The 67,510-nt window shown below is 31.4% G+C and overlaps 5 protein-coding genes, 3 non-coding genes and 1 pseudogene across 8 annotated transcripts; 4 read left to right on the plus strand and 5 right to left on the minus strand.

The window, feature by feature from the left end:
- Positions 1 to 3,863: 3,863 nt before the first annotated feature.
- On the minus strand, positions 3,864 to 5,953 carry LOC117933081 (BAHD acyltransferase DCR-like). Its single transcript, XM_034854447.1, has 2 exons — positions 5,017 to 5,953; positions 3,864 to 4,866 (listed from the first exon to the last, which is right to left on the minus strand). The coding sequence occupies exons 1-2, from the start codon at positions 5,917 to 5,919 to the stop codon at positions 3,988 to 3,990; spliced, it is 1,782 nt and encodes a 593-aa protein (XP_034710338.1). The 5' UTR covers positions 5,920 to 5,953; the 3' UTR covers positions 3,864 to 3,987.
- Positions 5,954 to 9,586: 3,633 nt separating this feature from the next.
- Positions 9,587 to 14,380, plus strand: LOC117934033 (rRNA 2'-O-methyltransferase fibrillarin 1-like). Its single transcript, XM_034855627.1, has 7 exons — positions 9,587 to 9,693; positions 10,013 to 10,344; positions 10,918 to 11,013; positions 11,126 to 11,203; positions 11,293 to 11,469; positions 13,705 to 13,773; positions 13,932 to 14,380. The coding sequence occupies exons 1-7, from the start codon at positions 9,672 to 9,674 to the stop codon at positions 14,106 to 14,108; spliced, it is 951 nt and encodes a 316-aa protein (XP_034711518.1). The 5' UTR covers positions 9,587 to 9,671; the 3' UTR covers positions 14,109 to 14,380.
- On the plus strand, positions 11,965 to 12,035 carry LOC117934335. Its single transcript, XR_004654472.1, has one exon. It is a non-coding gene; the product is annotated as a small nucleolar RNA snoR60 (small nucleolar RNA).
- LOC117934336 lies at positions 12,489 to 12,559 on the plus strand. The gene has a single exon (XR_004654473.1). It is a non-coding gene; the product is annotated as a small nucleolar RNA snoR60 (small nucleolar RNA).
- Positions 14,381 to 15,257: 877 nt separating the features above from the next.
- On the minus strand, positions 15,258 to 15,341 carry TRNAL-CAA. The gene has a single exon. It is a non-coding gene; the product is annotated as a tRNA-Leu (tRNA).
- A 1,077-nt stretch (positions 15,342 to 16,418) lies between these two features.
- Positions 16,419 to 19,535, minus strand: LOC117932969 (protein DETOXIFICATION 35-like). The gene is made up of 7 exons (XM_034854303.1): positions 19,260 to 19,535; positions 17,783 to 18,408; positions 17,619 to 17,675; positions 17,269 to 17,507; positions 17,046 to 17,164; positions 16,865 to 16,951; positions 16,419 to 16,700 (listed from the first exon to the last, which is right to left on the minus strand). The coding sequence occupies exons 1-7, from the start codon at positions 19,533 to 19,535 to the stop codon at positions 16,635 to 16,637; spliced, it is 1,470 nt and encodes a 489-aa protein (XP_034710194.1). The 3' UTR covers positions 16,419 to 16,634.
- A 4,917-nt stretch (positions 19,536 to 24,452) lies between these two features.
- On the minus strand, positions 24,453 to 27,443 carry LOC117933740 (protein DETOXIFICATION 35-like). The gene is made up of 7 exons (XM_034855258.1): positions 27,128 to 27,443; positions 25,688 to 26,313; positions 25,529 to 25,585; positions 25,182 to 25,420; positions 24,959 to 25,077; positions 24,778 to 24,864; positions 24,453 to 24,669 (listed from the first exon to the last, which is right to left on the minus strand). Exons 1-7 carry the CDS (start codon positions 27,401 to 27,403, stop codon positions 24,604 to 24,606), a joined length of 1,470 nt encoding a protein of 489 aa, XP_034711149.1. The 5' UTR covers positions 27,404 to 27,443; the 3' UTR covers positions 24,453 to 24,603.
- An 8,494-nt stretch (positions 27,444 to 35,937) lies between these two features.
- LOC117933739 lies at positions 35,938 to 39,145 on the minus strand (annotated as a pseudogene).
- A 20,851-nt stretch (positions 39,146 to 59,996) lies between these two features.
- On the plus strand, positions 59,997 to 62,509 carry LOC117933779 (scarecrow-like protein 8). Its single transcript, XM_034855313.1, has one exon. The coding sequence runs from the start codon at positions 60,175 to 60,177 to the stop codon at positions 62,005 to 62,007; it is 1,833 nt and encodes a 610-aa protein (XP_034711204.1). The 5' UTR covers positions 59,997 to 60,174; the 3' UTR covers positions 62,008 to 62,509.
- The last annotated feature ends 5,001 nt before the right edge of the window (positions 62,510 to 67,510 follow it).

Here is a 67,510-nt window from a genome sequence, read left to right on the forward strand (position 1 = left end):
CCTATTTATTCAAAGCCTAATCCTTTAAAAATCCAACGCCCTAATTCAAATTTTTAATTAGAAAAATTCCACTATTTATTTTATTTTATTTTATTTATTTATTTTATTCGTTTAAACATTATTTTTGTTAATAAGTATCATTATTCCATATTTGTTTATTTATTTATTTCAATCATTAAAAATTCAACTCTTCAAAACCGGATTTCCAAATTTAACCTTTAGACTAAAAAAAATTCCACCATTCACTTTTATTTATTTAAATATCATCTTTGTTATCATTATTATAAATTCCACGTTTACTTATTTCTTTCTTCTAAAAATTCCAATAATTAGAGTTCAATTATTAAAAGGTCCGACTTTCAAACTTAATTTTCAAAATCCCACTATTCACTTTCATCCATTTAAATATCATTTTCGTCAAAATCCGATTTTCCAATTTAATTTTTAATCTCACAAATCTCACTATTCACTATTCATCCATCCAAATACCGTTTTGATTAATTAGTAACGTTATTTCATACTTACCCATTTATTTCTCTTAAAAATTTCAATCATTAAAGTCTGATTTCTTCAAAATTCCAATTTCTAAATTTAGCTATTTGAAATTCCAATTGTCCTATCTCCGAACTTAATTTTCAGTTTCCCATGCCCCAATTCCCATACTTATCCATCTACTTATTATTATCATTATCATTATCATCTTATTCATTTTTTCTTATAAATTTTGCATTCGAATGATTTCTAAGATTTCCAATTTTTGCGCATCAACTTTCATAATTTCTACGCCTTAAATAACTTACGATTCTGATCCCTTTCGAAATTTAACTCCCATAATCCCAATTCTCGTAACTTAATTTTTCTTAAAAATCCCGAACCTTCAAATAATTCTTCAAAATCCCGATTTTCTCTCAAATTTAATTTCTAAAAGTTCTCATTTCTTACATATAATTCCTAAGAATCTAATTTTCAATATAATCTCTAAGATTCCGATTCTCAAATGAATTTCAAAAATCTAGCTTTCCTTTGAACAATTTTAATCCCTGCTTAGTGATGCATATGGTATGTTTTGTGCTCTATATGGTGTACTAACCCTCTCTATTGATAGCGCATGACGGTTTGTTGCCCAGGTATGTACCTATTTTCCCTCTAATCGTTGTCTATGCATGTCTCGACTCTTACGTGTGCATGATCACTCTGAGTATTCATTGATTTTCCTCATCAATTGTCATGATTGCTTCATTTTATTAGTAGAGACCCGACTTTAGGGACTTAAAGGGGTGCTACGGTCTGTACCGTACCTTCCCGATAAGTAACCTGACCCCCGAACCCGATCCGGTTTTTCGCAGACCGCCTTTTCCAAAGTAAGGAGTCACACTTAGGGTTTTTCTTTCTTATTTTGTTTACCCTTTAAAAATAAAACAAAAATAAGTGGCGATTCCAAGTCAATTTTTTTTCTTAATCAATAAAGATCATTTTTTGAAATCAAAATCGAGCTCGGCATTGAGTGGGAAACGCATGAGCAGAAATACGGGGTCCACACATAGTTTGGATTAGCCTCAAATTTCTAACAATAACTTTATTATATATATATATATATATATATATATACTTTGTGCACTATGTTTAAAAAAGGGTGAGCTTGGCCCAATGGCTGGATAAGGCATCTTTATGCGTCATATTCATACCTTTACTTAATCTCATATGTCATAATTGTGTCAAATTCTCACATTTTCTGCTTCTACCTTTTTTTGGTCTTTTTATTAAAAAATAGTGCATTAGTTCTCAAGTATTTATAGCACAATCATTAGTATGTTTACAAATATATATTTAATACAAATCAATTATTAATGCAAAAGAGTTGAGATTAAACCTAGTGGACCTTGATTAAGTCAAATAAGAGTACATAATTGCCATATTTGAATCCTTGAGAGGTCGAATAAAAAGATTATACATTATTTAATTTAATAATAATAACAATAACTTTAAAAAATTTTAAGAATAAAAAACCAATATTGATAATTATTAAAAAAGTAAATTTTGGTCATGTCATAATCGATTTTAATATATTTATATTATAAGTTCAATGCATATGTGTCTTACTAAAGTTTTATGACAAACATAATTGAATTAGAGGCACCGATCATACCACATTCATTTCTATATTAATACATTATTATCAATGAATTAACTAACCTCATATTTAGGTGTGTTCTTATTGTTAATGATTCTTACAATAAAGCCGACAAGTGTCATATATAAAAATAAAAGGCGTCTTCTATGGTTGGGTTGTATGGGGTATGGGAGAAAAAGGCAAACCAATGAGAAAATTTGAATATCTTATAGTAAAAGTTTCCCAATGAAAATTGGCGACCTAACCTTCCTCCCTTCCTCCGTCGAGTCCAGCGACCTCTTCTCTTCCTCCGCCACAAAGTCCTGCCTGATTTGGCAGATGGGCATCGATAATCGGTTGTGCGCTGGAAAGCCGCACCATGGATCAGCTAAGCTTGGCAGACTGACTGTAAACTCAAAAATCCTTTACATATATAGCTGAGGCATGTTTGATCAACTGGCCCAAGGGTGTCTTATTTCTTTAAAGTATTTCTCAGGTTCCTTTTACCAATACAGGTCAAAATCAAGAAGGATTAGCCCACCTTAACATTATAATGTTGCATGGAAAAAGTTTCCCGAGAAACCCAAGAAACTTTGAAAGTTCTAGAATAACGGGTTGAAGAATCTTATAATTCACCATATTTTCTTTTTCTTTTTTGGTATTTTTAATTATATAAAGAAAGGAATAATAAATATCATAAAAACAAATATTATTTTTTTATTTATGGTTTATGAAAATATTGATTCTACCATCATCTACACTAAAGTGCTTAACCTACGACGATCTCCTCATTGGCATGCTCAGGTTCCTGCAAATGTTTTTTGACCGAAGAAATGTGAAGGAAAATTAAATAAAATCACATAAAAAATATCATGAAATCCATAATATATTATTTTATAAATATAAAAATATTAATATAAACATAAAAATATGGTGTCTTATATATTTCCAAGTCTATTTCAATTAAGGTGTTATTTTAAACAAAAGTTCAAAGGATTAACATTGAAAGACAAAATATGGAAAACAACCATTGCTTTTATTGTGCCTACTTTTAATAGAAAAAATGCAAATGTTTATGACTTATTAGGCTCCAAGCCAATAATTCATTGGTCAAGATCTCATTTCGATACATCATTTAAGTGTAATCTCTTACTAAATAATTTGTGAGGGTCATTTAATTCAACTTTTGTTGAAGCAAGATAGAAGCCGATATTGAATATGCTATGAGAGATAAGGGATAAGAACAACGAATGCAAGGAGGACTTGTATGAATAAGTGAGAGATGTTGTGCTTAAGATTTTGGAGAATGATAAGATTAAGGCAAATAGTTGAATACCTATTTGGATTCGTGATTTAAAGTTTGAAATCAATTGCATATGTGGTGATAGGTATGTTATTGATGTTGTCAATCAAACATGTAAATGCATAATATGAGACTTAACCGGTATTCCTTGTTCATATGCAATCTCAATTATATTTGTAGATGAGAAATAATAAGTTTTAAGTTATCTTTAAAAATTACTAAACTCATTAATGAATCAAACACATTAACTTTTACTTAATGTTTATTTGTTTACTTAAAAAAATTGTAAAAATATGATATATATATATATATATAAAATAAATTTTGATTTAAGACTTTTTAGTCTTTTTGAGTTTTATGGCCTTTTAGTTTTAATTAAATCAATTTTTGAGTTTAAATATTTTTTTAAAAATAATAAATTTATTTGTTTAATAAAAAATATTAAAGAAGTTAAAAGAAATTCAGAAAAGCAAATCATATTTGAAAATTTTCAATACTTATACAGTGCGGAGAGAAAGCGAGAGAACAGTATATCCTGTTCAATTTTATAAAAAGTAAAACACCAGTCCAACACCTAAACCTCCATTAGAAACTCCTTATCCTTCTCCAACCTTTCCATTGTACCAGCCTCCAACGTTATCTCAACGTCAATGCTTCCTCCCCCGGTCTTCCCCTGATACAGATACACCATTCCGTCAAATTTGTTGTTCGATCCACTTCTCACCCTCTCCGGCTTCCCAAACCCAAAGTCCACGTCGTACACCTTGAACCTCGGCGAGCTTCCCACCGTAACGCAGTTCACTCCGGCGTCTTTGAACTGGAATATTATTGGGTTGCTCTCCCACTCATGGTTGCGTTTGTTGATGGCTTTCGCGTCGTGCGTTACGATCGCTTTTTGAATCATTGCCGCCGCGAACTCCGGCGGGTTTGCGTAGAGGAGTCCGGCTGCCGTGACGGTGAAGATGGCTTGAATCAGGTTTCCGAAGTAGGACTCCGGCATGGGAGGGTCGACCCTCTTGCGGCAGTTGGCGAAGACGGTGTAGACAGTGACGTCCTCGGGTTTGAGTTGGCGAGCGCGTGTCACCGCGAGCCACACGTGCGTGGAGAGCGATTGGAAGGTGGAGAAGGGTTTGGAGCCGTCGGATGGGGTTTTGTTGAGCGTTGACTTGACCCGGTTGATTTGAGATTCCGAGAATCGGAAGATGCGCTCGCGGAGAAGCGGCGGCGGCTCCGATGTGCCGTTTGGATTGGCGGCTGTGGGGTCGAGGGGGAGGTCGAACTTCACGCGCGTTTTGCGGGCTTTGGTGCGGTCGAGGAACGGTTGGACGGAGACAGAGTCGGCTCCACTGCAGATTTTGGCCCACGAGCTCATGAAGTGCCACGTGGAGGTACCGTCGAGGACAGCGTGGTTGAACGCGCATCCCATTGCGAGTCCATCTCTTAGCTTGGTGAACTGCGGATCATGACAGAAAAACAGTTGAAGCAGTTGAATAACCTAGGACAACAAACTTTGTTCTAGTCCATCTTTTCAACTATTGGGGAATCATTCCTTTTGTACCAAAGGCATATGACCACTTTGAATGGAAAATAAATAAATTGTTACCTGTAGGACGAGGAGGGGTTTATGAAGACCCTCAACGTTCAAGACTAGGGTGTGTGGCAGCAAATCTTTCATCATGATTGTGCTCTCCACATCCGTTAGATCAGAGACACTGATATGATCAGCACTTGCTTCCAACACTTCTACACCCTCCATTTCATCATCATACACGACCTTAAAGACCCCATCTTCATCCTTCTCTAGCTTCCCAGCCAACTGATAAAACTCTTCCAAAACTACCGCTAACCCATCCTTCAATTTACCCACCATGTCCTCAAAGTCACACCCCTTGTAGCATAACAACTTTTGGTTATAGTAAAAGGCCAAAAATGGGAGATCAAATGTGACCAATTGGCACTCTCTTCTCCCTAGCTTCTTAGTGGGCATGATGTGGGACTTTCCATGGATAGCCACCTTCACAACCTCAGCTTCCTCCTTCTTCACAACTTGATCTACGCATGGCACTGCGTAGGCGGACTCAGGCGCACGGTAGCGCGGATCTCTCACAGAGACCTTAACTTCCACCTTTCCCTGAGGGTGACCGGAGGGGCGGTGGAGCTCGAGAGTGCGGACGGCCTGGGCTCCGAAGCCGACTTCCTCGACCACGTGGGGGAGGAAGAGGCGAGCGGAGCCGACTACCGGCTTGGTGTCGTCTTCGTCATCGGCTTTGAAATGGACGACGTCGAGGTAGAGTGTGGAGTCTTCGATCCGGGAGGGCACTGGAATGAGTAGAGTCTCGTTCCAGCAAGGAGAGGTGTCGCCTTCGTTGTCGACTTTGGTGGAGAGCTTGGCCGCAGGATCCACCCAAACTACGACGTATGGCTTCAGAGAGCCGTGACGCCTGTTCACATTCTTCAGGTCTTTGGCGGAGGAGATAATCAGCTCTAGCTCGTAGCGACTAGCCATGGAAGGGACAACAAGGGAAAAATAGAGGAGAAAATGGTCGGACTGTCGAATGGTTGCTTGTCGTGGGTCAAGTATTTATAGCCTTTTTGTTCTTCGAAAAGCTTGCCCCTTTTACCGTTATACCCTCCTACGCATGAAAAAACAAAACAAATTGGAAACAAATTCTTATGTAAGTCAAAAGACAACATTTTTATTATTTTAACATTAAACTCCTTTTGAAAGTCTAGTGAGACGGTATTTTGGTAAAAAGATATGGCGAGGAGCCCAACTGGGGAAAGGCACGCAATCGAGCGGAGTTCTATCGAATGGCCTTTGACCCAAACAAAACTTTAGGCCTGCGTTGAAACTATCGTGCAAACTAGCCTTCTGCCTTTTTCTGAAAAAAAAAAACACACACACAAAATTATTAAAACTTCCTTCTCTTCCGCCAGCACGCCTATGACCATTGACCCATAGCCGGCGACACCCCTTTCTCCCTTCCCTTCTTTCCTTCTTCCCTATTTCTCTCTTTCTCTCTCCATCCTATCCACCATATCCATTTTTCCTTTCCTCCAACTCCTGCTGATACTCACTGCCGGCCAGCGACGTCATGCCGTCGGTGCCGCTCATGGCTCGACCTTGCTGTCGATGTCCAAGAAATGAAGCTTAGCGCATATTTGGGACATGGTTTTTTAGAACAATTTTCTATTATTCAAAATAAATAAAAAAATAGAGAAAATATGTTTCTAGATGTTTCTTAGTTGTGGAAAGTGACAAGTAGTTGAAAATATTTTATATCTCCATAGACAAGTAGATCATCCATTTGGGCTGTTGGAGGTTTTGATGGGCGGCTTTTGTCGAGCCATGGTGCAGTGACTGTGATATGGTGGCTGGTTGGTGGTGTCAAAATGAGTCATGCTGCTGCAGGGGTTCACAGGGGGCTTCGGGTTGATGCGTAAGTGTCGTGGAGAAGGGTGGGCGGTGGGAGGAGGAGGTTGTATTGATAGCAAGGGTGTGTCGGTGACCTTTAAGCATGTTTGCCAAGATAAAAATTATTGTCTTATTTCTCATTGTCCTGGGCCCTGATTAGTGGGTTTGAAACTTTGAATGGAAAGCCATTGGCGGTAAATAATCACCACAATGCGACATTTATCCGAATACTGAAAAAAGAAAATATTAAAATATTTCAATTTTATACATGGAACAATTAACAAGCACGTCACATTAATTTCATAATAATTGTAAAATTAGTATTCTAGTTATTTGAAATTGTTTTACAAAACAAGAAATAAAGAATATTGATTTAGAGCGTTTTTGCGGTAATTTTAAAAAAAGTTTCTAATCTTTTTAATATTTAAATAATAATTTTTTTAAAGTATTAAAAAGTTTTAAAATACTTTATAGAATCACTATTTAACGGACTATAAACTTGTTTGACAATGATTTTAGGAAGTGTTTTTAAATTTTTTAATAATTAATTTTTTTATTATTCAAATTTTAAAAAAGTTAAAAATATTTTCTAAAATAACTATCAAATACATTTAAAGTGCGTTTGACAATAATTTTAAGAAGCGTTTCTAATATTTTTAACACTTAAAATTTGTTTATCTCATAAGTATAAGAAATGTTAGCAACACTTCTTAGTATGAGAAATGTTAGAAACGTACTCTTAGAGCCCATTTAGTAGTAATTATAGGAAACGTTTTTAATATTTCTAATACTTAAAAATTTGTATCATTCAAATATTAAAAATGCTAAATATACTTTTTAGAATCACTCAAAAATTCACTCTTAGAGTTGGTTTGGTAATAATTTTAGGAAACGCTTTTAACATTTTTAATACTTGAAATTTTTTATTATTCAAGTGTTAAAAATATTATATATATATATATATATATTTTAGAATCACTACCAAATGTACTCTTAAAGTGTTTTTTGTAGTGATTCTTATAAGCATTTTTAGTATTTTCTAATACTTGAAAAATAAAAATCAACGTTTTAAAAATTGGATTGGACCAACTGGTTCGATCGGTCTGACCGTCGATCGGTCACCAGTTTGGTTTAGTTCACCCCTTTGAACCGGCCAGCCTTTGAACTATTATCGAATCGTCGGAACCGGCGAATAGATCGATCCAACCAGTTTTTAACGAACCGAACGGTTCAAATGAACTTTTTTCTTTTTGTTTATTAGCTTCCAAAACGATGTCTTCCCTTTCTTATTTATTCCTCCAAAACGTTCTCCCCCCACCCACAGTTGGACTCGGTTAGGTTACAGAAAAATTTTCAAATCTTCTCATTTTCTTCCCAATCACAATAACATATCAGAACATCTTCAAAATAAAAAATAAAAATTAGAGATTCCCCTTTCAAAAGTAAATACCCATAATTCTGAAAATTGAAACTTTTAGCCCAAAAGATCAAAGAAAATGAAGAAGAAAAAACCCAATGCATGACCTGTTCGAAATAAGAGGAGAAACCACCAAAGGATGAGGACATAATTTAGGATTTACTTGTCTGATTTTCCTAAAAATCAAGTATTACGGGAAGGAGAAACTTTGGTGTTGACGGTGGTGACTCATCAAGTGGATTGAATCTTACAACGACGACGTCGGCAAGACAACCCCCTCACAGTCAGATTACTCTCCCTCAAGTGTTGGGTCTTGCATAATTGCAATTTGCAATTGTAGGTGGTGTTGTCGTGGGTCTTCACAACAATGAGGGTGGGAGATTGGGAATAGTAAAAAATGCATTTTACTAAAAATATTATAATTTTAAATTAATTTTTTTTTATAAATAATTTTTTATTTTAAAATTAATGTTAAAAATTTAAATTTAAATTTAAAATTATGAATTTAATTTAAATTTATAATATGAAACTAATTTTCTAACTTTCAAATAAAATTTTAATTTTTAAATAATATATAAATTATTATTTTAATTTTTATAATTATTTTAAATTTTAATAATTTATAATTTATATATTTATAATGTCACCGGTTCGACCGCCGATCTAACCAATGAACTGTGAATCGGTAACTTTTTTGATTCAATGATCGGTCAAGTTCTAAAAACATTGATAAAAATTTTCAAGTATTAAAAAATAGTAGAAACATTTTCTAAAATCATTACTAAACAGATTCTTAAAGTGTGTTTAAAAGTAATTTTAAAAAACGTTTTTAGTATTTTTAATAATTGAATAATAAAAATTTTCAAGTATTAAAAATATTAAAAATACTTTCTAAAATCATTACCAAATGAACTCTTGTTATCCTCTCAAAGCATCACATAAACACATGTATGAACAACATATATTATCATAAATATAAATTTTCAATGCATAATATAAATATTTTAACAAATAAAAAAAGATTTAAAAACAAATATAAGTATTAAATGGTGATTTTTGTTTATATAAATTAAATTATTCCTTCATAATTATTTGTAAAAAAAATTAAATCATATGAACAAATCTTGGGATTTATCTCTCCAACATTAATTTTATATAAAATTAATTATTTTTTAGTTATCCCTATATTCTCTAAATCTCAAAATTAAGTACCCAATTAAAAGAAGACACGTATTGAAAAAAATATGGGCCGTGTTAAAAATTGGCACCAATGCTGTAACTCTAGCGGCGCACTTAAAAGGAAAAAGAACATGCATATAAAACCATAAACCCTAAATCGTTCTATAAAAGCTTCTAAGACCCCCAAGCTCACCACGCCTCCATTTTGATAAAACCCTAAACCCTAACTCCCCCACCCTTAGCAGAGATGAGACCTCCAGCAGGAAGAGGTGAAATTTCTTCTTTTTCTTTCCCTTTGCTTGTATTCTCGAGTTTCATTTTGTTCGTTGTGGATGCTGTAGTTTTGGTATGCTCATTTGAGTTAGGGTTTGTCATTTAGAGTCCCAACTCTTGAAAGGGTTGCATTAGGGGTTTTTGTTTGTCTGTTGGGTTCGATACAGTTGGGTTTTTGATTTTTGGCTCTTGGTTTTCATTTGCCTTATTTTGGCTTTCAAATGTGAGAAAATCTGAGGTTTGAGATGCTGATTAATTTTGTTTTCTATGTTTGAAGTTAATGTTTTGAACTTACTTTAATGTATTGATATGCAGGCCGTGGAGGTGGCGGTTTCGGAGGTGGCGGTTTCAGAGGCAGAGGCGATGGAGGAAGGGGCAGAGGCAGAGGAGGGTTTGGTGGAAGAGGTGGCAGTGACATGAACAGCCGGGGTGGTGGTCGTGGCGATCGTGGTGGTCGTGGTGGTCGTGGCGGCGGGAGAGGCCGTGGTGGACGCGGAGGTGGCGGAATGAAAGGTGGAAGCAGGGTTGTAGTTGAGCCCCATAGGCATGAGGGGGTGTTCATTGCTAAGGGCAAAGAAGATGCACTTGTTACTAAGAATATGGTCCCCGGAGAAGCCGTCTACAATGAGAAAAGAATCTCTGTTCAGGTATTTATTTTTAGTATTTTGAATTTTTTTTTTCAGTTTGTGTGTACTGATGAAGACATGTTTCGTTTTTAGCCAAAAAGCTTACAAATTTCTACGTATATTTCTTTTGGGTCTAAAACCCTTTAAATAGTATGCTTACCCTCTTGTTGTTTCAGTAGAAGCCAAGGGAAACATGGGATTCGGTTGTTTAAATCTTGTTGCTTCCCAATAATCAAGTTAACTGAAGAAATTAGAATAAAATTTTAGATTTATTGGAAAATTTCATTCTCAGTTCTCTCTGTATCCAAATGGGGACTCCAAGATTTTCTTCCCTGTTTTTTTCTGCTATTAATAATGATGTACTAACATTCAGACGTAGGGATTTGCCAATTAGTCTATCCTTCACTTCCGAAGTAAGTAGTTGAATGTTAACTTCTTTGGTCCATCCCAATAATGGAGGATGTGATTTTGGCATGTTCTTCAACTCTTGTAAATGGGTAACTCATTATGTGTTTTAGGATTTTCTAATCATAAGGTTTAAGCACTCTGTGAAATGTGATGGTTATTGATCTACTTGTTATTTTAATTTTTCAGAATGAAGATGGAAGCAAAATTGAATACAGGGTTTGGAACCCCTTCCGTTCAAAGTTGGCTGCTGCCATTCTTGGTGGTGTTGATGAGATCTGGATTGTGAGCTTTCTTCTGGAAGCCTCCTGGTTTTTAGATGCAATTTTTTACTTCTGATTTTACTTTAGGTTTCAGTACATGTTTTCTGATTTGTCTTTATTTATGTGTAATAAAGAAACCTGGTGCTCGAGTTCTCTACCTTGGTGCTGCCTCAGGGACCACTGTTTCCCATGTCTCGGATGTTGTTGGCCCTGTAAGTACTCATGATGAATTAAGGAATATAGTTCCTGTTGCAATATTTAGAATGGAACTGTTGCTGATAAATAGCCAACCTTTCTGCAGACTGGAGTGGTTTATGCAGTGGAATTTTCTCACAGAAGTGGTAGGGACTTGGTTAACATGGCAAAGAAGCGGACAAATGTTATTCCCATCATTGAAGATGCTAGACATCCAGCAAAGTACAGAATGCTGGTTGGCATGGTTGATGTGATATTTTCCGATGTTGCACAGCCTGATCAGGTTAACATCTTTTATTTTTCTTTTGTTAATTGGTCCCTGGATAAGGGGTTTTTCTTTGTGTGTATGCTTTGTATCATATTCATCAAAATTTTCTTGTTGGCTTTGGTCTTTTCATTTAAGCTACTGATGCTGCTACTCCTGCTCATTTAGTGATCATGTTCTTTTCTATCTTTGTGTTTCTTTTCCATTTCATTCTGAAGTTTCTAATCTACTGTGATTAGTTTAGTTGCACATTTTTATGATCGGATTGTATGTGAAAATGTGAGGTAGCTTTTATATATAGTTTGCGTTAGCACCATTTCATATTTCAGGCTGTGTTTTTATATATAGTTTTTGTTGTTCTGCTCAGATCTTGACAGCAATTCCTCAGATGAAGTCTATAAAGTTTTGACACATCTAATCATAATGTTTTTTTTATATGTTTTCCTTCTGCAACATTAAATGTTTTTTATATGTTTTTCACATTCATATTTTCTTGATTTGACTTCTATGATCATGCAAATGACGAGTTACTCGGATTCCCCTTCAAGACATTATGGGTGATGCAAACTCGAGTTTCTGATGCATGCCAAGTTCTTTTTCCTTTTTACTTAACTTTGAAGTTTAATTTGACATTTTTTTGGCTCTTTTTTCTCCCTTAATTTCTTGTCTCCTTTTTTTGCTAGTTTCGTGGATTGAATCACTTTTATTTCCTTCCATGTCAAACATGTTGGTAGGGTTTTATGTTTTATTATTTAATATATTTTGCAACCCTTTCTGAACATGTTTTTTACTTCCCTTTCACTTTGTATAGTAAGGTTGGGGCTCAATCTATTCAGTAACATTCTAGTTGCTTTTTTTTCCCCTATTCTTTTCTCTTTTTTTTGTTTAGCAGTGTGTTTGTTGTTTTCCAGATTCTTGATAATACTTCCTCCATGCTTGGAGTTAACTATTGAAGCTACAAGAGATCCAATATTTTGCTTTATTTTATTTCCTTTCTTGCATCTGTATTCTTAAAACTTGATTTCTGTTCTATGCATCAGCAGCTGATGAATTACTCGGATTCCCCTTCAAGACATTATGAATGATGCAATTTCGAGTTTCTGATGCAAATGTCAAGTCATTTTAAGTATTTTACTGGTTGCTTATTGTTTGTTGTGATTCACTCACTTTGTCCCTTGTTTCATGTTTTAGAGGAAATTTTTATTGACTCTGAATGTGAGACTGGAGAATGCAAGTTTTGTGTTTCTTGGTAGGAGGTTGATTTTTTCTTAAAAGAAGCCAAGAAAAGGAAGGTTTCAATTTGTTTTATCCCCATTTGAAAAGGGTGGAATTGAAAAATTATGAAGAACGCAAGCGACCCATCAGTTGCTTATAGTTGTTTTGATTACAGTGAAATCTTAATCCCTTGTCCAAGTTTAGATTATACTGTAAAACTTAAGTAGTTTACATTATACCTGAAAAGCTAAGTAATGAGCGAAAGAGTTGACTTATTTTGCTGATATTGAATGATTTTCACACAATTCAATCAACTTCAAGAAATAGTTTTCTGTTTGAATGTTGTGTACTGAGCTTCCATTTTAATTCTATCTTGTTGAAGAAGTGGATGATTTATTACTTCATATTGCAGTGGCCTTTAATGCATGTTTAGTAAGATCAAGTTCAACACCTACACTGTGTACTGTCGGATAAATATGTTATATTTTGTTTTCTGGATGCTTGATGGTCTTTCTAATATCTCATCTAATCAGAGGAGCTAGAAATGTAAATGAAGTTTACCACTTGGGTAATAATAAAAACTTGGACTAGTCTGTACTTCATAGAATCCAGTGTTTCCATTTTTACATAACATGCACTTGCCAGTTTATAGGATTCATCTTGATAATTCTAAGAAGGATGATTTTCAGGTATCAACTGCCCTTTTGCCCCCCTGAAAGTTGTGTCTGCATGGGTATAGGTAGATCTGTCTGTTAGTGTGTGTTTTAATCGAATTGATTGTTCTTGAGACTGCATGAGGTGAAAATATCTTCATTTTTCATTATATTCTGATTTCCTGAAACTTATCCCTTGTTTATCATAACATTGATTGCTAAACAAGCAAAAAAACCCCTTGGGCATGTCTGGCTGCTTGATGGAGCAAATTCAGCAGTGATGGTTGGATCAGCATCTCCTCTGTCCAGGGACATAGTGATCATATGCATCCTTCGTGGGGTTTAAAAGTATTCTGAGATTCTTCATTGTTTATTCTCTTGGCAGGCCAGGATTTTGGCACTAAATGCATCGTACTTCCTGAAAGCTGGAGGTCATTTTGTTATATCAATCAAGGTTTGTTTTCGAATGGCTTTCTCCAATTGAAAGAACTAGAAATTTAAATGAACTCTGGCTCAATCTGTATGTTCCACCGAAGAAATTTCTGTATATCCAAGAATAGTGAACAATGAATGGAACTTCTCTACATTGATAAAATTCATTTAAACTTTCAGGCAAACTGTATAGATTCGACAGTCCCAGCAGAAGCAGTATTTGCCCAGGAAGTGAAGAAGCTGCAAGCGGATATGTTCAAACCTTCTGAGCAGGTCACCCTTGAACCCTTTGAGCGAGACCATGCTTGTGTGGTTGGTGGGTACAGAATGCCAAAGAAACAAAAGCCCACCGCTTAGAAAATGTGGGGGAATCAATCAACCCATTGCTGAGGAAAAATTGATGTTGGAGGGAGGGTTGCCTTTTTCCATTTGATTAGGTAGTGAGACTGTGCTATTTGCTTTGTCAAACTTAATTTTATTTTAGCTGAGTTTTGGACCTTCATGGAACAATCAGAATACCTGAACCTTGTGTATTTGGTATGATGTTGAACATTTACGGAAATGTTCACATGGATATGTAATTTTTCTTCGGGAAACTTGAGTGCTCTTATGAGTCAGATTTGGTTTTACTATAAAAAAAAATTGAAAGAAAATTAGATATGATTAAGTAGAAATTTGTAAATTTTAAAATTATTAAAAGGAGGTGAAATGAGTTTGATAGCATATAAATTTATTTGTTGATTTTAAAGTTTTTTTTTTTTTTTTCCTTTCTTTCTTTGCTTGGAAATTTCTTTTAAATTTTAATTAATCCAAGCATAACCTTAACTATTATTTTAATTCATCTCAAGTTTGATAAGCCTAATAATTTAAAAGTGGTTTAATAATTTAATTTAAATTATTAAATAAATTAAATATATATGATAAAATAATTTAATGGAATGATTTAAAGTTAAAAATAATTAAAATTTCTATCTTTATTTTATTTTTTTATTTTTATTTGTTCTAATTATTTTTATGATCTCTTTTATTATTTTACGATGTCTATCGGTATTCGATCTTTTTTACCTTGTAATTTATAAGGATAAATATTTTAATTTGATAATTTATAATAAATTTTAAATTAATTTTATTAAACAATCTTAATATTTAAAATAAGAATTAAATAATAAGTTTTAAGTTAACAAATAATTTAAATATAATTTAATTAAATATTAATTTAATTTATTAAGTAATAAGTATTAAATTTTAATGACCTTTTCGTATCATTTTTAATTTCTAAAAAATATGAGAAAAATAAAATAGAAAGAAAAGAAAAAAAAATTATGTATACGATTTTAAATTTATTTTTAGTTATTTAAACTCTTATATATAGAATTTTAATAATTTGAAAATGTAAAGGTTTAATTATAAGTTACTACTAGCTTTCATCCCTAATCATCACCTTTTAAAATTAACTATGGTTAAAAGTTAACTATAAGTCATAAGGTTTGAAATTTTAGGGAAAAATGTCAGAAGTGGGATTTGAACCCACGCCCTCTCTCGAGGACCAGAACTTGAGTCTGGCGCCTTAGACCACTCGGCCATCCTGACATTGGCATTCAAAGACTTAAAACACTATACTTAATAGTATTTTTTAGTACTCTTGCTTCATTCAATTCGAGAATAGGGGATAGGAGATCACCGTCTACAAAGCAGTTCCACATGGCATTCACATAATGTTTGGTTCTAACATTTTTTTATAGAGAAATTGTAACTATCCCCTCTTAATCATTTAGATATCATTTGTCTAAAGAAGTCCTTATAACTTTAAAATACGTTTAAATAATGAGGGATTATTACAAAATAATAACTAAGTTAATCTCGACCTATATGCATGTCGATATTGGATAGGCGATAAATCTCTCTCCTGGATTTTACAACTTGCAAATTAGAGAAGGCCGCCTTCCAATTGTATATGATAAAAGTTTTAGTCCCAAAAATTTGATCCACGTACTGATTGGTGAGTCCATATATGAACATAAGCTAAAGACAAAGAGAAAAGGTTTGGGCTCAAAATAATGTCCCTAATGTTAATATACGTTTTATGCAAATTGTTTTTATATGCATTATCAAATGATATTACATAATAATTTAATATGATACTAGCGTTTTGCTTTTCCAAATAATTTAAAGATACATGAGTGAGATCCATATTTCTTGAGAAAAAAGTTTTTAAGACTTACGAGATTTATAATATTTTTAATACTTAAAAGATAAAAGTTGTAAGTATTAGAAATATTAAAAATGTTTTCTAAAATTACTACATAACAGACTCTTAAAATGCATTTGAGAGTGATTTTAGAAAATATTTTTAGTATTTTTTAATACTTGAATGATAAAAATTTTCAAGTATTAGAAATATTAAAAGTGTTTCCTAAAATCACTATTAAATCAACTCAAAAATGTATCTGACAATAATTTTAAGAAATTCGTTTTTGGGCATCAATTTCTAGCTAATATGAGTACCCTTCACTCAATTCTCTCACCACATTTTGGGGAGATTGGTAGCTGGGAAGGCTTTCTTATCTCATTCATTGTTTTGTTGGAAAGGGATTGTTTTGGTTGAAGAAGTTCAGTTCTTCTAGGAGGCTCTTCATCCTTCGTAGTTTCTTAAAGATGACACATGTCTTTTCTTATTGCACATGTTTATTAATAGAAAAGATTCCTTACTGTTACAAATTGATGCCCATGCTATTAGATCATAAGGATGTTTGAAACCTTGAAATAGAAAATAAGCCTCAAGTTGTAGACCTCGACAATGATCTTACGAGACCTCAAAATCACATAAGTAGACACGGGTTTTTTTTCTTTCATCCATACAGGGAAACCAAAAGAGAAGTGACATCATACATCATCGGCTTCAATCCGTTGTCCTCCCCACTTCTGCATCCTCTCTGTTGTTTGCTCTACCTGCAATCAATTCAGTTTCAATAGCCATCAGCAAGTCTCTTACTTCATCTAGATTTGAGCCCTTTTTTTCAATCTTTCATCTTTCTGTTTACAGAACTGGATTGTGAATCATGGGATGCAAATTGAAAAAGACATAATGCAGACTCAAAGGTCAAGCTGCTCACCTCCCGGTTCCAGTTGGTTCTGTATACTATGAACAATAGTACCAATGTCTGCAAAGCAGTTCCGCATATCATGCCCCCCCAAAGTCCCTGCACTCACAAAACCCATTACAATGATTTAATTCTGAAACCTGATTTGTTAACAATTCTTGGTAGGAGAAGTTCCATGGAGAGAAAAATTCACCTGCACCCCCAGTTTTGCTTTGTAACCTAGAAGGTAGCCTAGAGGGATTCCAATAATGTAGTAGCAACCCAAGTTGATGTAAGCCACCATGGCTTGCCATCCGCCTCCGACAGCAACGCCTATAACAATGAAGGAATTATGAAGGTGAGGAGGCGAACAAGACACACCATGAGAGCTATGCTATGACACAAGTAGTATATATGGAGAAGCGAAAAGCCGATACCTGAAAAGACTGGCTGCAGACTGTTAAGAAGCATGGTGACGCCAAGAAGATAAGCTAGGTGAGAAACAGCCTCTTGCATTTCCTTGTTGGTAGTGAAAATGATGGCAATGTAGTCTCTAGCTAACAACACCACCACCATGCAGAAAATCCCAATAAGGAGGGACTGAGAGACTGCGACAAAGACAGAGTACTTGGCTGCTCGTGGGTGTCCATATCCGAGCTCATTGGAGACCCGGATGCTGAAAATTAAGCAATAAAAGACATCCAAAATATCCTCAAGATGTACAGATGAACAAACAACATCCCTTCAAGCACAAAAATTATTGAGGAGAGCAGCATATTTGTTTTACCTCACAGCAGCATTCATCCCCATGAACATCACGACCTCCAACCCACCAAAAGTCATGCTAAAACATATCATATGAACAAATAAATCAAAAGCTGAAAATGAATTACAAGGACCAAAAGCAAATGCTCATTAGTCATTATTTCAGAAAAGGAATGGTGATCTCACCAAATAGAAAGGGACCCAACTGCGATAACTGCATTTTGAAGGTGGCCGGTGAAAAGGATTATGATCATAAAATACCAGATCTCTAGGCAAAGCATCACAGCCGAGGCAAGTGAAAGCCGAACAAAAGCCCAAATCTCCCTGAAAGCTGACCATGTTAATCCTGTCCATCCTTCTTTGCACCAACTGATAGCATAGACTACTTGAGCCACGGCGGTCACCCAACTCGAGATGTCAAAAGCTATGGCTGCACCAGTCGTGCCCCAACCGAACACAAAAATGAAGACCGCAAGCATTCCAATGTCCAGGATTAGAGCCACAAAACAGATAGTTGCTTGCACATTCACCTTACTTTGGGCTTGAAGGAACTTCTGGGTGGGGAAGATGATGGCAAGCGAGAACAATTGAGGAATGGTTTGGAGAGTGAATTGTCCAGCAAGATCAGCTATGTCGTCTTCTTGCCCAAGGGCCTTTAGGATTGGGGTGGCAAAGATGTATATTGGCAAGAGGATGATACAGCTTACTAATAGAATTATCCATGATCTCTGCAAGTAAACCCCAAGCAAGTGGACTTGTCCAGCACCATAAGCTTGTCCACATAAGGTCTCCAGCGCACTCCCCATACCAAGCTACAAATTTGAAAGTAGATTCAGAATCAAAATCTGTTTGTTTCATCAGAAAATGAAATCAAGGAAAATGACAGTGTTAATTCAAAACAATGCAAGATTTTTCATTCCCAACTTGTTATTCCAAGTTCCCGTTTCTTCTTTAACTGCTCCAGAAGCTTTCCCGAATTTCTCATCAACAAAGCACAAATTTTTCTTATAATGCAAACATGATATTAATGAGTTTCTAGAATCTTTCCCCCTTTAAGTTTAAAATAAAAAATTGAACTCAGGTATTCTTAATGGCTCTGTTTGCTTGTTGGGAAAATGAAGGAAAAGAAAAATAAGAACATTTTGAAATTTAATTATTTAAGAGCCTAATCCCCTCTCCTCTCCAGTGAAAAACAGAACTCCAATATCAACCTATAAACCCATTAATATCAACCGTCCTGAATTCCAAAATTTTCAGGTTCAGCACTTAATTGTGATCGAAAAATTGGGTTTGATCTTTTCACGATCAAGAAACAGAAACAATATAATAATAATAATGATGATGACAAAAACATAAGAATCGAGTCATCAACCAAAATAATTTACTCGCATGTTTCACTTTCTCCACATTCTTAGATGGTATACAAAGTAAAAAAATTTTAAAATCAAATGCATTTGAAGAAGTAACCCAAGAGCCTGGCTGGCTCAAATGTCAAAGCTAGAAAATCAAAGTCTTTTTCTTTTTTTCTTTTCCATCGTTTCTCGGCAACCAAACAAAGGCACAGATACGAAAAGCTACCACAAACTTCATAAATAACGGTGACAACCCAGAAAGGAAACACCCGTGACAGTATGGAAGTGTAAAGAGAGAAAAGGAATCCGACCATGAAGCCAAAAGAGAAGGTTCCAATGACAGAGACGGAAATGGAGACAGCAGAGAGCTCAAGGTTTCCGATATGACCAACAAACACAGTGGTCACCATGTTGGTTCCGAACTGACACAGTATTTGGAAAGCCAAAGGCCCAGCAACTCTCCACACCTTCACTGTCTCTCTCCACAACATTGACCTCACTTCCCTCCAGGTCGTCAAAGGCGGGTAGTCCCCGCCTTCGCCGCCGTATCCCCTTTCGGCGCCGCTCTTGAGCAGCGGCGTCTCCATTGGCGCCGAAGAAGACTGCCGCATGCTCTTACAGTCTCGCTATAAATAGAGGGCCACATGGATGTCACGTGAGCCCCCCATTCATGACCACCAAAATTAAAAAAATATTTTAATATAATATAGTACGCCTTTTTTTCAAGTGGTGACTAAATATGGGCATCATATAAATTTTATAAATTAATAAAAAAAAGAATTAATTAATATTGATTTATGATTAAATGGGAAATCATATTTTTAAAATCTATTAAAATTATAATTTAAAATATGATTTAAAATAATTTTTTAAAATTAAAAATAAAATATGTGGGAAAAATATATTATTTTTTAGCATTGAAAAATGTTGAAATTTTTAAACGGGTTGGGGCCAAGCGACGGTCAAGTATGAAAATTTTCTACACCTGCCCCGCCGCTGCCCCCACCCATTTAATTTAATTTATTTTTTTTACGAAGACTAGAATAAATATAAACAACAGGATGTAGGTGGAATGGGCAACCCACCTAATCGTCATCCTTAACCATGATTGATCGGACTAATCATAAAATCATTTTAATGTATATTTTATATATTATATAAATATTTTTAAGTAAATAAACATATAAATAAGAAGAGCCGTTTGGAATTGTTTTTTAAAAATGTTTCTAACCCAAAAAAATATTTAAAAACTTTTTTTAAGCTGAAAAATAGGTGTTTAATAATATTTAGAAAAACACTTTTGATAATTTAGAATTTGTTTGAATGGAAATGTTTTTATTGAAAGTGTTTTTTGTACTGTACTTCTCTAAAAAAATGTTTTTATGAAAATATGAAAAAGTGGTTCTAATAGTATTTTTGATAATATATTGTATAAATAAAAAAATATTTTTAATAATAATAAATTACTAAAAAGGAACTTTACAAAAATAAAATATTTTAATAAATCAAATACTTTTATTACAAAATATATATAAACATTTATATTATTAAAAAAACTAAAAAAATATATATTTTTATGAAAAGGAAGTGAAAGAGGAAGAGGAGAGTGAGAAGGAAATAGAAAGTGAAAGAGAAATTGATGATAACGGGAAAGGGTATTTTAGGAATATATGAAAAAAATTCGAAGTGTTTTTTTAAAGAAACACCTCCTAAGTGCTTATCTAAAAAAATAATTTCAAGTGTTTTCCTAAATTTTAAAAGTACTTTTAAGAATATTGTCAAACACCTATTTTATACCTTAAAAACGTTTGTAAGTGTTTTTAAGGTTAGAAAACACTTTAAAAAAAAAAACAATGGGCTTCTAGTGTTTCTTTAAAAAAACACTTCAAATTTTTTCATATATTCCTAAAATACCCTTTTATGCTACCTTTTATTTCTCTTTCACTCTTTACTTTCTTGTTTACTCCTCTCTTCCTCTTTCACTTTCCTTTCGTAAAAATAATTTTTTTAAATTTTTAATAATGTAAATGTTTATATATTTTTTGATAATAATTTTTTATTTATTATAATATTTTCTTTTTGTAATAAATGTTGTTTTTAATAATAATAAATCATTAAAAACATTTTTATACTTATGCGATATTTATTAGAAACACTATTAGAATCATTTTTCTAGATTATCATAAAAGCATTTTTTTATAAAGATATTTTAAAAGAAACCACTTTAATAAAAATACTTTCACTAGAAGTAGTGCTAAACGAGGTCAAACTTTATTAAAATTTTGATGACACTACTTTTAGTGGAAGTGTTTTTATTGAAAGTGTTTTCTTTTACAACACTCCTATGAAAAACATTTTTATGAGAATATTTAGTATAAAAATACTTTTAATAATAATAAATTACTAAAAGGGACATTTATTACAAAAAAAATATATATATAATAAACCAAAAAATTTTATTACAAAAAAAATATAAACATTTATTATATTGTTAAAAATAAATAAATAAATAATATTTTTATAAAAGGGGAGTGAAAAATGAAGAGGAAAGCGAGAAGGAGCCGAGAGTGAAAAAGAAATCGAAGATTGCGAGGAAGAGCATTTTAGGAATACATAAAAAAATTTGAATTATTTTTTCTTAAAGAAACACCTCCCAGATGCTTTTAAAATAAAACACTTCAAGTGATTTTTAAAATTTTTAAAAGTGTTTTTTAAAATATTGTCAAACATCTCTTTTTTACCTTAAAAACATTTTAAAGTGTTTTTAGGGTTAAAAACAGTTTTAAAAAGTAATGTCAAGCAAGTTAATATGATACTAATATTTTGCTTTATCCATATTTTTTGAGGGAAAAGTTTTTCGCACTTACAAGGCATAGCGTAGTTAAAATAATATTTTCACCTTAAAGTGTTTACAGGATAATCATGCATGGTTGTTGAAAACCTTATAAATGACTTTTCGCGTCAATTCTTTGGAAAATATAGAGTTATAAAATCCGCATCGAATCGAGAAGTCAACATAAAAGACAGCCCCACCGACCGCAGAGAAAGAAGACAAGGACAACCCTCATGCTTCTATGCCTAAATATCAGGACCCTTTCCTCAATTCTCTCACCACATTTTGGGGTAGATTGGTAGCTAGGAAGGCCAACAAGAATTCAATATATACGTTGGTAGCTGGGAAGGCTTATTTTTCTCATTCATTGAATGGCTGAGGAGGGATTACAATTTTATTTATTTTTTAATCATTCTCATAAAAAAATATATTTCATTACTGTTAGAAATTGATGCCCATGCTATCAGATCATAAGGATGTTTGAAACCTTGGAATAAAAAATAAGACTCAAATAGTAGAGTGTAGACACGGGCCTTTTCTTTCATCCATACAAGGAAACCAAAAAAGAAGTAACATCATTCATCATCGTCTTCAATCCGTTGTCCTCCCCACTTCTGCATCCTCTCTGTTGTTTGCTCTACCTGCAATCAATTCAGTTTCAATATCCATCTGCAAGACTCTTACTTAATCTAGTTCTGAGCCCTTTTTTTTTCAATCTTTCTGTTTACAGAACTGGGTTGTGAACCATGGGATGTAAATTGCAGAAGCCATAATGCAGACTCAAAGGTCAAGCTGATCACCTCCCTGTTCCAGTTGGTTCGGTATACTATGAACAATAGTAGCAATGTCTGCAAAGCAGTTCCACATATCATGCCCCCCAAAGTCCCTGCACTCACAAAACCCGCTACAATGATTTAATTCCGAAACCGATTTGTCAACAATTCTTGGGAGGAGAAGTTCCATGGAGAGAAAAATTCACCTGCACCCCAAAGCATCACAGCCGAGGCAAGTGAAAGCCGAACAAAAGCCCAAATCTCCCTGAAAGCCGACCACGTTAATCCTGTCCATCCTTCTTTGCACCAACCGATTGCATAGACCACTTGAGGAATTGTTTCGATAGTGAATTGTCCAGCAAGATCAGCTATCTCGTCTTCTTGCCCAAGGGCCTTTAGGATTGGGGTGGCAAAGATGTATATTGGCAAGAGGATGATACAGCTTACTAATAGAATTATCCATGATCTCTGCAAGTAAACCCCAAGCAACTGGACTTGTCCAGCACCATAAGCTTGTCCACATAAGGTCTCCAGCGTACTCCCCATACCAAGCTACAAATTTGAAAGTAGATTCAGAATCAAAATCTGTTTGTTTCATTAGAAAATGAAATCATGGAAAATGACACTACTGATTCAAAACAATGCAAGATTTTTCATTCCCAACTCGTTTTTCCAAGTTCCCGTTTCTTCTTTAACTGCTCCAGAAGCTTTCCCGAATTTCTCATCAACAAAGCACAAATTTTTCTTATAATGCAAACATGATATTAATGAGTTTCTAGAATCCTTCCCCCTTTAAGTTTAAAGTAAAAAATTGAACTCAGGTATTCTTAAATGGCTCTGTTTGCTTGTTCGGAAAATGAAGGAAAAGAAAAATAAGAACATTTTGAAATTTAATTAACTAAGAGCCTAATCCCCTCTCCTCTCCAAAGGAAAACAGAACTCCAATATCAACCGTCCTGAATTCCAAAATTTTCAGGTTCAGCACTTAATTGTGATTGAAAAATTGGGTTTGATCTTTTCACGATCAACCAAAATAATTTATTCTTGTACATGTTTCACTTTCTCTGCATTCTTAGACGAAGTAACCCGAGAGTCTGGCCGGCTAAAAGTCTAATAACAAAAATATGTTTTTAGAATTCGATTGATTATTAAATCGAAAAAATTATCGATTCATGGTTTATTAATCGGACAGGTGATTAAACCACGGTCGAACCGTGAGGTCATAAATATATAATTTTAATATTATTAAAATTAATAGTATTTATAAAAAAATAAATATATATAATTGAAAATTTTAATAAAATAAAATATTAACGATATCTTATTTTTATATATATATTTCTTTTTTTTAAAAATCCCCAATTTATTTTTTAGATAATCCAATTTTTAGTAGGCGCATTTACACTCATTTTTCAGTAAAGCCATCTGCACCCTCTATTTTCGTACTTAATCTTCACCCATCGTTTATAAAACAAAACCCTAAAACCGTCTATTTCTTCACCAGCCGCCACCCCTTTTCCCTGTTTCTCTTCTTCTTCTCCGTTTCCTCTTCCAGCTGCTTGCTCCCCTTTTGGCTTTTTCCCCCTTTCTATTCTTCTTCTCCATTTCTTCTCTTTTCTTTTCTTTCTTTCCCTCTCTCTCTCTCTCATCATACCCACGCCTACCCTGACCAGCGGCCACCTCACCGTCGGCAGCAACTCAAGCGTGACTACCGATCGCCGACCAGCAATGTCCCATTCCCACCATCTCGCTATCTCTCATAAAAAAATAAAAAATAAAAAGGACATGCAGTGAACCGTTCGGTTCACAACAAATCGTGTATTTTCATCCAAATGAAAAAGTTGTTGGCACTTATGAGGTGTAGATTGCTTATAATATTTTCATCCAAAGTAAAAATATTTTTTTGGAAACTTTATAAATGACTTTTCAATTATTTGAAATGATTTCAAATGGTAGACCTCAACAATGATCTTACAAGACCTCAAAACCACATAAGCCGATACGGGTTTCTTCTTTCATCCATACAGGGAAACCAAAAGAGAAGTGACATCATACATCATCGGCTTCAATCCGTTGTCCTCCCCACTTCTGCATCCTCTCTGTTGTTTGCTCTACCTGCAATCAATTCAGTTTCAATATCCATCAGCAAGTCTCTTAATCAATTCAGTTTACAAAACTGGATTGTGAAGTATGGGATGCAGACTCAGAGGTCAAGCTGCTCACCTCCTTGTTCCAGTTGGTTCTGTATACTATGAACAATAGTATCAATGTCTGCAAAGCAGCACCACATATCATGCCCCCCCAAAGTCCCTGCACTCACAAAACCCATTATAATGATTTAATTCCGGAACCCGATTTGTTAACAATTCTTAGTGGGAGAAGTTCCATGGAGAGAAAAATTCACCTGCACCCCCAAATTTGCTTTGTAACCTAGAAGGTAGCCTAGAGGGATTCCAAGAATGTAGTAGCAGCCCAAGTTGATGTAAGCCACCAAGGCTTGCCATCCGCCTCCAACGGCAACGCCTATAACAAAAAGGGAATTATGAAGGTGAGGAGGCCAAGAAGACACCCCATGAGGGCTATGCTATGACACATGTGGTACATATGGAGAAATGAAAAGCCGATACCTGAAATCACTGGCTGCATACTGTTAAGAAGCATGGTGAGACCAAGAAGATATGCTAGGTGAGAAACAGCCTCTTGCATTTCCTTGTTGCTAGTGAAAATGAAGGCAATGTAGTCTCTAGCTAACAAGACCACCACCATGCACAAAATCCCAATAAGGAGAGACTGAGAGACTGCGACATAGACAGAGTACTTGGCTGCTCGTGGGTGTCCATATCCGAGCTCATTGGAGACCCGAATGCTGAAAATTAAGCAAAAAAAGAAATCCAACATATCCACAAGATACACTGATGTACAATATGCCTTATAGCACAAAAATTATTGAAGGAGAACAGCTTAGGTGTTGTACCTTACAGCAGCATTCATCCCAATGAACAACATGGCCTCCCACCCATTAAAATTCATGCTAAAACATATCAGAGAAATGATTAAATCAAAAGCAGAAAACCAAAAGCATATGTTCATTAGTCATTATTTCAGAGAAGGAATGGAGGAATGGTGATCTCACCAAATAGAAAGGGACCCAACCGCAATGACTGCATTTTGAAGGTGGCCAGTGAGAAGGATTATGATCATAAAATACCATATCTCTAGGCAGAGCATCACAGCTGAGGCAAGTGAAAGCCGAACAAAAGCCCAAATCTCCCTGAAAGCCGACCATGTTAATCCTGTCCATCCTTCTTTGCACCAACCGATAGCATAGACAACTTGAGACACGGCAATCATCCAATTCGATATGTCATAAGCTATGGCTGCACCAGTCGTGCCCCAACCAAACACAAAAATGAAGACCACAAGCATTCCAATGTGCAGGATTAGAGCCACAAAAGCAATAGTTGCTTGCACATTCACCTTGCTTTGGGCTTGAAGGAACTTCTGGGTGGGGAAACTGATGGCGAGCGAGAACAATTGAGGAATGGTTTCGATAGTGAATTGTCCTGCAAGATCAGCTATCTCGTCTTCTTGCCCGAGGGCCTTCAAGATTGGGGTGGCAAAGATGTATAATGGCAAGAGGATGATACAGGTTACCAATAGAATTATCCATGATCTCTGCAAGTATACCCCAAGCAACTGGACTTGTCCAGCTCCAAAAGCTTGACCACATAAGGTCTCCAGTGCACTCCCCATACCAAGCTACAAATTTGTAAGTTGATTAAAAATCTGTTTGTTTCATCAGAAAATGAAATCAAGGAAAATGACAGTTTTGATTCAGAACAATGCAAAATTTCCATTCTCAACTTTTCTTCTTTAACTTCTCCTCAGCAATCAAAGGAAGCCTTGGAGAATTTTTCTTCAACAGAGTACAAATTTTCTTGTCGTGAAAATTTCTAGATTATTTCCCCTGATATACTTCAAAATGATTATTGCTAAGTACAAGCCAAGTTTTGTTTTGGACCCAAGTAAATTCATTTGAAACCAGAAAAAATAAAATTTTTGAAAGCAAAAGTTGAACTCAGTTACTCTTAAATGGCTCTGTTTGCTTGTTGAGGAAATGAAGGAAAATAAAACAAGGAAAATTTTGAAATTTTCATTATTTAAGAGCCTAAACCCTTCTTCTCTCCGAAGGAAAACAGAATCTGAAATTATAAATGTTTTCTAAAATCACATAGAAAACAAAAATAAAATAATCATAATAATAATAACAAAAGCATATGAATCAAACAAAATAATTCATCCTCGCACAGTAAAAAAAAATTTAAAAATCAAAGGCATTTGAAGAAATAACCCAAGAGCCCGGCTGGCTCAAAACTCACAAATTTTTTTCTTTTCCTTTCCTTTCCTTTCTTGGAAACCAAACAAAGGGACAGATACCGAAGTCAAAAGCTACGACAAACTTCATAAATAATGGTGAAAAACCCAGAAAGGAAACACCCATGACAGAACAAATACACATACATATCGATACATACATTGATTGAAGTGAAGAGAGAGAGAAAAGGAAGCTGACCATGAAGCCAAAAGAGAAGGTCCCAATGACAGAGAGGGAAATGGAGACAGCAGAGAGCTCAAGGTTTCCGATATGACCCACAATCACAGTGGTCATCGAGTTGGTTCCGAACTGACAAAGTATTTGGAAAGCCAAAGGCCCAGCAACTCTCCACAGCTTCACTGTCTCCGTCCACACCATTGACCTCACTTCCCTCCAGCTCCTCAAAGGTGGGTAGTCTCCGTCTCCGCCGCTTTGTCCCTCTTCTGCGGCGCCGTTGAGCAGCGGCGTCTCCATTTTTCCCAGCTCTGATCCGACCGTCGGTTGAGGCAGTGGGGGTTGAGGCGTTGGCGCTCAAGGGCCTGCTGCTCGCTATAAGTATAACTACAAGGCCACATGGATGTCACGTGGGCCCACAGTCATGCATGATTTCAACCACCCGAAAACCCAACCCCCAAAAAATCCAACCCCCAAATTAGCCAAAATCATTGCTAGACTCTTAACATTCAAAACCAACATCAAATCCTTATCTTGGTTGATAGTATGTATATTCTAATATATTATATCCAATTTCATAGAAAATTCATATCATAGAATATAATTTTTAATGGAATATAATCCTTGAATATAAATATTTTATAGACACGGTATTTTAAGATAACATATTCAATCAATTATATTATATTATATTATATTATGTTTATTTTCAATATTAAAAATAAAAATTATATCATATTTCAATATTTTCTATGTTAAAAAATAAAATTTTTCATATGTTTAATAATATCTATGATTAAAATATCTAAACTTTATAAATAAATTTTTTATATTATGTTATTTAATATATAAAAATAATTTATATTTCATATATTAGTATTATTTTATAAATATTTTTTTTAGTTTTTCTTTTTAACCATTAATTTAATTTATAATAAAAAAATTATTTTACAAAATAAATATATAAAAATAAAATAAAAAATGATAAAAATAAATAAATTTATAATACATGTGATATGCATCTTTCATATCTTAGAATGAAATTAACATATCTCATCTAGAAGAAATACAAAATAATAATAATAATAATAATAATAATATATCTCACTACTTATCATATCTATTTTTGGTTTAACATAATATATGATAAGTAATGAAATAATTTATCTTATTTTATCACCAACCACACCTGGAATAGGATATAATGTTTCGTTCTTATCCTATCATATACTGATTAATCAAACATGGCTTACATGAAATTAACGTATGAAATTAAACTTATAAATATGTAATTTATATTTTATTAAAATTATAAATAATTATAAAAATAATAATATTTCTAATAAAATTAGCATATAAATAATAAATTTAATTGAAAATTTGATAACATATATCATATTTGATTTGATTTGTTGGTGGGACCACTAAGAACACTTTTTGACATCAGGTAAATTTTTAGATAAGCAAGAGTATCCATAAAATTAGGTCAAAAAATTAAAATAGTAGTAATAATAATATGACCATAAAAGGTCACATGTTTTGAATAATTGATGTTAAGAATATAAAATGTGAAAAATAAAAATACCTTTAATCATCAAACATTTGAATAATACTTGCAAGCAAAAATCCTCTTTGAAAGCAATCGATCTATGAGTTCCTCTCACCAAACCATTAAATGGGAAGGAATTTAAGTATTTCTTGTCAACTTCACTACTTTCCCTCATTGACGGGTTGCTCACTACTAGGAATTGAAGTATCTCTTGTCAACTTCACTACTTTCCCTCGTTGAAAGGTTGCTCACTACCAAGAAAAACGCATCACACACTCATCCTATACACATTTCTACATGCACGCATTAGAATTTCGAATCCATAACCCCCACTAAACGTGCAAGGTTTCCTTTTCAAAATCAATCAATTTATAAATTTCTTTTACCATACCACTTAAACATGATTAACATATTTATACGCATATCCAATTACACAAACATGGATTTTGAACAATTGTACTAGGCAATTGCACTAGCTAACAACCGTAGAAAGTAATTGCACCGATTATATAATACTAATAAACTAATCGTATAAAGAGTGTATAAGATAATCTATTGTGAAGGAATTTGAGTGTTTTGGTAATTTTCACTTGCTTCATTTCCTCACCAAAGAATTTGGAAAGTTTTAATAAATGACAATAAAATAGGCAAGTGTTAAATTTTCTTTTCAAATTCTAAAAAATCCAATAAATATAAAAATAGATTGATATTTTTCAAATAAAATTAAAATGGAAGAAAAGAAAAATCCTTTGAATTAAAATTTAATTTTTTTTTTTATCTTTAAGTTGATTTATAAATATTTTAAAAATAAATAGAAAAAATTAAAATATTTGAATTGAATTTTAAGATAAAATTTGAAAATAATAATAATATTATAATAATAACTTTCATATAAGATACAAAAACTTTGGGTCATGTTAAAAAGGTAATGGTTTTACAAAATATTAAAAAAAAAATTGTTATCTCAAATTTTAAGGTTTTGAAATAATAAAATTTTATAGATTGAAATTTGTTAATTTTCTCATTTCAATTATATTTAAAATTTTTACTATCTCATTAGTTCATCAAAATGATTCAAATTTACTTTCAACTAATAATAGAGGCTTCCATGTTGATTTTAAAAAGAAACAAAGGAAGGATATTTTAGAGATTTTGAGATGCCGACATGTAAAAATAAACTTAGTAACAATTTAACATCTTCCTCAACCATTTCAACTCAAATACGTAAGTTATAAGATGTTGACCCAATTATTATCGACTCCATCTATCCTTAAAGCACACTTAATTTTCTTTTTCTTAGAAAAAAAATTAATATATGTAAAAAGGGAAATAAAATTATGACTTTGACTTTAACTTTAACTTTAAATTAGAGACAAAAATTAAAAATTATCCCGAGATCTTTGTACCCCTTTCCCGACTAAGAATATTGTAGGCTTCAACTATGATCCTATGAGACCTACATCTCTACTAGGACTCATTGAAATGAAGGCCTTGATTGTGGGGGGTTTCCTTTCACGCGTCATTTTCGAGCTCAAGACCCCTTGGCCGACCAGAACAAACTTGTGACCCGTTTGGGATCACTCCGTCTAGACCAAGATAAGTTCCGTTTGGTACTAGAAGTGAGAGGTCTCCCTTCGTCCACCAAGCCAAATAGAATCGACAGGTTAGGCTTGTTGGGCTTGCTAGACTCTCAAATGGACAAACCCATCCAGTCAAGTCCTCAAGACTTTTAGTATGCATGATCAATCACACCTAATGTTTGAGTGTTGGCCTAAACACTTGACATCAGAGCGGTGAATTAGTAACGTCTAAGCGGCGAATAGAACTCCATTTACACCCAAAAATCAATGTCAATTAATTGTTATACACAATCCCAGACATTGGCAGGCTAAATGGACAGTCAACCGCACGGTCCGAGGTTTTGGTACATCAGCAAATAGCACCAGTCAACCGCCCTTATTTGATATGATTGTTCAGCTACTCTAAGGGCAATCATCATTACAAGAAAGGTTAGAGTGCATAGTCAACACTACAGTGACGATGTCATCGGCTCTATATAAACCCCTCAAAAAGTACGAACAAGGTACGCACGCACATACATTCATTTTCTCTCATAAAAATAGTTAGAGCTACCCTTATTTGACTTAAGCTTCGGAGGGGTACCACCTATCTAGACATTTTTTTGTGCAAATGAGAAGTCCGTTTGACTCCAGGGCAACTGGATGGACTTCTCAAGAAGCACGAACAAGGGAAGCAATTCACCTGACTCCAATTGGGAACGAGACCAACATTGACGCAATGCTCATCCACAAAAAATGCGAGCTCAAAATTGAGCTACCTACAAAACCTCTTAACAAAATCACAAAAGCATTAGAGGTTTTTTATTTCATCCATACAAGGAAACCCAAAGAAAAGTAACACCATACATCATCACTCGTCTTCTCGGTTTCCATGTGTTGTCCTCCCCACTTCAGCATCCTCTCTGTTGTTTGCTCCACCTGAAATTTTTTATCCAATTCAACTCATTGATTCATTTACTTTGGCCCTGATTAGATCAAAGGAAAGGAAGATCAGTGATAACCAAAGGCCAAGCTGAGCTGCTTACCTCCATGTTCCAATTGGTTCTGTAAACTATGAACAACAGAATCAATGTCTGCAAAGCTGTTCCACATACCATGCCCCCTCAAAGTCCCTTCACTCCCAATTTTGCCTTGTAACCGAGAAGGCAGCCGAGAGGGACTCCAATAATGTAATAGCAACCCAAGTTGATGTAAGCCACCAAGGCTTGCCATCCGCTTCCAATGGCAACGCTTATAACAAAGGAATTATGAAATTGAGGAGGCGAAAAAGTCGGCCCATGAGGTCTATGATACAAGTAATACGGAGAAGGAAAAAGCCAATACCTGATAAGACTGGCTGCACACTGTTAAGAAGCATGGTGGCACCAAGAAGATATGCTAGGTTAGAAACAGCATCTTGCATTTCCTTGTTGCTAGTGAGAATGAAGGCAAAGTAGTCTCTAGCTAACAAGACCACCACCATGCACAAAATCCCATTAAGGAGAGACTGAAAGACTGCAACATAGACAGAGAACTTGGCTGCTCTTGGATGTCCATATCCAAGCTCATTGGACGCCCGAATGCGGAAAATTAGGCAATAAAAGAGATCCAAAATATCCGCAAGATGTACAGATGAACAAACAACATCCCTTAAAGCACAAAAATTATGAATTATTTAAAAACCAAACCGAACCGGACAAGTTTAACAGAAAACAATCAGCATTGAACAATAGAATCAATTAATGTCTGCAAAGCTGAACCAAACCGGATCAGACAAGTTTAACAGAAAACAATCAGCATTTATATATATACAGTTTACGGCCTTGGGGCTTGAACCTTGGACAAGGTTCAAGGTGAGCATGGTGTTACCAACCTATTGGTAATTGGTTTGTACCAAAAGTTGTAAAAAAACATAATAAAATCATCTCCTTTTCCATACGTAATATTATATATGTTTTATTTAATAAACTTTGAAATATTAATATATTTATATAAAATATGAAAAAATAAATATTAATGATTTTTAATTTTATTTATATTTATATTTTAAATATATATATTTTTAATTTTAATAAAATATAAATTATATATTTATGACGTCACTTGTTCGATCACGATTCAACCATCAATCCGACTACTAAACCGTAAATTGATAACTTTTTTAATTCGTTGACCGATTCAATTCTAAAAACATTAAAAATTATTTAATAGCAGCATATTTATTTTACCTCATAGCAGCATTCATCCCAATGAACAACATGGCCTCCCACCCGTTAAAATTCATGCTAAAGCGTATCAGATGAACAAATAAATCAAAAGCTGAAAATAAATAAAAACGTGAGAAGGACTATGATCATAAAAGACCAGATCTCTAGGCAAAGCTTCACAGCCGAGGGTCAGCTGCTTGCTCCTACTATAAATATAAGGCCACATGAATGCCACGTTTCAACCACCAAAAAACCTAACCCCAAAATTACCCAAAATCACTGGTACACTCGACATTTATTTTAAATGCTAGGTGGGTGCCACATGCAAGGCAGGTGGGTAAGTTAGGCAATAAACCTAATCTAAATGCAAACTTCTCAACCCGCTCAAAAAACAGCATCATGTGCCACTTCTTCATAAAAAATATGCTTCACATTTTTTAAGCGAAGATCTGCAATAGTTTTATCCTTTGTCATTTATGAATTAATCATTCCTGTGCCACTTGGGCACCACTCCAAAAAGCTACCGCTCTGCCTCCTAGAATGTGTTGACATATGACTGTTGATTAGGGAAGGCAATGAGGGGTCTTTTCAAGTTTCTGTCCGTCCCGTTACTAATGGGATAAGGTTTAATTTTAATAAACAAATTTAAAACGAGTTTGAGAATTTTTTTTAAAAACCCAGGATAGGTTCGGGTTTTACCCCATCCCGATTATATATAAAATTAATTTTTAAATTTAATTTAACTTAATTTAATTTTTATTTTACTATTTTTAATAAAAATATTTTATAAAAATATAATAATTTAATTATTTATAAAATATATTTATTTTAATATAATTAAAATTTTTAAAAGTAATTTTTTTAAAAAAAAGTTAAATGGCGTGCGGTAGGTATGAGAAAATTTTCACACCTGTCCCGTCCCGTTTAATTTTTTAAATGGGAGGGGATGAGAATTGTTTCGAATAAATGGGACAGGTTTGGGATGGGGGCGACTCATCCCAAACCCGCCTTGTTGCCATCCCTACTGTTGACACAGGGCAAGTATCCGGTGGGCAGCTTACTCTCACAGTAACTTCATCATCAGCTGGGCCTGGACGCTCATCCTTGCATGAAGCCTCTACCTCTGAATGCTCAAATTCCACACTAATTGGCCGAGCCAACATGGAAGACCTTGAAGCAGCTTCTGCAATTTTTTAAAATAAATTAAATAAATTTAGGGTTATTTGATTAAAAGAGTGGTTAGAAGCTCAATTTTAAAATTTAACCCTTCATTATTTTTTTACCTCATTTTGATAAAAATATCTTTATTGTTTTCTTATAAAAATAACTATTTTTTAAAAGTATATTGTAAATATTTAAAATAATTAATGACATTTACGTCAAAAATAAGTTTTTCTTTAAATAAAAACATGAGAATTGATAAATTTACAAATATGAAGAATATTTCATCCTTTTTAACCAATGATATCATAAATTTATAGATGTGTTAATTTACGATTTGAAATCAATAATAATTAGATATATTTACATCAAATCCTAAGGCTCTAAATGAAATGAACCTATAAAATTAAGCCTATAAATATATAATTTATATTTTATTAAAATTATTTATAATTATAAAAATAATATTAATAATTAAATAAACATATAAATAATAAATTTTATTGAAATTTTAATAACATATATGATATTTGATTTGATTTTATTATTTGACATCAAGAGAGAGAGAGAGAGAATTGAGGCATGATACATCTAAATCAAACCCAGCATTGTCCCAACCAAAGGGAAAAAATAAGTTAAAATAAAATAAAAATAAAAACAAAAAGCCATGTTAAAAGATAAAATTCATTAATTACCGTAACGTGCCCTAATGCACTCTATTCAATTCCATATTCTAGTCGGTATATGTTACCATTGCTACCAAATCATGAAGATTCATCCAAATTTGAAATGGTGGCCTTTTGCTCAACTTCCAATCATATATGAAAATACAAATGTCCAGGCAAATTCTACAAATCAATTATTTCTTAAACTATGGAAATTATGCCTAACTTAAACTAAAAGGAAAAAAAAAAAAAGGAAAATATTAGGTTTTACAGCCTCTAAAAACTTTGGATCCGATTAGGATTGTCTTTAAAAAAATGTTAAATCAAATAAATGTTTTTGTACTTGTTTAACTAATTTTATTAAAATGTTTTATGTAAGTATATTTAAATAATAATAATATATAGTTTGTGATATCCCACATTAGATAGGAGAGAATGTTTATGATACTATATAAATATAAGTTCCTCTTAACCTTGTAAATGTGTTATAAAGCCGTGAAGACCTCTTTGAACTCAAAGTGGACAATATTTACACTATTAGGTGTGTACCATTACAAATGGTATCAGAATCGATCTTTAACCTCGATGTGAGGGTTTGTTTGACCTAAACGAGACTTCAATAGACACATTTTAAAGTTGTGAAGACTCATTTGGACCCAAAATGAATAATATATATACGATTAGGTGTAAATCATTACAAATGGTATCAAAGTCAATCCTTGACCCTAGTGTAGGGGTTTGTTTAGCCCTATTTAGGGTATTTATCTGTTTAACCCTACAATCCCATAAGACAGTTGCTCTAGCTAACAATTGTACAAAACAATTGCACTAATTATATAAGACCAATAAACTAATTGTATAAAGAATGCACAAGATAGCCTATTGTCAAGAATTTGAGTGTTTCTTTAATTCTTTCTTCTTTCCCTTCACCAAAGCATTTGAAAAGTTTTAATAAATGAAAATAAAAATAAAAATAAGCAAGTTTTAAATTTTGTTTTCAAATTTAAAAAAATTCAATAAATATAAAAATAGATTGATATTTTTTAAAATAAAATTAAAATGGAAGAAAAAAAATTATCCTTTCAATTAAAATTTAATTTTTTATCTTTACTATTGATTTATAAATATTTTAAAAATAAATAGAAAAATTAAAATATTTTAAATGAATTAAGGTAAAATTTGAAGAAAAAATAATAATAATAACTTTCATATAATGCAAAAACTTTGGCTTACATTAAAAAGGTAATGGTTTTAAAAAAATATTTAAAAATTTTAAGCTATTAGAAGAAAAGAAATACTATCTCAAATTTTGAAGTTTTGAGTATCAATAGAAATTTTTTAATTTTCTCATTTCAATTAAGATGTTAAAATATTTAAAATTTGTAATATTTCATCAGTTCATCAAAATGGTTCAAATTTACTTATTATGCCTACCTCAACATTTTCAAACTATAATAGAGGGTTCCATGTCAATTTTAAAAAGAAATAAAGGGTATTTTAGGAATTTTCAAATGCCGACATATAAAAATCAACTTTGCAACAATTTAACATCTTCCTCGACCATTTCAACCCAAATATGTAAGTTATAGGATGTTGACCCAATTATTAAGTCCATCTATCTTTAAAGCACAATTAGTCCTCTTTTTCTTTAAAAAAAAAATAATAATAATAACGTATATAAAAAGTTCTTTTATAACATACTTCGACTTTGACTTCAACTTCAACTTATAAGTAAAGGCAAATATAAAAAATGATTCTACTTTGACTTCAACTTCAACTTATAAGTAAAGACAAATATCAAAAATGATCCTGGGATCTTTGTACCCCTTCCCCGATTGAGAGTATTGTAGACTTCATTTATGATCCTATGAGGCCTACATCTCTACCAGGACTCACTGTAATGAAGGCCTCGATGCAGTGCTCAACCAGAAAAAATGAGCTCAAAATTGAGCTACCTACAAAACCTCTAACAAAATCACAAAAGCATTACAGGTTTTTTATTTCATCCATAAAAGGAAACCCAAAGAGAAGAAGTAACATCATACATCATCACTCGTCTTCTCGGTTTCAATCTGTACTCCTCCCCACTTCTGCATTCTCTCTGTTGTTTGCTCCACCTGCAATTTTTTATCCAATTCAACTCATTGATTCATTTACTTTGGCCCCTGATTAGATCGAAGGAAAGGAAGATCAGTGATAACCAAAGGCCAAGCTGAGCTGCTTACCTCCTTGTTCCAATTGGTTCTGTAAACTATGAACAACAGAATCAATGTCTGCAAAGCTGTTCCACATATCATGCCCCCCCCAAAGTCCCTTCACTCCGAATTTTGCAAGGTAACCGAGAAGGCAGCCGAGAGGGACCCCAATAATGTAATAGCAACCCAAGTTGATGTAAGCCACCAAGGCTTGCCATCCGCTTCCGACGGCAACGCCTATAACAAAGAAGGAATTATGAAGGTGAGGAGGCCAAGAAGATGCCCCATGAAGGCTATGATACAAGTAATATGGAGAAGGAAAAAGCCGATACCTGATAAGACTGGCTGCATACTGTTCAGAAGCATGGTGGCACCAAGAAGATATGCTAGGTTAGAAACAGCCTCTTGCATTTCCTTGTTGCTTGTGAAAATGTAGGCAATGTAGTCTCTAGCTAACAAGACCACCACCATGCACAAAATCCCAATAAGGAGAGACTGAGAGACTGCAACATAGACAGAGAACTTGGCTGCTCTTGGATGTCCATATCCGAGCTCATTGGAGACCCGAATGCTGAAAATTAAGCAATAAAAGAGATCCAAAATGTCCACAAGATGTACAGATGAACAAACAACATCCCTTAAAGCACAAAAATTATTGAAGAGAGCAGCATATTTGTTTTACCTCAGAGCAGCGTTCATCCCAATGAACAACATGCCTTCCCACCCATTAAAAGCCATGCTAAAACATATCAGATGAACAAATAAATCAAAAGCTGAAAGTAAATTACAAGGACCAAAAGCATATGCTCATTAGTCATTAATTCAGAAAAGGAATGGTGATCTCACCAAATAGAAAGGGACCCAACTGCGATGACTGCATTTTGAAGGTGGCCAGTGAGAAGGACTATGATCGTAAAATACCAGATCTCTAGGCAAAGCATCACAGCCGAGGCAATTGAAAGCCGAACAAAAGCCCAAATATCCCTGAAAGCTGACCATGTTAATCCTGTCCATCCTTCTTTGCACCAACCAATAGCATAGACTACTTGAGCCACGGCAATCACCCAATTCGATATGTCATAAGCTATGGCTGCACCAGTCGTGCCCCAACCGAACACAAAAATGAAGACCGAAAGCATTCCAATGTGCAGGATTAGAGCCACAAAAGCAATAGTTGCTTGCACATTCACCTTGCTTTGGGCTTGAAGGAACTTCTGGGTGGGGAAGATGATGGCGAGTGAGAACAATTGAGGAATGGTTTCGATAGTGAATTGTCCAGCAAGATCAGCTATGGCATCTTCTTGCCCAAGGACCTTTAGGATTGGGGTGGCAAATACGTATACTGGCGAGAGGATGACACAGGTTACCAATAGAATTATCCATGATCTCTGCAAGTAAACCCCAAGCAAGTGGACTTGTCCAGCACCATAAGCTTGTCCACATAAGGTCTCTAGTGCACTCCCCATACCAAGCTACAAATTTGTGATTAGATTCAAAATCAAAATATGTTTGTTTCATCAGAAAATGAAATCAAGGAAAATGACAGTATTGATACAAAACAATGCAAAATTTTCCATTCCCAACTTGTTATTCAAAGTTCCCATTTCTTCTTTTAACTGCTCCTGAAGCTTTACAGAATTTCTCATCAACAAAGCACAAATTTTTCTTATAATGCAAACATGATATTAATGAGTTTCTAGAATCTTTCCCATTTTAAGCTTAAAATTAATAATAATAAAAAAATTTTAAAAAAAATTGAACTTGGGCATTCTTAAATGACTCTGTTTTGCTTGTTGAGAAAATGAAGGAAAAGAAAACAAGGAAAATTTTGAAATTTAATTATTTAAGAGCCTAACCCCCTCTCCTCTCCAAAGGAAAACAGAACTCCAATATCAACCTACAAACCCATTAATATCAACCGTCCTGAATTCCAAAATTTTCAGGTTCAGCACTTGATTGTGATCGAAAATTTGGGGTTGATCTTTTCAAGATTAAGAAACAGAAACAATATAAAAATAATAATAATAATAACAAAAACATAAGAATCAAGTCATCAACCAAAATAATTTACTCTTGGGCATGTTTCTCCACAGTCTTAGATGGTATACAAAGTAAAAAAAAAAAAAAAAAAAATCAAATGCATTTGAAGAAGTAACCTAGAGCCTGGCTGGCTCAAAAGTCAAAGCAAGAGAATTAAAAACCCATTTTGTTTTTTCTTTTCGTCGTTTCTCGGCAACCAAACAAAGGCACAGATGCGAAAAGTTACGACAAACTTCATAAATTACGGGGACAACCCAGAAAGGAAACACCCGTGACAGTCTGGAAGTGCAGAGAGAGAAAAAAAAAGAGAGAGAGAAAAGGAAGCCAACCATGAAGCCAAAAGAGAAGGTGCCAATGACAGAGAGGGAAATGGAGACAGCAGATAGCTGAAGGTTTCCGATATGACCCACGAACACACTAGTCATCGAGTTGGTTCCGAACTGACACAGTATTTGGAAAGCCAAAGGCCCAGCAACTCTCCACAGCTTCACTGTCTCCTTCCACACCATTGACCTCACTTCCCTCCAGCTCCTCAAAGGCTGGTAGTCTCCGTCCGGGCCACCGTATCCCTCTTCGGCACCGCCGTTGAGCAGCGGCGTCTCCATTTTCCGACCGTCGGTTAAGGCAGCTGGTGTTGAGGCGTTGGCGTTGAAGAAGACTCTGCCGCTTGCTCTTAAGTCCTGCCGTAAATATAAGGCCACATGGATGTCACGTGGCCACCCTTTGATACCAACCAAAATTAATTCACGAATGATGTTTTATTTTTACACGTCCTTGAAATTTTGAGTCAAAATGATCTTGAAAATTGTATTAAAATCATAATTTAAAATATGATTTTAAATAAATTTAAAAAAAAAAAAATATATATATATATATATGTGAGAAACATATATCATTTTAAATATTTATTTTAATATTAAAATTTTTTTAAAAAAATTAAAATTTTTAAATAGGAAAAAATGGGACAAGCATAAAAGGATGAGAATGAGTATAAACAATCGAAACCACAAGATTTTGTCGAGATGACTCGTGATAAGTCCGTCTCATTGTGGTCTCTAATCATGAATCATAATCGATTAGATCATTTATAAAATTATTTTGATAATATCTCTGCTATTTGATTTGGTCCGTAGGTGGGATTTCGTAGCAACTTTCCACAACTTAGACTATTCAAAACAAAAGACAACCAAAAAGGTAAAAATAAAATAAAATACGACAAAATAAAAGTAAAAGGTGATGTTGAAAGAAAATGAGTTTCCGGAGATTCTAAAAAATAATTTTTGAGTATAATTTTTAAAATTTTTTTTTTTGATATTTTGTGAAATAAAAATAAATTTGATCGAAATTTAAAAAAATAATTTTTAAAATAATATTTTATTTTTAAATATTATTCATATTTTTATAATTATTTTAAAAAATATTTCTTATAAAATAAGTAAAAACAATTAAAAGATATTATTTAAAAACATCATTTTTTTATATTTAAGAATAAATTATTGTCTTATGCTTTTTAACGAATTTTAAAAATGATTTTTATATATAGTGTTTTATTTTTAATCATTCCCCAAATTTTTATAATTATTTTTAAAAATAACATAAGAATTGACATATTGATTCACGTAAGAGTGAACGTAAAATACCAAATAAAGTTATTTATATTCAAGCAAGTTCTATTGTGACCACAGGGTCGGGTGGTTTCTTAGCCCTCAATCAGTACTTATGGTTTCAAGGGTACAAGAAGAAGGATGTCATTTATTGCTCAAATCGCAACAGAAAATATCATTCGTACATAATAGATCAAGATATACAATAAGTGGAAATCATGATAAAGGGTCCGTCTCAAAAGAGATGCAACATTAAGAACTAAACAAATAAAAAATATTAGTTTCTTAATAAGTTAATAAGTAGTAATGATAATATTTTCGATGAAATTAATAATAATACCAATAGTAACAAGATAATAATATTGAGTATAATTGCTAATATACATATCATGAATAATGATGTAAATAATAATAATAATAATAATACTTATTATTATTATTATTATTATTAAAAATAATTAATGGATATGAAGAGAATTTTAATGAATGCATTAAAAAAATTTCTCAAAATTAAAAGCTAATGGAATGAAATATGCAATACAATTGTCCCTTTTCAAAATAGCAATACCATTTTTAGTTTTGACACCCACTTCGAATCAAACCAAAAGCAAGACAAAAGCGCTTTAAGCAAGGGTCATGATTTGTGATTTTTAAAGTCCCATTGGTGTCATCTTGGCATCTTGACCTAACCCACCTTTCATATTATAGCTATCTTGAAGCTCTTTCAAGGTATTTTTGCCAAAGGATGGCAACTACCTAACATTTCTAGTAGGGTTCAAATAAAAATGAAGTTTTTCCATCGGATTTTGACCTACCACTTTATTAGTTTTAGATTGCGTTTTACTTCGAGTCTTTTCAGTGAAAATATTTTCTTTAAAAGTGTTTTCAAAAGAATCACAAAATATTAACTTCGACTTCATTTTAATTAACCAAAACTGAAAATTATTCCAAACAAGACCATAATATAAGTTTTTTTAAAAATAATTATCAAAGATATATTTTGTATTTATATTTAAAGATTAATTAATTATCCATAAAATTACTTCTAATAAAATTAATATTAACATAAATACTACAAGTTAAAAATACTTTTATCATAATTGCTCATAATTGAAACCAAATTATTTAAAAAAAAAAAAAAAACAAATACTCTTTATTACATATTTAGGTAAATTCATACATATTTAAAATAAAAATAAAAAAGGAAGAAGAAGAAGAAATATCTCCTATATGTCATTTAAAAATAATTTTTAAATGGACTAACGGATAAATATTTTTTAAGTAGAGAAAAAATACTATGATTTTCCTTAGATATATTATCATTAATACATTATCTTTTTATGTGTTTTGATTCGTTTCACGTGATAACTAATTGATATTTAATGAAAGGAGATCAAATCTTTAATGTCATTTTATACTTGTTCCAAAAAATCTCATTTTAGTGATCTAATGATTCATTTTTATTCTTATACGTAATGCCCGATCTAAATCTAATAAACTCTTCTTATATTAAACAAGTTATTAAAGCCAGCTTTTTCGAGAACCATTTGAAGAATGAAAAACAGAAAAACATATTTAACAATTAAAAATTGTTTTTTATTTTATATTCTTAAAAATAGAAAATAAGATACTTTCAAAAAAACATTTTTTACTTGTTTTTTTATGACAAGTTTAAAAAAAATATTCATATAAATATATAAAATAATAAAAAATAAGGGATTATATATAAAAATTATTTTTAAAACATATTTAATAATATTAAAAATAATTTAAAAACATTCCAAATTTTCACACAGAATTTTGTTCAATCAAACATTAGAAAATGATTTTTAGGAAGGGTTGTAAAAAATTGTTTTTTAAAAAAATAGTCCTCAAACAAAGGAAATAATTTTATTTTTTTTCCTATTAGAGTGGAAATATCACTGCCTGAACTGAAAAGGATATCATTTCTGTAGGCACACAATCTTTTCAACTATGAAGATACGATCACGATTTGGGGCGCTAGAGTAAGTCCAAGTACGTCCTTCCTCTTTATGCGTGCCTTTTTTTCTTAGTCTTAGACAACGACAATAATTTGTCTGAGCACGGAAATGGTGAATTCCTTGGTTGATGACTGACCCACGTCTAATTCTTTGTTTGGAAGGATGCTCCATAAGTCAGACTCTAGCGTTTCGAGACAAGGCAAGCGCCGCGATCACACTGCAATGTACTATAATATTTAGTACAATTATATTGCAATTCCCAACTACCAGTCCTTTATGTCCTAACCCACTTTGACTAGTTGGTTGTGTATAGGGATGGCAATGGGGCGGGTCATTTCGGGTACCCGCCCCGCCCCGCCCCTAATGGGATGGGATATTATTTTCCTAAACGGGTATGGGACGGGTTTGGGATTTTTTTTGAAACCCGGGGCGGGTTCGGGTATGCCCCCGCCCCGCCCCGCCCGCCCCGATTATATATAAAATTAAAATTAAATTAAATTTTAATTTAAAATTTAAAATTAAATTAATTTAATTTTTATTTTATTATTTTTAATATATAGATAATAATAAATTATTTTTAATAAAATAAGTTATAAAAAATATAATAATTTAATTATTTATAAAATATATTTATTTTAATATAATTAAAAAATTTAAAAGTAATTTTTAAAAAAATTAAAATTAAAATTAAATAAAAAGTTAAACGGGGCGGGTATGGGAATGTAGCATACCCGCCCGCCCCGCCCCGCCCCGCCCCGCCCCGTTTAATTTTTTAAATGGGACGGGGATGGGAATTCCTTTAAATAAACGGGGCGGGGTTGGGAGGGGGGCGCCCCGCCCCGAACCCGCCCCGTTGCCATCCCTAGTTGTGTACAACAAAATTTGGATGATTTATGCCACTTTGACTAGTTGGATGATTTATGCACATCGTATATGAATGAAGAGACAACTTGTTAACCTATTGATGTCGATATTACATTTTTGGATAAGTGAAATAAAATATTCGATAAAACAATAAAACTTTGGCTTTTTTAGGGTTGGGAAGATAAGTGATCCAAACACCTCTGTGGTCTCTACGTGGTCTCCTTGGTACTCTACGTGGTCTCTACGTGGTCTCCTCTTTACCAAGTTATACAACCTCTCAACTTGAAGTTGTACTTGTAGACAACCAGAATACAACTTTAGATATTAAATTTCAAATCAGAAATCATGTAGAGCCCAGAAGTCAGTGAAGATGATGATATTGGACTGGTTGTTCGGAGTTTGGGTTAAAAATAACCCCCTTCACCAAACAAATGTGGATATTGACCCTCTTTTGAATGTTTGTTCAAAATGGTTTCTTTCTCACTCATTCTTCATCTTTTATGATTATTATTTTTAATTATTTTTAAAAAAGTTATTTTAAAAAAAATAAAATTGAAGATGGAGGTGTGGGACTTGGTGGGTGTGCAGGTGGAAGGAGAAGGAAGAAATGCAATTTCAATTTTATTTTTTTTATTTTTAAATTAGAAGAAGGTTAGTTAGAAGTTAGAACACTAGTTTCAACACTGGCCTTAGATTTTTTGTTTGGGTCAAAGTAGGCTAAGTAGCTGTTTGAGTCTTATTATAAGAAAAAAAAAATGCATCTTTTTGCCCCAAACAGTTAGTTCATATTTGGTGGTTCCATATACAATTGAATAATATAGAAGATGGTAGATTATAAGGGTGAAAAAGTTTGATATGATTTATTAATATGACTTAAATTTAACATATTTGTGGAGGGTTTAGATTGAATATAATTAGGTTTAAGTCAAATTTATGTCAATTTGCATAATTCATTTAATAAATAAATTATTTTTGGATCAATCTGCATAACACGACTTTGATCTGAATTAACTCATTTAACAATCTTATTGATTAACTCAATTATAATAACTATAAACTATTTAACTCATATTTGATTTATTTTAAATCTATTTTTTAAAAAAAATAAATCAATTGAATCATAAGTATATTTGGTTGAAACATTAATCATATAAACTCATAAAACTCAACCCGATAAATTAAGTAAGATGACCTAATTATTAAATGGGTTACAAATGTTATTTGTTTAATAAATAGATGGTATTTGAGTTCATATTTTTTATTCTACCATTATTCGTGTTGGGCTTTCGTTAACCTATTTAGTAGAATCTCTAAACTTTAACACAACCCAAACACATCCACCAATACAAATTGTCACCTCTAAGATATTATATCTTATTTTATATTTGGTGGTGATAAGATATGATAAGTTATTATCACTCGTAATCATATGTTCAACAAAGCATAGGATATTATTACTGATAAAATTTAATGTTTATCCTCTTTTTTCCATGTGGAATATGTTAATTTTGTGTTAAGATGTACCATATGTATATCTCATATATCATAAATTTATATTTTTTTATTAATTTTTTTTATATTACTTCTTTTTCAAAAAAATATTATTATTATTATTATTAAAATTTTGGTTAAAAAATAAAAATATATATTTATAAAATAATATTAATGTTTATTATTTTATATATTTTATTTTTATATATTGAATAACATAACAAAAAAATTATTTATAAAGTTTAAATATTTTAATTATGAATATTGTTAAATATAAAATAAATTTTATTTTTAAAATAAAAAGTATTGGAATGTAATTTAATTTTTATTTCAAATATTAAAAAATTATATATATATATATATATATATATATATATATATATATATATATATATATTATTTATTTCATTAATTAAATATAAATATATATAACATAACGGAGAATAAAGAGGCAAAGAAAACCATTGTGTTTTTGTGATGTCATTTATATATAGATTCACCTTCAATTGTACGATTTATTATTTTGGATTGCTATGAAAAAAGTTTTATTTTTTATTTAGAAAAAAAAGTTTTCTTGCTCTTCTTTGAGCATTTCCTTAACTCTATTTTACTTTTTTTTTAGCTTTCTCTTACTTTCTATTTTGTTTTACTTTCCGGATCTACTTAAGATACCTTAGGTTATACTTGGTTCCAAAAAAAATTAAGGGAAAATGTAAAAATAAATAAAGAGGAAAAAATAGCATTAAAGAAAAAGTGAAGAAAAATAAATAAATCGATAAATTAATTTTAAATGCTTAGAATTTGTTTGACAATGATTTTATGAAAAGTTTATAGTTTTTTTAACACTTGGAAAATAAAAATTTTCAAGTGTTACAAAAATTAGAAACGCTACCAAGCTCTTATTCAAACTCATTTCACTTACTTTCCTCTATTATATAAAAATTAAATAATTTTAAAATACATAAACATTTAATTAATTTTAATTATATTTAATTTTTTTTCTTATTTTCCATCATGAAACCAAGCATGAGAAAAACATTTTTCTTCTTTCCTAATACTTTCTGGGAACCAAACACAGCCTTAGAGTCCCATACGGCTAATTTCATATGATTAGAAGTAAAAAAAGAAATATAAAAATAAAAAATAAATAAAACAAAACAAAATGAAACTTATTTATTTTCCTTAATAAATTGAAATCCCATACAATATTTTTTCCTTCACTTTAACTTTAAGCTTATTCAACACTTCTGACCTATAATTTTAGGCCCAGCCCAGTCACACCCACATCCCCATTTTCAAAATTGTAGACCCTAGTTAAAGGTTTGGTAACAATAGTGGGCCCAACCTTGGGTCCTAAAAGGCCATCCATCTAACCATTATTTTGAAGGACCCTCTGGGCTCAAAGCCCATGCCACAAAACCACGAACAAAGAGGCCAACCAGCTCTCTTCAATTCCTTTTAGCTTTATACTTGTAAGCCCGGTTCCCCACTAAAATGACCACCTTTTTTTTATCAATTTTTTTTTATATATATCTATCTTTTTAACCAAAATTTTAAATTTCTTTCTTCTCCTTAGCCTCTCTTACTAGCTTTTTATTTTCTTATTCAACTTAGGAAGTATTCGATAAAACTTAATACTTATTATTTAATAATTTAAATTGATTTTAAGTTAAATTATATTTAATTTGTTAACTTAAAACTTATTACTTAATTATTATTTTAAGTATTAAGGTTATTTGATAAAATTAACTTAAAATATTTTTTAAATCATCAAATTGACATACTTATCGTCATAAATTATAATTAAAGTAAAAGAGCTGAATAACAAAGAAGATCGTAGAAATAATTAAAACAAACAAGAGTAAAAAAAAATAAAACAAGGATGTGGACTTAAAAATAAATAAATTATTTTTACTTATTGCTTAAAATTATTTTTTACTTTGAGTCATATCATTAAATTATTTTATCAAATATATTTAATTTGCTTAATGATTTAAATTAAGTTATTAAGTTAGTTTATCAAACACCAACTAAAAGTTAAAGCTAAAGTTAAAATCATCTAACAAATTTTTACTAAATATAAAATATTTTTGTAAGAATTAAAAAAAAAAGAATTATTTTAAATATGGAAACTCTTTAATATTTTTGTTAAACTCTTTTTCAAATTATTTAATATATATATCAGGTAAAATTGTCTTCTTAAAATTAAAAAATAAAAATAAAAATTTACCTTCTAAAAGTCAATCCAAGCATGATTTAAAAATGGGATATTTTCTAAATTTATATTGTATTAAACCTATCAATCCAAAATTAAGAACATCAACCATCATAATCAGTGTTTGGTTATATATATATATATATATATATATATATATATATATATATATATATATATATATATATGTATGTATGTATAGTTAAACTCATTATATAAAGAAAATATTAAAAGAATATTTTTAAGGCCAAATTAATTATAATTATTTTATAATTAAATGCAAAAATTTATTTTAATTGATTACCAAAAATATAAAATTATATAATTTTCTTCATAATGTTTTGAATATCATTAATAATTAATTAAATATTAAAAAATTATACATATATCATAATTTATTTTATATTGTTTTACAATTGAATTAAATGGATCATAATTTTAATATTAATGTATATTTTAAAATTAGACATTTTACAATCAAATATCATAATATTAGATGTGATTTAATAATAAATGTACATTTATAAAATTCACATTTTTATTGATGCATAAGATATTATTATCAAATATGATAAATCATATTATACATATATCAAATTATTTAATAAAACAACTTTAAAATATCAATATACTTCTAATTACATTTTTATTGAGTTTTTCTTATATTTTTATAAATTTTGATCAATATTAGGCTTATCGATATTTTTTTCCAAAATATCCGCCGATATATCTCCGATATATCTGATATGTCCGTAATTACCGATATTTTCATCCTTAGGCTTGAGAGAGGGAAACCAATAGCAATAAGTGGGGAAAATATCCCATGACATGTGACATTACTTAAAAGCATTCCTCAAAGTGTAATTTGCTAATTCCCCATCTGTTTAATAGTTAATTTAAAAAAAAAAAAATTTTTGATTAAAATATAAGGGTGTATTTGATAATTGTTTTTCAAAACAGGTTTTTGTGTCCCCAAAATAAATAAATAAAAAACACACACATTTAATAAATAAAGAACATAAAATAATTTTTTATTTTTAAAAATAAAACATATTCGATGATTGTTTTTTAGAATAGTTTTTAAAAATTGTTCTCTAGTTTTTGTAAAAGAAAAGTCTATTTGAAATTTAAAATGTTTTTAACATGTTTTTAATAGTTTTAAATATGTTTTTAAAATAAATTTTATATCTAATGTTTTATTTTTAATCATTTTACATATTTGTATAATTATTTTTTAAAACAACGATAAAATAAAATATAAATAATAAATAAATAAATAAAGTGAAAACAATAGAAAACAATTAAAAAGTGTTATATGAAGATACTCTATTTTATGTTCTTAAAAATAAAGAACATGAAACAATTTTTTGTTGTCAAATGTGTTTTCTGTGTTTTATGTTCCGAATAATAGAAAATTGTTCTAAAAAACAATTCCCAAACAGACCCAAAAAATAAAGTTTTATCAAAAAACATTTTTAATTGTTTTTAATCATTTTTTAATAATTATTTTTAAAAATAATTATATGGAGAATAATTAAAAATAAAGTTATTTATAAAATATATTTAAAAATAAGTTTAAAATATTTTAAGTTCTTAAACAACTTTTATCTTACAAAAAATTCAAAACTTATTTTTTAAAAACATTTTCCAAACAAAACCTTACATTCTCCATAATACATCACAATAATACAAATTTTTATTAATTTCACCCAAAAAAATATCACTCAATGAGGCCCAAAGAATTGAAAGATAACCAAGTTGAGAGACAAATAAATTGAAAGCAATAGCAATAATTGGGGAAAATATCCTATGGCATGTGACATTGAAAATGAACAAGCCCTTTAAGATTTCTCAAACTATTCTTCAACAAATAAAGTACATTTTTCCACTTCCCCATCTTATTCAATAATTTATTTTCAAAATTTTATTAAAAAAATACAACACTCTCCATGTTACATCACAATACTACAAACTTTCATAAAAACTAAAATTAAAAATTTATTTTTTTATTTTTTTTATTTTTTTAAAGTTAGGAGCTTAGTGTTAGGTGTCCAAGAGAGATTGATACAATGATTAAAACCATTTAATACAATCAACCCATGATTATTAGTATGAGAGGCTCAATCAAACTTAAACAACATAAAGGCTAAAGCCCTTAAACTAAATCTAATTGCAATGATGTGCTCTTGATGGAATTGGGTTTTTTTTTTGTGAAAAAAGTAAGTATAAAATGAAGAATGAGAGATACCAATCAATCACTAATAGAAAGGAGAAGCATGGCCCCAAAAAAAGGGGTTCCTCTTATATAATTTTTGCACACCCATAAGGTCACTTTCCATTATCTTTTGATTCTAGTGGTCTTGTGTCTAGTGTCTACATCTTTGGCCTCTAAGGGGGGCTATATTTTAGCTTGAAGCTATCTCCCACTCTCCCACTGCCCTATTTCTTTTGACACTTTGAGTTGGGAGAGGTGTGGCCTCTTTTTGCAACTTGTGATTGTGGCCCACTAGGTGGGTGGGAGCATGGCCTATCTTGGAATATGAATTTGGATGTGGGAAAAAGGCATTTTGGGCTTCATATTTTTTTATGCAGTGGTTAATAGTAGGGCAAAATTGAAAATACCAATGTATTCCTTCCCCATCTTTATTATACTATTATTTTTACTAAAAAGTGATGGCATGCACTTACACCGACCATAAAATATCTCAACATATGAAAGGAATATTAATGGTGAATATAATATGTGGGGTGGGCTCATTGTTATTTAAGTCTCAACATGTAAGGATTTGTTGAAATAAAAAATAGAAACAAATATAAAATAATAAAAATATCATTTACATTCTATATTTCATATAAAAGTTTAGGGTGTATTTGATAATTATTTTTTAGAATAATTTTTTATTTTTTATTTAAAAAAAATATATGTTTAACAATTAAAAACTGTTCTTAAAAAAATGTTTTAAAAGAATATTTTTAAATTATTTTATATTATTTTCATTTGTGTTTTTTATGATTGTTTATAGAATTTTTAAAAATAAAATAATAAACATGAAAATTATTTTTAAAACATATTTAAAAATAAGTTAAAAAAATATATTAGGTTTTTAAATAAGCTTTTGTTTCATAAAACATTATAAAACAGTTTTTAAACGGTATTCTAAAAAACTATTTTTTATAACTATTTTAAAAAATAGTTACGAAACAAATCCTTAGTCACGATGTTTTTGAAAATGGTTGTTAAAAATAGTTTTTAATTATAAACTCAAATATAAAAATAACTTTTTCATATTATTCTTCATGAAAATACTGCGTACTTTTATATATATAGTATAAAATTTTTAAAAGATTCTTCATATTTTTAATTTTTGCTTGGAATGTTATAAAAAAACAATTAAAAATTCTTAAAATTTCTTCTAAAAAACAATATGTTTCGAAACAAAATCTTAAAAAAACTATTTTATCTTTGAAGTTTGTCAAATATATTTATTAAATTGGAAAACTATTTTTATTCTTAACAACAGAAATTTGTTTTCAAGATTAGTTAACAAATATGATCGAAGTTTCATCTCTATATTTTAAATAAAACATTTAAAAATAAGACTAAAATAAAAATAATACAAGAGCTCGCTATTGTGTCTTTTAAGTTTGTATAAAGGATTTTAAATAAAAAATAGCCATTTTTGTAAACAAAAAGAAAAAAAATTACAAATATTATTAAGGGTGGAATCATATGTAAAAATATTATCAAAAAAAGGTAGAAAAATTGCATGTATATATGAGTGGAAAAGTTGAGTCGATATAAAAGGACATTACAAGATGAGAGATGGAAAAAATAAATAAAAATTTAATTGATGTTTTTAAAACAATTTGAATTATTAATACTTCATTTATAAATTAAATTATCATGAAGGAAAAGCTAACATGGAAGCAAGCCTATTCGCTTTCCAATAGTCTAAATTCGGAATCAATATTTTATGTTTGGGTTGTAAAAGTTGTTCTGATAATCATTTTTTTTAAATAAAAAAAAACAATTATTTTAATATCTATGCAAGAAAAAGAAAATATTCGTATGCTAAATGGGCTGAAATAGGCCGGAGTTCATAAAGGCCCAAACTACTCCAAGCCATAGGGGGAGAAATTTGGGGTGGGCTGGGCTGAAGAGTAGGGTTTGGTGCACACACCTTAATATTTTTAGTATCAAAAATTAGAATTTAAGAATGAATACAAAAGGAGATATTTTCCATAATAATTGAGAGCAAGGGTCCATTTGAGAGACCTTTTTTTTATTTCTGGCGTTTAGTCGCCAAAATCAAAGTAATACTTTTTAAAAAAAAATATATATATATATATATATATATATATATATATATTACATGGAAAAAAAATTACTAACGTTAATTTTTTTTAAATCATAAATCATTTTAGAAAATTTCTGACAAAATAAAAGTTCATTTAGTTGTGCGGAGCCATTGGGTAAGAAAATATATTTAAAAATTTAATTTCACAAATTTTTAAATATCCAATATTTGGAAAGTTAAAAATATTTTCTAATAATTATAAGTGTTTTTTTATTGGATATCTTCTTAAAATTATATTTTTGTTACATGTAATATCAAATTAGAAATAACATGGGTCTCAGGACTTGGAAAAAACAGTATCTATAATGTTAATCATTACAAAGGCTTCAGTGTGAGGATTTGTTTGGACCAATAAGAGATGTTTGTTTGTTTGACTCTGTAATCTTATGAAATACAACGAAAATATTGTATCTGTATGAGAGTGATTGTCTCACGTTGGTTGATTAGAGAAAAAGTTTAAAGTATAAACTCTTCTTAATTTTATAGATGCGGTTTAAAATCGTGAAAATTCTTTAAACGCTGAACGAATAATATTTATAAAATGTTATCACCATTATTAAAAAAAGTATTTTTATTCATTTATATTATAATGAATTATATTGAAATTTTTTTTTTAATAAAATCTAAGAACCTAAGTATCATATTCACATAGCATTACATCAATCAAAACTAATTTTACAAAAGTGACACAAAAACTCAAAAAAAAAAAAAAAAAAAAAAGAGGTAAAGCTGGCAGCGTAATGAACCGCAAACTTCCAACTGTACTAAACCAAACTAATGCCCATTGCCCACCATTAATTACACCGATTCCTTTTGCCAGAGGGATGCTAGATTATGGGTACCGATCACTGACACTTGTCCACAATCTTCTAACCGCCGTCGGACACGTGTTCCTGGCAACCTCTCTTTTCCTACCAATCTAACGGCTCCGATGGTTTACGGCGCGAGAAAAAGGCGAAAAAGGTAGGTGCATGGTATGCAGCTGTCACGTGACGTCGGGTGCCACGGTGTTCGAGAATGTAGGGCTGAGTGGTGGGATGCCGGAGGATGACCGGGTGTAACCGGTGACTAAGGGGTGGGAGGAAGATGCGTACGGATGAAGTGAGTTCGCTTTCAGGAATTTCAACGTGGTAACGGAAATTATAACGGCTAACTGAAGATGGCGCTTTAATGACAGCTATTAAATGCTATTTAATAAAAAGTCATTCTTCGGGGACTCTGGTGATTTAACCTCAGAAAATACAGTTACTTTTGCAAATATATATATTATTTTTATCATTTATGTCCTCAAATTTTACTATTTTACAAGAAAATTATTAAAATTTAAGACATTGGTGTGGTAAAGCATGTTATCATGAAAAATATTTAAATTTTGTTAATTTTATGTTTATTCCCATTTGAGATTCACATGTATTTTCTATTGTAAGATTGCAAAATATTTATTCAATTGTTGAGGTGTATCTTAATACCAAATGGAAGAGACATTCATGATCTACTTAGTGACTTTTTGTCCTATATTTTTGAATTATTCTTTTGAAATGCTTCTTCCATTCAAGACAATAAATAAAAACTTAATTTTATTAAGTCACATGTGAATGCCTTGGGAACCATTTCAATATATTTAATAATGATAAGTGTTAACTTTTTAGATTATTGTAGTGGAAAATAATTAGTTCTTTAAGTGCTTCCTCCAATTATAATAATTATTATTTTTAATTTAGTATTATTGTTGTATTTTATTTTACTTTTATTCTATACTATAAAACTTTCGTGTTCCTAAAAATTTATTTGATAATAATTTTAAGAAGCGTTTTCAACCTTTTTAGGATTTAAAAGCAATTATTCTGATAAAAATTTTCAGGTATTATAAATGTTAGAAATGTTTTCTAAAATTACTATTAAATAAATTCTAAAATTTGTTGAATTTGTGATTATTAGTGAATCCAAAAGGCATCATATCATCATAAGTTAAGTCAATAAAAATATTATAATAAAAAATTAAACAATACGGAATATTATTTATAGAAATTGTGTAAATTAACCTGATATGTTATATAATAATACAATACTATATTAAAATGATGCTTTTATTGTTTGTTTGTTTTTTTTAAGAAAAAAACTACAAGGTAGAGTATTGATACATTCGGTCGAAAGAAAAATCGCAATAATCTTTGAAACCAAACTTTATAACATTTTCAAAAAAAATTGATCTCAAAGTGATAGATTCTAAATTACAGATATATTTTTTAGCTAAATAACATGTTGTTTTATAAAATATAATTTGCATTTCCAATATTTGCTAGCAAATAGCAAATATAATTTGTATATCCAATGATATTTTATAAAATAACAAAAAAATTATATAATATATATTGTTAAAAAAAATCATTTGAATAAATAATTCAAAAAAACTAATATTACATAATTACCCATACCTAAATCCTAACTTACTGTGGCACAATAAAAAAATTGGTAATAAATAATAGAGAGTGGAAATTAGCTTAAAATAGTGGAGGATATTTTAGAGATGGAAGAATAATCATAGCTTATTTAATAAATAAAAAACAAGCAAAAGAATAGTCCAACTTCACATACTTTTAATAATTTGATTCATATTTTATATGTATAATTATAAACCCATCTATACTTCCTTGACCATGCACATGTGATTAATTGCCAGAAATTCCATCTATATTTAATCTATACTTCCTTGACTATGTACATGTGATTAATTGCCATAAATTCCATCCATATGAGATTTTTCTTTTTTCTTTTTTTTTTTTAAGAAAAAAAAGCTTAGATTAGAAGTGAACTTAAACCAAAATCCTAATTTTAAATAATAAATACTGACAATGAGAAAATAATTTTTTGGGGAGTGTGTTTCATTGCAAAAGTTTAAATATATATAATATATATATATATATATATATATATATATAATTAAAATTTCATGTACTTTCACGTGAAATGTGGTATTTATTCGAGTCAAATGTATGAAATAATAGTATTATTAAAAGGTAACACCTTCTTACTCAGTGTCTTTAATATAAAAGTATATAAAATAAAAAATATTTTTAAAATATGAAAACATGTACACCTTTTCTTGTAAGATTTTATAAGCTAAAACAAGACTTGGAGTCTTTTTTTAGAGCAATTTTGAAAGAAATTAAAAGCTTTTTTAATACTTAAAAATATGTTTTTATAAAACTTAAGCATTTAATAATTTTAATTTTAAAATTACTTAAAGAAAATCTGGCGTATCAATTGGAGTCAACTTGGTAAGTGATTCTTTGAATAATCACCTTTTTTTTATTTTATAATTATATTACCGAAAACATTTCAGAATAGAAATGAATGATTTTGTTTATTATTTTTTTTATTATTTTTTTTATCGTTTAGGGGTAATTTTGTATTTACATGGTTTCATATCCAAATATTTATAATTGGCTAGATTGTTGACACAAATAATATTAGAATACCAAAAAGGTCCTTATATGAGCATCCAATAGAAGAAACTATTGGTAAGATTAAAAAAGAGCTTGTTCTTTCTCTCTAATTAATTATTCAAAAAATTCTAAATTTAATATTTAAAAAAAAAACATGTACTTTTTTGTTTACGAGCCAAAGTTCGAGCACAAAAAAGTTGAAGTATATATTTGATTATTTATATCAAAATACCAAGGTGGTTTTTGGTAAAACTTATTACTTAATTTTTATTTATTTGATAAAATTAATATGAAATTTATTCTAAAAATATCAAATTGACATATTTATCTTCATAAATTATAATTAAGATAAAAAAGATTGAATAACAATGAAGGACATAAAATAGAAAAAGAGATCAAAAGTAATTAAGACAAATATGGATAAAAAATATAAAATAAAAATGCAAATTTACAAATAAATTAATTGTTTTTATTTATTACTTAAAATTATTTTTGTCTTTAAGTCATTTTATTAAATTATTTTACCAAATACATTTAATTTACTTAATAGTTTAAATCAAATTAAATAATTAAATCACTTTAAATTATTAAGTTGATTTACTAAATACAGTCTAAATTATGATTTTTTTAAATAATAATAAATTATAGATAAGATACGATAACTCTTAGAAACTTACATTAGACAAGTAAAAAAAAAATTAAATTATTTAAAAATTTGAATATTTTTAAAATAAATTTATAAATATTTATATATATTTGGATAATTCTATTGAAATTTTTTTGGACATCTAGGTGTTAATGACTAGGAATAGTTATTACTACCAATAAAATCATTATAATATCGAAATTGTCTTTTTCCTAAAAATTTATTTATTTTAAATCAAAATTAGAATCATTTTAGGCAATTTAGATTGCGTTTTCTTAGTAAAAAGTGTTTTACAATGTGTATGTTATTTCTTACCGTAGTCTAAATTCAAATGTTTTGGTACAAATCTTCCAACCAAATCTGAATTGATCTTCAAAATCCCAATATAAAAAATGTCCACCGTCGATTACGTTGACCGTCACCGCCCATTCTCGTCAACACTCTGACGAAACGAAAATGTTTGTAAGGGGAGTGTGGATTTCGTGTGCCCTGAAAAGCGTGTTGGGGGTAAGAAGGTCGGCGTCGACGGATTCCACCTTCGAGGTTCGAACTCGGATATCCATGGTTTACACTCTCACACTAAACCACGTAGCCAAACACGGCCCCACAACCCCGCCCCCCCCCCCCCCCCTTGAAATGACCATAACGCCCTCAATCGCCACGAGTTAGGAGTGATTCGTTTTTCTGTTAGGCTGTCTCCACCAACTCCGAAACAGAACGCCCCCTTCCATATTATTAAAGAGATATGGATATATATATATCCCGAAATGACCAAAATGCCCCTGTCGCCCCAAGGTGGTTAGTTATGAATTTAGGTGAGGGTGTTAATCATGAGAAAGCGTTGTGGTGCATTATAGAACAGATAAGAGTTAGGTAAATTTGGAATTTCGGGATTTAAATGTGTCTTCTCGGGAAAAGAACATGCGGTGGAGGACGGAGGTTGAGGTGGGTGCATGACACGTGGCACTTTTGACAAATATCTTTGCCACGTGGCACCACCAAAATGGGTTGATGCTATTTTGAGACAAGTGAAGATAAAGGGGGTAGCTTAGATGGGTCTTTTGCTAACCAATTTCTCCCAAATTTTGCCCACACGCAACAAAGAATGAGTTGGTTTGGTAGAAGTAATCTATGTGAAATTACATACTTGGTTTGTATCTCAAGTTGATATCATTGACCCAAAAACTATATCTACATATACTTTCTATTAGGTCTTGGATTCTCTAATCAAGATTCTTGAATCATATCAATTTTTTTTCAATGTATTCAAGTTGAATTAGGGAGACCCTAATTTTTAGGCTTATTATTGTGATGATAATAATCATGATAATAATAATAATAATAATGGTTATAATTATGAATGTTGAAAGTTTAATATTCAATTGAGGATATGATTTGACCTTTTAAATAATCAAAATTCAACCATAGACAGTTGTAGATTAGGTTATGGGCATGGTAAGGATCATGTTCTTTGTTTCAAGCACCAAATAATAATAATAATAATAATAGTTGCTATCTATGACATTGGTTTAGACTTCATAACATTTTTCCACATTGTATTTTTATTTTTCTATATAAAAAATTGAAATATGAAAGACACAAGTTTTTGAGTAATTTTTTTATTATTTGAGTTACCTTTCCACCTAACTAAAGAATTTAAGGGCATTTTAAAACAATTTTTGGAAATTATTGTCTAATATTTTATAAAGTAAAAGTCTGTTTAAAAATTTAAAATATTTTTAATCTATTTTTAAATATGTTTTAAAAATATTTTTTATGTTTAGTGTTTTATTTGTAATCATTTTGCATGTTTATATAATTATTTTTTAAATAACTCTAAAAAAATGAAAACAACGTAAAAAAGTTATATAAAATGAAAAATCAAAAACAATTTTTTTATTATTATACATTTTTTTTTTTTGGTTTCTCCAAAACAATTGTTAACATAGACCTTCAAGAATTTTTTTCATTTAATTTTTTTTTTATCACTTTCATAATTCAAATAAGAAAAATATGAGGGTATAGTATCTTATTAAAGTTCTTACGTTGCAATATGGATAACTAATAGAGATTATAAATAACGATAGTAAGACACAAATAAATTAAATTAGATACAGATAATGAAATTCAGGCATAAAAGAATTAGATCAAGTACAAAATGATGTAATCTCGCATGTAACATGATTGATTTTTTTTTTTTTTTTGGTATATACTAATTTGATATTCTAGGTGGTCCTTTGAATAAAGCCTTAAAAGTTTAATTCTTGGGATAATTTGGTGTGTAACTAGAAAACTTAAAGTGGGGAATTTAACTCAATGTAAGCGATTGATACCAAGACTTTTTGGAGATGGTTACCAAAATTGTGAATGAAGATTGTTGGAATATATAGAGAAGAAACGTTTCAATTCCAATCTAAATGACATAAGATCACACATGAAAAATGCTTCCCCAATGGCTTGGTGTTGAAGCCAAAGGAATTGGGAATGTGGACAAGAACTTTCACAATCTTTTTTAGCCACCATTTTGGGTTTCACCAAATATTTATTTGATTGAGAAATTGGGAGCTCACGCTTCTCATGAGGACCAACTTGCTCCCCCATCACATTGATTTAATATATAGCTCAAGCTCTCATGTTCATACCAAAAACATGTGTACAAAAATAAATACAAAATATTATTAAAAAAAAATAATTGGGGTGCCACCATAAGTAATTTATGGAAATGGGTCTTCTTCTTTTTTCCATTTTTTTTTATCATGAGAAAAAAAAATACCAAAAAATACAACACCCTTTTAATACTTAGATAACAAATCATCAAATTTATTAATTTTCCTAATTACATTAGGAATGATTAGAAAGTATTTAAGATAACCTTTTTTTATTTTTTCTAAAAATTAAACATTGGATTAAAATTTATAGAATAATTCTCAAATTAGCAATGATAGTTGTATTTGAATACTCACTATTTTTTTTTATAGAAATATTTTTAATTTTAATGTCATAAATGTGTTTACCATAGTTAGAATTCTTTTGGCAATAATTTTAAAAAACGTTTTTAAGCCTAAAAAATGTTTTTAAAAATAAATAAGGTGTTTAGCAAAATGTAAGAAACATTTTTTAAAATATAAAAAATCACTTATAATATTTTTTGAAGAAACATTTGATAAGTAAGAGGGGATGGGCGGGTAGGAGAATTTCCCCCGCTCCGTTCTGTCTCAGCTCATTTAATTTTTTTTAATGAAACAAGAATGATAATTTTTTTTAATAAACAAGACGGGATTGGGATATAGTCGACTTGTCCCAAACCTGCCTCTATGTCATCCCTACTCTATAATAAATCATCAATACTTTTAGGGTTTGTTTCTCATGACATAAAAATATCTCATGTCAAATTATAAAAAAAACATTATTATAATATTTGCATTTTTATTCGAAGTAAAAACGATAATTTTCAAATTAGTGAACATGTTATTTGTTTTTCTCTTTTATCAAATTAAATTATATAAAAAATTCATGAAAGAAACATGTGTAATGATCAATCCATACCATGATATGATAAGGCAAATTACTTTCATTTTGTAATCATAAAATGCATGTGAAGATCACCTATCTTAATCATTTAATTTTAACCATTTAGAATCAAACATTTCATAAGTGAGAGCCTCGAGTATACAAATATTTCTCAATGTGTTAATAGTGTATAGAAAAAAAATTGGTGTCAAAATTCAAACATAATGATCTTCACTTTGTACTTATGCCAGCCCCCAAGACAACAGTTGGAACCCTTAAAAAATAAAATAAAAATATTAAAAAAAAAAAAAGGAAAAAAGAAAGAAAGAAAGTAAGCTTTGAAATCCATCTTATCTTCTTCATCAATCCATGAAGTGAAAAAACTCATCAAAAGATCAAATGGTTGGTATCTAATCATCCACTTTCAAACCCATTTTTCTGACATGGAGGCCAATTTCAAAATTGGTGGGGGTCCCCTTTTTACCCAACACCACCCTCTTGCAAAACCATGTTACAAATTTTGAGGGTATTTTCGTCATTTAATAATTATTTTGGGATTAAATTACAAAATTGAAGAGAATTTTACTTTAATTTGAAGCAATAGAAGAAGGATGGGCATTTTATTGGCAGAAACTTTTAGGTATTTTGATTTTTATTATTTAAATGGTTGGGGTTTTGCCAACGTAGACAGCTTTCTGGATTTTGAAATTCTATACTCAGACGTAAAGTCAGTACACTGGCAGGTGTAAGTCAACCCTCCTAAACCCACCGGCTATTTCCGGTTACGACAAACCCCGTTACTGGATTTCGAATCGACGAGCCGGAGGTGGGGACGTAAGGGTTACAGTGCTGTTATTTAAGTTTGTGCCCAGGACAAACTCGTGAGGTGCCACGTGTGTTTGGATTGCGTTCATGGGTTAATGGGACTGGGGTTTTGTGAAAGTCTCTCTCACCATGCTGTCGCGGAATGATCGCAGTATAAAGATCATCTCTTGCACATAAACGGAATTCCAAGCGCACGCTTAAATTTAGCGCGTGCTTTGAACCTTTGGTTGGAACTTGGAAGTGGCGGCAGTGCCTTTGTCAGGTGGTTTTGAGAGAACCGACTCACTCGCATTGGATTTCAATTTTGAATTGCAGAACCTGAACGTGCAATCACGCGTCAAAACACGAGAGTAGGGATGGTTACTCTCCTAACACCGAAGCGGGATAACAGTGTGAAACCAAGGTGTTCGTCTCACTTAAGAAATCACCGTTCATTGTCTTCAAAAGCAGGAATAAGTCAAATCAGGGAGAATCCAACGGCTCAGAGGCGATGGCGTACGTACTCGTGAGCTTATAAGAATAAATATTATATATATATAAATATATATGCATATAAAAAAAACTGAAAAACCAAAACCAGAGAACAATAGCTTGTTTGGAAACTGATCTCTGTCTATTTGAAACTCTCCCGTCTTGAAACGACGAGAATCGATTCAATCGCATAGGTGCAAACGCTCATTCTTTTTAAGTTCTCATGTATTTGGCGAGAAACGACGCCGTATAACTCTGCCGGAAACATTCTCGGCGGATCACCATGTCTTCAGGCTTCCCCGGCGGTGCACCGGACTTCTACGCCTCCGGTGGAATCGGTGGAAGATCCGTCGCCATGAACAACAACCCTCAAGTTCCGTACAGGTCTCAGATGCCCGGAATTCTCGTCGACCCATCTTCTCAGATCGTTCAACGCCGGCCTGATTTGATCGGAAAACGGTCGCTGGCGGAGTTTCAGGCCCACCATCAGCAACAGCAACAGCAGCAACCAGGTTTAGGGCTTCTTCTCCGGTCCGTGAAGCCGAGGATGTACCAGCATGCTTCTCCAATATCTCCTCTTTCACCGGTGGACTTTTCAGCCTCCATCTCGCCGGAGTTTCCGTCGGTTTCAGCGGGAAGGTATGGATTGCCTCTTCTTCAACAGCTACGACCGCAACCCATCGCGCTTGGTAACAACGTGATGGCTCCTCGGACCGCTAATTTATCGACTGTGACATACCCAAATTTCCCTCAGAATAGAGGTGCGTTACAAGAATCAGAGCCGGAATCAGAGAAGAAGATTATGAATCGGCTCCAGGAACTGGAGAAACAGCTGTTAGACGACGACGACGTCGACGAAGAGGGCGATGCTGTGTCTGTCGTCACGCACAGCGAGTGGTCGGAAGCCATACAGAACCTCATCATGCCAAATCAAAAGCCCATTTCGCCATCATCTTCGTCTTCTTCAACGTCATCGATCGCTTCTGCGATACCCATCTGCCCCAAGCAATCGGCCCACGAAGCCGCATCTGCCATATCCGAAGGCATGTTGGACGCAGCGATGGAGTCCCTCACGCGCCTGACCCAGGTCGCCAACGCTCGAGGTAATTCAGAGCAACGTTTAGCGGCGTACATGGCGTCGGCGCTCAAATCCAGATTGAGCGCAGCCGAGAATCCGCCTCTAGTGGCGGAGCTCTACAGCAAGGACCATATAATGGCAACCCAAATGCTGTACGATATGTCGCCGTGCTTCAAGCTGGGGTTCATGGCGGCAAACCTTGCAATTCTTGAAACGACGTCGTCGGAGCAGAGCGCCGCCAAGTTTCACGTTCTCGATTTCGACATCGGCCAAGGAGGCCAATACGTAAACTTGGTCCACGCCCTCGGTGCGCGTCAAAACGGGAAGCACACTTCCTTGAAAATCACCACCATCGCAGATCCCAGCAATGGTGGCACCGACGAGAGGTTGAAAGTGGGCGAAGATCTGAGTCAACTCGCGGAACGGCTTTGCATCAGCTTGAAATTCAAGGTCGTGACTCATAAAATCCATGAACTGAGTCGCGAGTCACTGGGCTGCGAGTCCGATGAGGTCCTGGTGGTGAATTTAGCTTTCAAGCTCTACAAAATGCCGGACGAGAGCGTGACGACGGAGAATCCTCGTGACGAGCTTCTCCGGCGGGTGAAGTCTTTGCAGCCGCGGGTGGTGACTGTGGTGGAGCAAGAGATGAATGCAAATACTGCGCCTTTTTTGACCAGGGTGAACGAGGCCTGCGCATACTACGGTGCTTTGCTCGACTCGCTCGACTCGACCGTGTCAAGAGACAGATCGGAAAGAGTTCAAGTCGAGGAGTGTCTGGGTCGCAAACTGGCAAACTCGGTTGCGTGCGAAGGGAGGGACCGCGTGGAAAGATGCGAGGTGTTTGGGAAGTGGCGGGCCCGGATGGGCATGGCCGGGTTCGAGCCCAGGCCCATGAGTCAACACATTGCCGACTCAATGAGATCCCGCGTCAACTCACACCAACGCGGTAACCCAGGATTCACCGTCAAAGAAGAAACCGGTGGGATCTGCTTTGGATGGAACGGACGAACTCTCACCGTCGCATCTGCTTGGCGTTAACTTCACTCTCTCTCTCTCTCTCTCTCAAATTATCATTATTATTAATATTATCAATATTAATTGTTATATTTTTAACGTTTTCTCGAGAAAAAAAAAAAATGAAGGGTAAAGAAAGAAAGACCCACCAACAAAAAAATAAACGGGGGTTGTTTGGATGGAAGGAAAATTCGAGCATAGTGCATTTATTGATATTTGGTGGAAGGGTTGGGGGGGGTGTTTGGTAATGGCTGACTTGTAATGGATGGGGCCTCACATTAGTGGCAAAGAAGGGGCTCCACTTATAGATTATTTTTTGTTTCTTTTTTGAGTTTTAGTTGAACTTATTTAGGTAATTTTAGTTATGCGTGAGCCTCGTGTCGACTTCTCATTGGTTACATCACACTTTTCCTTTTCTCCTTCTTCTCTCTCACCAATTTTTATTTTACAAATTACAACAAGGAGTGTATGGGATTTCACGTGCGCATGCTGAGAAATTCAGAAATCAAGATGTTAAATTCGTTGCCAAACATGCTCGTTTCGTTGTTGTTTGTGTGGGGCATAGTGAGTTCTGTGCCCCCAATAGGTGGTGACGTGGGCGTGCTGATGTAGCAAGCAATGACCCCAAAATTATGGAATGTTGTGTGCTTTGGGCCACCCTGCCATTCTGGCCCATTTCACTGTACTTCCCCAAGTGATTCAGACCATCGAAGTTTATATGCCCGGCTCTTTCTTTACTGTGGATTGGTTGAAACTTAAAGCTAGATTGTGTTTGTTGTCTCATTATATTCAAATAAAATAAAATAAAAAAGACTATGGTTTTATTTTCCTTTCAAAGCATTGGCTTTATTTATATTCAATTTTTTATTTTTTTTTGTATACTAACAAAAATACTAAGACTTTGTTTGATTTGTGAAAGAAAAAAAATAAAAAATAGATTTAAAATTAATAAATTATTTTATATTTCTTCAACTTATTTCACTTATATTTCTTCAACTTATAAATATTAAATAATTTTAAAATATATAATTTTTAGTTAATTTTAATTATATACTATGAAACCAAATACAAGAAAATAATTTATCTTTAACCATTTTTTTTTTTACTTGTCAAAACCAAACATAGCCCAAGGGTTATATTATCTTCACGATATCTTATGTTTGGTTTCCTAAGGAAAATAAAATAAAATAAAATAAAAAGTAAAGGAAAATAAAAGATAGGTTTAAAATTGATAAATTATTCTTATTTACCATTTCAAACTCGTTTCACTTGTTAGCTCATTGATGCAAAAATTAAATAATTTGAAAATATGTATGTTTTTAATTTGTTTTAATTATAATTGATTTTTTATATTTTGTATAGGTCAATTGAATATGAGAATTTTTTTTATTATTATTTTTTATTTTCTTAGTATTTTGAAATCATGAATTTCACATAAAATCCAATTTGGCACAAATTTTTAGAATTTCTATAAAATGGGAAATATTAATGAAAATGGTCATTTATGATAGTAATGATGGAAAATAAAGAGAGTACAGATGTTATGGATTTTATGTTTTAATCACAAATAAATGCATAATAAAAGGGGGAAGAGATGGGAAGGAGTTACGATTATGATGTCATGGTAGAGAGTTATTGATGCGTGACCAAACAAAAATAAATTGAAGCAAATACTCATAAAAATCTTGGATATGACTGGAAGATATAACATAAATGATATTGATACCCAAATTTATTGATATTCAATAACATGCCCAGGAGAGAACGGGAGAGTTAATTCTAATTAAATATGCATGATAAATGTCGGGATAATTTAGAAGTTTTTAATTAAAAAAAAAACCTGAGGCTTGTGTTGTTACACTAAATTTCCAGGAACATTCTCATATTTTTATCTTTCATTGCAATTCTATGTATTAAATCTTGATTGACTCGTAATTATTCATAATAGAAAAATATTCTAATAATTTCTTTTTTTTTGTTAGGATAATATGCGTATAGACTTTTTTTTTCTTTTTTTGAAAAATATCCTTAATATCTTTCTATTTTTGGTCATATTTATTAATCAATCCATTGCAATTTTTTTGTTACTATAATAGTAATATTGATTTTAATTTTTAATTGGTAAGTGTTTTATTGTATTGATTTAATTTACATTTTTGTTTTTATATGAATTTTGACTTATTTAATTTGTAACCTTTCCCATCCAATTTCCTTTCATTTCATTTTATTATAAGAAATATTTTCCATTTTTTAATAACTTGGAAAATTTTCCTTGTAATTTTTTTTTCTTATTATAATTATATTGCCAAATATTTTATTTATTGCTTTAATTTCCTTTGAATATAATAATTCTTGCTTGTCATTTTAATTAGTGATTGTAATTTGTAAGGAAGTTACCTTATTTTAAAGCTATTTTTATATTTAATGATTTTTATTTATTTTTAATTAATTTCAACTATTCCTTTCAATTCATGGCCTTCCATGTTACCTTTAACCTTTATTCCAAGGTTCAATCCCTCTTTTTCCACGCTTTGAATTTTATTTAAATAAGCTACAATTCATCCCACATCGAAAGCTCATGGGGATGAAAAGAGGCTATAAACCTCAGTCAACGTAAACCGTTCATGGGCCGTGAGTGGGGGCTCCATTTCGTAAATGGGGGCCCATTTTGACAACGATAGAAACCAACGTGAACCGGGTGTTTATTGAAATTAAAGTTGATTTTGATGGATTTAAAGAATATTTACTATATATTAAATCTCATTTCAATAAGCATGTTTTAATAATATTTATTATTATAATTTTTAAATTTTATAAATAAAAATATCATATTATATTTTTCATTATATAAAATCAATTTGTGTATTTTAGATAATAAATATATCACTTATCTTATCCCGAATAAAAGAGATTTAAAAAAAAATTAGATAATATACTCCATCACTAGAAATCAAACCCGGGATAGGGTATATTATTTTTATCTTTTATTCTATATCCCACCAATTATGATTTAAAAAAAATTTCTCTCCATTTTTTTAAAAATTAATTTAATTTAATTTTCCTCAACTTCTTTATGCTTACTATATATATATATATTCTTTTCCAGATTTGTCCTTGCAGTTACAATCTCATTACGTGCTTCCAGCATCAAGAAAACCAATGGTGAGTTACCATTTTGGTCTTTTCCTATCCAATGCCCACCATTCACATTCCTCGTGTGAATGACTGGTCTTCCTGTTGTTTATAAATACAAGGATGAATTGGAAGAAATGGCTGAGCTATGGATTGAATACTCGAGTCCAGTGAATATAAATCATCTCCTCCTCCTTCCTGAACTCCCAAGTTACCTAATTGTGAGCAGAAGAACAACGGTCTTGGTTTCATATGGAAGTGACAAAGTTTGATATAATTTATCAACACAACTCGAATTTAATATGATTGTCATGAGTTTTGATTTAACATAATCGTGTTTTGATCAACTCGTTTAGCATGAATTTGACCTGAATTGACCCATTCAATAATTATGTTTTTAATCCGTTAATAATTCTAAATTATTTAATTCATATTTAACTTATTTTAAATCTATTTTTGAATAAAAATATCTTACCTAATTAATAATTAAGTAATACTTGAATTATATTTTTAACTTGATTATTATTCGTGTCGTGTTTGAGTTTATCTATTTAGTAAAATATCTAAACATTAACATGATATAAATACGAACATTCGTTATGAATCGACACGATGTTTCTGGTTGTTAGTTGTTGTTTTCGTATAAGACTCTCAAGTCATTAGATTCGGATATGGGCTGGAAGGACGACTTTCTCTGTTTCCTGCTGATGGAGCCCAATTGCACAATGATGGAGACATTCGTCTTGCAAAAATGCTGGTTATTGAAACTTTGGCTCATGTGATTGTCTTTAATAGTATGTTATTTCATTATTTTTCAATCTTCCTTTGCCCTTTAGAACACATGGATGGATGAAGTGTTTTACCCTCTTAGAAGGAAATGGTCCTAGTAACCGTGGGTTTTCATGAATAGATAATAAAAGTATCAACAATCATCTTCTATCTTTTTGTTGATCCCCAAACGAATGAGAGCCTTTTTCGGATAATAGAATACTCCAAATCAATACTTTAAAAAAAAAATTGTGTTTCCATACACTCATATCAAAATAATCATAAAATATAAACCCTCGAAACATCATTCAAGTTTCATGCTCTCAACGATAAAAAAACAGTACCTAAGAAGGTTAGAAGTAGTACCTAAGATGGTTAGAGGTAGTACCTAAGATGACTAAAGGTAGTACCCATATCATTAAAACGTAGTACTTGAATGATCAACTTGATAAAAAAATATATGAAATGCTAATTATTTTTAAATAACAACTTGAAATTTGTATTTTATATGCATGAATTCTTATTTTATGAATTCCTTTTTTAATCTAAGTGCATGGAAACACACTTTTCTCGAGACTCTACTCTCTGATATTTTAATTTTCATATTTTGGAGTACTCATGATATCATGGTGGATGTTTTTGACGAAATTTTGAGATTTTTCGTGATCTACTTAACCTTGTTCTTGATACTTACATTTGTTATATTAAAGTAACACTATGATATATCTATATACAAAATTAAATATTAAAGTAAACTTAGTAAATATAATAATTTTAATTATTTTATTTTAAATTTGATTTAACTCACTGTGAAAAATATAAAAGCATCATTATAATTTTTATAGTAAGTTTTTTTTATAGCTTTTGTATATATACATATATCCATCAATAGGTCAAAATTAGATGTATCATCATTTAGTATTATATATGTTATCAACTTCTACAAATTATTACTTAATATCACAAATGTTATATATATATATATATATATATATATATATATATATATATATATATATATATTATTTTTAATAAAATAACTTTAACATTTATATTATTATTTATTTTATCACTTTTTTTTCTCAAAAAAATACGAGGGAAATAACATAGAATGAAATAAAAAAAATGTTTAAATTTAATAAATTATTTTTATAATATTTTTCAAACTCATTTTACTTATTTTCCTCTTATATATATAAAGACTAAATAATTTGAAAATATATAGAACTTTGAAAATTTTTAATTATATATATATATATATATATATATATATATATATATATATATATATATATATATATTATGAAGAAACCAAATATAAGAAAATTATTTTTTCTAATACTTTTTAGAAACCAAACATAGCATAAGAGTTTGTAACAAGCGATCGTAAAAGTTTGTAGTTGAGATGTCGTATACTTAATATATATATATATATATTATGGTGAAACCAAATATAAAAAAATTATTTTTTATAATACTTTATTGGAACCAAACATAGTGTAAGAGTTCGTAACAAGTGATTATAAAAGTTTGTAGTTGAGAAGTCATATACTTAAAATTAAAGAGACATTCATATTTTTGTTCGTTTTGTTTATAGCATTGTATTAATTAAATGATTGATTCTAAA

The sequence above is a fragment of the Vitis riparia genome, chromosome 16 (genome assembly GCF_004353265.1).
Source record: "Vitis riparia cultivar Riparia Gloire de Montpellier isolate 1030 chromosome 16, EGFV_Vit.rip_1.0, whole genome shotgun sequence".
Classification (NCBI taxonomy): Eukaryota; Viridiplantae; Streptophyta; class Magnoliopsida; order Vitales; family Vitaceae; genus Vitis; species Vitis riparia.

Excerpts from the sequence above, each read along its gene's own strand:
- LOC117933740 (XM_034855258.1), bottom strand. The coding sequence starts at position 27,403 with ATGGAGACGCCGCTGCTCAACGGCGCCGCAGAAGAGGGACAAAGCGGC. Across the intron at positions 25,586-25,687 it reads GTTGGGTCCCTTTCTATTTG|CATGAATTTTAATGGGTGGG; the intron begins GTGAGATCACCA and ends GATATGTTTTAG. Across the intron at positions 25,078-25,181 it reads TATGCAGCCAGTGATTTCAG|GCGTTGCCGTTGGAGGCGGA; the intron begins GTATCGGCTTTT and ends TTTTTGTTATAG.
- LOC117933081 (XM_034854447.1), bottom strand. The coding sequence starts at position 5,919 with ATGGCTAGTCGCTACGAGCTAGAGCTGATTATCTCCTCCGCCAAAGAC. Across the intron at positions 4,867-5,016 it reads AACCCCTCCTCGTCCTACAG|TTCACCAAGCTAAGAGATGG; the intron begins GTAACAATTTAT and ends CATGATCCGCAG.
- LOC117934033 (XM_034855627.1), top strand. The coding sequence starts at position 9,672 with ATGAGACCTCCAGCAGGAAGAG. Across the intron at positions 11,204-11,292 it reads TCTCGGATGTTGTTGGCCCT|ACTGGAGTGGTTTATGCAGT; the intron begins GTAAGTACTCAT and ends ACCTTTCTGCAG. Across the intron at positions 11,470-13,704 it reads ATGTTGCACAGCCTGATCAG|GCCAGGATTTTGGCACTAAA; the intron begins GTTAACATCTTT and ends TTCTCTTGGCAG.
- LOC117933779 (XM_034855313.1), top strand. The coding sequence starts at position 60,175 with ATGTCTTCAGGCTTCCCCGGCGGTGCACCGGACTTCTACGCCTCCGGT.
- LOC117932969 (XM_034854303.1), bottom strand. The coding sequence starts at position 19,535 with ATGGAGACGCCGCTGCTCAAGAGCGGCGCCGAAAGGGGATACGGCGGC. Across the intron at positions 17,165-17,268 it reads TCTGCAGCCAGTCTTTTCAG|GCGTTGCTGTCGGAGGCGGA; the intron begins GTATCGGCTTTT and ends TCATTGTTATAG. Across the intron at positions 16,701-16,864 it reads GAACCAACTGGAACCGGGAG|GTAGAGCAAACAACAGAGAG; the intron begins GTGAGCAGCTTG and ends AATTGATTGCAG.